Here is a 61,041-nt window from a genome sequence, read left to right on the forward strand (position 1 = left end):
AAAATGGGTTTGAAGGCGTAATGTGGGGGTAGTGAAGCGTGAGCATGTATTTTATGTGAAATACAGTGTTCTGAGCGTTGATGGAGCGAGAAATTTGATGCTGATGCTGATGCTGTATATATATATATATATATATATATATATAATACATATCTATATATATATACATATAATACACACACACATATATATATATATATATATAATACATATCTATATATATATATATATATTTACATATAATACACACACACACACACACACACACACACATATATATATATACATATATTTAATTTATATCGTATATATGTTAGTCAGTGGTGAAGGATTTTATCATAATTTAGGGACAGTAATATAACGAAGAAAGAAAATAAGGAACAATAATTACAAGAGTTGATAAATCATATTTTTGAAACTTCCTCCGTTGACTCGCCATCTCTTTCCTGTCTGCCTGTCTTTCTGTCTGTCTCTCTACACTTTCTTCCTAACACTGTATCATATCCTTGAATCTCACTGGAAGTTGTAATTCTTTTTGTGCGAGCACACCATAAACCCACGTTTTGATTTACCAATCTTCGACAATTAAAGCTAACGGAACAATTTAAATCTCAAACGAACTAAGCGTCTAGTCTACGAGGAGATTAGTAGTCTGTAGCCCCTCACTAGCCCCGAGCCCTGGGTTTGAAACGGACAGCAAGGGTTAAGGAAATCTAGGTTCCATTAGATATGAAAACATAAGTAGGTGTTCATATTCATACTATGTACGACAGTGTAATTTTTACATCATAATTAGAAACCTTCACATCCGAACATTATTTCATCCCCTCCAACACTTCCAATCACTCCGGTCTTATCATCGATTGATAAACAAATACTATCACTCAAACACAAGTAAACCTAAGGCGATAGGAATATTGTCAGCTCCATCTAAAGTCTACATGGACTTTGGAAATTTATGATTTATTTACACCATAATTATACATCTCCAACATCCAAACATTGTGTCACAAGCTCCTTCTCTTCCAATTACTCCGGTGTATCACCGACTTTTTAAACAAATTATTACACAAACAAAAGTATAAAACCTAAGGCAACAGGAATGCGGTTAGTTCCATCTAAAATCTACAGGGAGTTGGGAATCTCGCATGGGTCGGTTAATTTAACTGATTAGTATCATCAAGTACATGAGAGGCTTTTGCAGCGCAGAAGAATACATGTTTTTTTACGCTTTATGAATTGATATGTTATGAAATCATTACTTAACAGGAAGGCCTGGGGTAGAATCATTCTCAGCGAGCGACCAGTTTCAGGGTTACTCCATTGGGAGGAGAAAGGAGACCACTGGTACCCAACTTTGGAGGAATCTGCAGAAAACAAGCAAACAAAATTAAGGAACAGACAGTGATATTCTGTTAGAACGAGTTCAAATTGGCGAACGCCAAGACGAATCTGGCCACCTTGAATTCAGTGGAGAAGCGGGGAAAATTTATGTCGTGCATGAACTTCAGTAAAAACAAAATATTTTGTGTTGTTGACATCATTTTCAGAGCGCATGTTATAACTATCTCTCCCTCCGCTACTGGTTCCTTAAAGTACAAAAATGTTTAAAGATGGTAATCTAGATTTACAGCATAGTATGTCACCCCCCCCCAAAAAAAAAAAATGTTTTAATGCTACTTCAGAGTCTTCAAACATAACATCTTAGCTCTATTTGCAGAAAACCCCATTTAATTTGGCTAAACAGACACAGAGAAACGTGGATTGTTGTAAAGCATGTTATGAGTGTGATTCTTTCAAGTTTTGCACTTCGATGCTCTTGTGTCAATTGCGTGTGGGAATGCAATTGCATTGACAGAACGTGGAGGGAAGAGATTTCTGACATCCTCTACAAAACTCCTCATTACTCTTTGACCACTGAGGCAAATCGAATGGGGTTTTCTGTAAGATGTAGGCAATGAGTTATAGTTTCATACCCTGAATTTGTAACTAGATTAATTCATTTTTTTAAAAAGATATCATTGCGGGGGGTCCCGTTGTATTTTCTTTTTTTTTTTTGGGGGGGGGGAATACGGTATTACAATAACTGCCTGGAATGAGAGATATGAAAAACATAGAAGATATTTTTGTTTAAAAATAAAGGACACATTCTCATACATACATTTATTGTGGGATTTGGTCAACATTTCAAACAGCTTCTAAGGGAAATGAAGTGGGTAAGGCGCTCACTCAGATATGAGCGAACATATAACATATCTATCATTATTTTTTTAATGAGGTTGGGCGCTGTGAGGAAAGACACGTTTATGACTTGATTTCGTTTAACGGCTGGATGGACCCACTTTGTTAATATCCAAAATCTGCCGAAATCTAGGTCCAGCGCTAATGTAAGTGGTATAATTATATACGATAGTTCTTTTGAGATCATTACTTACAGACACACCAGTTAAAGAGACAAACACACACTTACGAGGATTCAATGCTAGTATATATGGATAATGCCAGTTAAGAAAGAAAAAAATAGTGGATATTTAATGTGTCGTTTATAAGAATATGTTTTTTAGTAAATCTTAAAGGATAATAAATGCTCAAAAAAAGAAACTATCGTTGAAACTATATGGTTTTAAAGGGCTTTGCCCGGCGTTTGAACCAGCCATTTTCAGAATTGATAGAGACGAAACAAAAACCATCCTCAAATCTGCAGTCTCGTGCAACTCTTTTTTTTTTTTTTTGGGGGGGGGGGGGAGGGCATTTTCCAGATGTGCGTTAACGTGTACGTTTATTTCACTCTAACCCTTTACTATCGGAATCTGATGGTATGATAAAACTCGAGTTTTCAGGAGGGGGTAGGGTATCAACAACAGGCAGCGGGACCGTACCTCAGTCAGCGGGCTGGTCTCGAAACGAGCTTTCTGCAGGACGCGAACAAGCGCCATCTTAGCTTCCATCAGGGCGAACCTCATCCCAACACAGATTCGTGGTCCGGCGCCGAAAGGCATCCAGGTGAAAGGGTCTCGCTTCTCGCGATTCTCCTTGGAGAACCTGGAGACGATAGAAGAAGGAGGCAACTGATAAGAATACAATTTGATTGAAGAAAAGAGGAAAACAGAAAAGAAAAGACATCGAAAAAGGCAAAGAAAAAAAAAAAGAAAAAAAAATCAGAAGCAAAAGTTGGCCTACTTCAGCAACACATGAAGAAAATGAGGACAAGAAGACAAGTAAGAAGAGAAAGAGAAGGCATAAATAAAAAAAAAAATATATAATGTGAGAAAGAGAAAGTAAACAGTAAAAGTAAAGCGGAGGTGAAGAAGAATAAAATGAGCCAGGAAAGGGATAGAGAAGGTTAAAAAGGATAATTAATCAGAAGAGGAGGAAGAAGAACAACATTAGTATAAATGATAATAATAATAACAATAATAATAATAATAATAATAATAATAATAATAATAATAATAATAATAATAATAATAGATATCATTTATAAAGCGCTTATTACGTTTCTATAAAGCCTTAAGTTTCTCGTAATGAAGAAAAATTAGAAAGGAGAAATTCAGTCCTGAAGTAGATAGTAAGATGAAACACACTACAAAATGCATAATACACACATTGTAACATGATAAATCAATAGAAAATAACATAATAAATCATTAACAGCTAGAGGAATTTTATCTGTGATTGAGCATAGGCTGGTGTTGTCTCCTCTCTATTATTACAATATCATTACAATGCTTTGTTGGAAAGGGTTGTACCCGATCCAAAAATAGCAGAAGGAAATGAAAAGAAACATGATTTCGAGAAAACAAGTTTGACAGTTCAATGACTTTATGCAGAGTTGGTGTAGCAAGCTTTTACGTTACACCCCAAATTCCCCTCCCCCATATCGTCATGGAATACGTTACGTCAAAAGCCTTTGCCTTTCTGGTTTAGACATTAACTGTGCACACTCAACGAGACGAGAGACAAAGTTCATGAAGGTCATGTTTCCCTTAAAAAAAGAAATGTTTATCTCGAATATCTTTTGAAATATTCGGCCCTATCTAGTCATGTGGTTTCAATTCATCAAAACAAAACTCATGTCTTAAAGGCATGATTTACCATTTCCTGATGGATCAAAAACCCAGCATTAGTGCTTCAAAATAGGATAGAAACAACAAATGTAAAAAAAAATTAACCAGTACAATCAATGTTCAGTATCCAATTCAGGTATCTAAACCTTGCACAGAAATGATCTAGAAATTGATATTTTATCTGTAGCTGTCAAGTGAATGTTTTTTTTTTTTTTTCGCCTGATGGCTGATTATGCAAGAATGAGTACCGCTTATAAATATGACGTGATGTATAGGCCTCATTACCTCTTAAAACTGGGTCAAATAAATTGTGGTATCCGCTAGTTCCGTCTGACTGGTGATATGCAGTCCCTGATTTAGGTGATGCATGATTTCATGGGGGCAAATCAAGGTGAGGAAGAACACTCTTACCTATCAGGATCAAACTTGCTCGGCTCGGGCCAGTAGCCCGATGAGTGATGCATGATGTACGGGCTGATGACAACCCCCACGCCCCGCTCTATGGTGACTCCCTTGTACGTCACAGTTTCGCCACACATGCGATCCACCCTGCCGTTGCCCATAAAATAACGATCATGTGATATTTGCCTGGACAATATTCATGTAGTCTATACTCAATGCTGACACACTGGGGAAGGATTGAGGAGGGGCGTGGCTTTGTATATGATAGTAAGCAATTAATGGGATCTGTATCACACAACTAGAACATGTGCGATTATCGTTATCGGTTATTGTCATGCCAACATGCATGTTTAATCAAGTGTTAAAACAAATTGTCATTCAACACCATAATCATAATAACTGCTACTGTGTAATTAATAGAGAAATCATTAATGAAAAATAGAATATGACGAAATTATTACGGCAAGTTCTGTTTACTTGTCATCTGCCTAGAATTGCAAAAGAGAGCTTTGACACACACACACACACACACACACACACACACACACACACACACACACACAGACATCCCTAAACAAAACAAAACAAAACAAAAATCAGAAATGACAGCGCACATGAAGTTTGCCATATCCCTTATCGAAGGTGTTAATGTAACGGAGTCATAAAGTTTCGTATTTTCCGTAAGAAATAAACAATCATAGGCCCTTTACTCTTGATGTCTCCACGATGTCTCGGCGCCGTCTCCTGTAGGCTAGCCTGGTCTCTAGTGTGTCATGTTCGATTTTTTTTTAAAGACTTTCTCCTGTCTCCAGCTGGTCTCGGAAGCGTCTTTATGACGTCTCAACGACGTCTCTTAAGACAAGGCCAAGTCGCAGGGACTATGCTTTTCCACGAGGTCCCTGGGATGTCTCGGCGACATTGAGGAGACCCAGTGGCGGCCTACGGGAGATTTCGTGGAGACGTCTCAGCGACTTAGCAGAAGTTTTATAGACGTCATGAATACATTGTAACCTTGTTGGGAGACTTCTCGTGTGTTGCCCTAGAGTCTTATTTTGTGAGCAATTCCTTTTTTTTTTGGGGGGGGGGGGTTCTAAAGACTCTCAACTATCGTGGACGTCCAGTAAGATGGGCCCTTTATCATAAGAATGATAAACCGAAAAAAAACATATGAAACTTATAAGAATAATCAAAGATAGAAGAGAATTATTACGAGGTAACGGGTGGGTAGTAGCGGAGAATCTCACACATGACCTGATCGAGGTACGGCATCGTTGAGACCTTCGTGTAGTCGACATCGTCGCGGTTGGGAGCGAGCTTGTCGATCTCGGCGATGAGTTTGTCCTGGGCTTGAGGATTTCGGGCGAGGAGGTACGATCCCAGCGTTAGAGCCGTAGTAGTTGTCTCATAGCCGGCCGAAAGGAAAGTCACCGCCTATATAGAAAGGGAAAGTATTTCTAATGGGGCATGGATTATTGGTAGTAATGCGCGCTTCAAAGATGTGAGTCTCCAAATGTTTTGGTCACTCCCGTATGAACGAAAAACGTCCGTTTGCTTAGAAATGATGATAACAGTCGTAGGTGTTTCGACGCCTGAAAAAAAAAAGGAGAAAAACACTGCTGCGGCATTCCTGGTGACAATACGCCAAGCATTGCAACCACAGGCATTATTGCGTTTGATGATGATTAGTACTTAATTTTCCAGTGGCTTTAGGCTCTTCATGGCATGTACCACGGCTGGGGCCCCACAGAGGGCGGTATTTACACCTGTGATAAGGGGAATAATCATTACATTATAGTAGTTATGATTATAAATCTCCATTAGTCCAGATGTTGTAACTTTATCATGAGGCGGACATAATCTACATTACATGCTACAATTTTACTGATCTCGTTCATGATAATATTTCCTTGTGTAGGTTGGTTCAATGATAAGCTTACCTCGAAAAGGAGTCAAATCAGTGGTCGAGTAGAAAACGCAATCAAAATTAAAAAAAAAAAATCTTGGGAATCACAGGTCTGAAGTGAAGCATGATTATTGGTGTATTGGACAATGAAATAGAAGATACATTGCATTCTAATCATGTTCATGTATTTTTGTCTATTTTTTTCACTCACTGTACAAGAGCATGATCAAAATTCAGACTTGAGCCTACCTGTCCAATAACTTCACTTCGAGTAAGTCGCCCTCTAGTGGCCGGCGTGATGGAATTCTTGCCTTCGTCGGATCCGACGAAGAGTTGGTTATGCTGGTCGTCTTCGTCGTTTTCGATGACGTGTATGTTTTTGCCGTCCTGGGCGTCGATCAGGAGTTGGAGGAAGTCCACATCCTGCTATGTCAACAGAAAGATCGACCATCATATCATTGTAATCATAAATTTTCTTCTTATTACCATCCTTCCATTCAAGGTTTCCACATGTTTATTACAAATTGAGATGTCATGGTCTACATAAGTCCAGGCTTAATACAAACTAAAGGTTTCGCGTCATTGTTTTTTTTTGTGTGTATTTGAGGTCCTATCTTACAATACAGGGGGCAATGGGTATGCTAAATATAATCTTTGGAGCACATTTCAGCTGCTGCAGAGAAGGTAGTTCTTTCGAAAGAGTCCTCAAGATATTGTAAAACCATACATTTTGTCTTACTCAGAAAAAAATAGAGCAAAAAAGAAAAGGAAAAGAAAAATGTAAATAAAAGAAAGAGACATGCGTGCAGTAACCCATGAAGTCATGGAAACGATCATTTTGATATCTCTGCTTCTTATCTTAACGATATTGTTGCCATTTGTCGCTTCTATTTCATGAGGTCGAATATAAACAAAAGCTATCTCACTTAATATATTTTGGGTTTCATGTGCTTAACTATTCATTTCCTCTGCAAAATTATCAAGAGTTGCCATGGCTGCAACATTTTACAATGATACAAAACAATGAATCTGCCTCAATTTGGCCTGTTTTTTTTTTATTTGTTCATGTAGATACATAAAATTCAATCACTTCCATCAATCTTTTTTAAACGCCACATGCACAGTGAAATTCAGACAAACCTATATTTTAGTAAGATCGGATTATTTGCGGCGTAAGTTGATGGGTTACGTGAGGGTCAAGAGAACGCTGAGGTGAAGGTGGACGATGAGTGATAGGAGGGGATTAGACTGCCAGACAGAGAGACCGGACAAAAATGAACAGAGGGACAGGTGGAGATACATCACAGACATACAGCCAGACGGGACAGTGAGGAACAGAGGGACATGTAGAGATACATCACAGACATACAGTCAGACAGATAGACAGACAGCTAAACAGATAAACAGAGAGCAGCAGATAAACACATACACAGAGAGACAGACAAACAGATAGAGGGACAGACAAATAAATAGATAGACAGAGGGACAGATAAACAGATAAACAGACAGACAGATAAACAGATAAACAGATATACAAATAAACAGACAGGTAGATAAACATATCAACAGAGAGACAGATAAACATATAAACAGGTAAACAGATTAGACAAATAAACAGACAGACAGATAAACGGATACTAGTAAACAGACAGACAGATAAACAGATAGACAGAGAGACAGAAAAACAGATAAACAGATATACAAATAAACAGACAGACAGATAAACAGATGAACAGACAGACAGAAAACAGATAAACAGATAAACAGACAGACAGGTAAACAGATAGACAGAGGGACAGATAAACAGATAAACCGACAGACAGATAGACAGACAAACAGATAAACAGATAAACAGAGAGACAGATAAACAGACAGACAGACAGACAGGTAAACAGATAGACAGAGGGACAGATAGAGAGATTAACAGAGAGACAGATAAACAGATAAACAGATATACAGATAAACAGACAGACAGATAAACAGATGAACAGACAGACAGAAAAACAGATAAACAGATATACAGATAGACGGACAGACAGATTAACATATAAAAAGAGAGACAGATAGACAGACAGGCAGACAGGTATAGATAGACAGAGGGACAGATAGAGAGATAAACAGAGAGACAGATAAACAGACAGACAGAAAAAAGATAAACAGATGAACAGATATACAGACAGACAGATAAACAGATAAACAGAGAGACAGATAAACAGATAAACAGACAGACAGATAAACAGATAAACAGGCAGACAGATAAACAGATAAACAGAGAGACAGATAGACAGACAGACAGACAGGTAAACAGATAAAAGACAGATAAACAGATAGACAGAGGGACAGATAGAGAGATAAACAGATAAACAGAGAGACAGAAAAAATGACAAACAGATAAACAGATAAACAGATAAACAGCTAGACAGACAGACAGATAAACAGATAAACAGACAGACAGATAAACAGATAAACAGAGAGACATATAAACAGATAGACAGATAAAAGACAGATAAACAAATAGACAGATAGACAGACAGACTGACGACAGATAAACATATTAATAGAGAGACAGCCAGCCAGCCAGACAAGACCGGACAGAGAGGAATAGAGGAACAGAGGGACAAACAGAGAGATGGACAGACAGACAGACAAACCGACCGACATGACAGACAGCGAGCCAGTCGAGGAGACAACCGGACAGACAGACGGTGGAACGAGTATGGAATATTAGGTGCAGAAGACAGTCATTGACATGATTCTTCCGCTGACATGCTTGATGCGTCAATATTGAATATATACATTACGATAATCAATATTATAAAATTTAGCCATACAAGTGTAACCATGCGTAGTGATGACACGGGCGCCTCCTCAAAAAAATAAAGAAGCAAAAAATGAACAAACAAACAAACAAATGATCGAAAACGACAACAACAACAATAAGAAACGACTAAACCCAGATAAAAAGAAAGACCACACAACGACGAAAAGGGTACCAGCTAAACCTTATCAAACCTACGTGCGTGCCGTGTCCGCTCTTCCTCAGAGCTATGGTTTTGTCTATGACTTCGGTGAAGAACCTGATCGTTTCTTTCGGGAAGAGGGTGAATCCAAGAAATTTGACAACAGGCGCCATGAATGGCAGGAAAGCTGAACGCGAAGAAAAGCATCGAGAAAAACATAAAACAGTGGGGAAGAGGCAGTCAGTGGAGGCACACTAAACATACTACTAGGCACTATTATATTTTGGATCAAAAATTTGTCTTCCATTGATTGGTTAAAAGAGCTTCACGTGATTATAGGTATTTTGAACTATTTTAGAGTGTTGGTGTGTTTGACACTCCATGAAGTACTATTTGCAAAATGACGTCACTTTTAATATGACGACATTTTGCAAATATCATACTATTTGCAAAATGATGTCACAATCACCCTTCTTTACAATCAAGTGTATCCGTCCGCGTCCGGTCCCGAATTCTAGTGTTCAGGTTTGCAGCGGCCATAAGAGCGCTTGGATACGTGCGACGGGCAACTCTGGCGGTGCCACGGCTACTACGTTTGTCAATTTCCGATCTCTCACACTGTTGCGTATTGCAGGCGCTGCGTTGCCGCCGCTGTGCGTCTAAGCCTAGGGCCTATACAAAATGATTTTCACGTTTTATTCAAACTTTTGATCCAAAATATAAAACAAATATACTTTGCCTATTTTCGAGTTTCTGGTTAAAACTATGAGCCTCGGTGACTCCAAGCTAGTACTATTCACTTCGGGGCTGCTCCCCTCAGTGAATAGTACTAGTTTGGAGTCACCTCTGCCCATAGTTTTAACAAGAAACTCTCAAGGCCAAGTATATTTGTATACTATTACTATAGTAGTAGTATTACTACTACTACTACTACTACTACTTCTACTTCTATAGAACTACTACTACTACTACGATAGAACTACTACAACTACTACTACTATTAAACTGTGCTACTACCTACTCTACTGTACTACTAACTCTACTATACTGTACTACTATCAACTACTACTAACTACTACTACTACTACTATATACTACTACTACTACTGCTACTACTACTACTACTTCTACTACTATAACTACTACTACTACTACTACTACTACTACTAACTCTACTATACTGCACTACTACTACTACCACCACCATCACTACTACTACTACTACTACTATACTGTACTACTACTAACTGTACTATACTGTACTACTAGTACTAACTACTACTAACTACTACTACTATACTACTACTACTACTACTACTACTACTACTACTACTACTACTACTACTACAGTTGTATATTATTATTATTATCATTACTACTCCTTACATTGGTTACCTGTAGAAAAAAAAGGATTATTTTCAAGATTCTGTTCTTAGTACATCATTATTTCATTTTTTCTCCCTCTTCGTAAGTGACTCTGTTCAAAAATACAATCCGACACGAAGTCTACATTCATCATCAGATGCATTGTTACTCCAAACACCCAGAGTAAAACATGTATGGAGCGATCGTGCTTTCTCTGTTATGGGACCAAAATTGTGGAATCAGTTACCTATACTGTCATCTGCAGAGACATTCAAATCAAAACTTAAAACGTTTCTGTTCTTCTCACACGGAGAACTTTAATTGCCGTCATTAGTGTTTGGAGCAACATTGTATTTTTTATTTGGTGTATGCTCGTTTTTGTTTCCCATTTTCTTCTTTGTTGACATGTTCGAACATGACCGTATATGCATGTATATATCTATCTTTTCATTTTTGAAACACCACGATCACTGAAAAGTTGACCTGTGCGCTGTACAAGTATAGCCACTATAATTATTATTATCATCATCATTATTTTATGTTTTAGCTTTCTCAAAATTGATAATGTCATTGGCGCGCATGAGAATGCCCGAGTCGTCTGAATGACTGTGACGTAACAATGCTCACAAGTGCATCAATGGTCACGTGACATACTTTACTAAGTATTAGTTGCGTTCGTCCAGACTGTACCACGTCGTTGACAGACTAGCAAAACATCGAGAACTTAAATTTTGCGAACTTGGACTTGGATGTTTTGCCCGTGTGACCGCGTCTTTCGTGTACATAATCCTTTCAATAACTCCTCAATTACTTACAGACGAGGGCGAAGACAGGCGTGGTGAAAGAAATCTGGAAAAACTTCTTGGCGTGATTGACAAAAGGTTCGTCTGGCTGAGTCTGTGACTTCACCTGCAGACCGAAGGCACAACTCGCCACCGTGTCCATCACGAAACCACCGAACAGACTGCATCGGGTAATCAAGTAAGCATCAAAATTAGAACAACAGCAACAACGACAACCACAACTACAACTACAACAGCAACAACATCAAAACGACGCCAGCAACAGCAGCCGCAGCAACAACATAAAAAGATATACCAGGTGGGTTGGGGAGGATGGCCTGATGGCCCAAGTCATTTAGTTGGCTCTTTCCAGACCCTGACTGCCCAACCTGGTGCACCATCACCTCTTCAGTGTATGTTCTGATTTTGAAAAATGTAAAATTGATATTCGTGATTAAAAGCCGAATAAATAATGACAATAACAATCTGAAAAGTGTTCGATACTAATGATTAACTGTCCGGTATTATTGGGTAAGAGTCTTATTTTGTCAAATTCATCATCCTACGACTAACTTAATATAAACCCGTCGCAGCACAAAATACATTACACATCACGTATTCTTTCGCTGACAACCTAAAATGTATGAAAACGAAATATCAAAGCTCGATTAACTTTGAATACGTTATTTTCCATTATATGCCCAATCACCTTGTTGACTGCAAAAGATTATTCCACATTTCCGACGACGATGTACGCAATGAGTGATTTTAGCTGTAATATCAACTCACTGGTGGACACATTAGTCATCGTATGCACGTACAGGTCTCACATCCATAAATAGGGTTGAATAACCCAAGCCAATCACTTCGTCATACCAAAGATATTAAATCGAATGTGGATTTGTTATCATTATTGTTTCTTTTTCTTCTAATAAGCCTGAGCAGCCAATTACAAACTAATTAGATACAGTTTATGACACGCCACTTGATTTTTTTTTCTTTCATTTGAGAATGTTTGTAAATTTGCAAATGAGTTAGAATACGAAATGAATCAGACAAGCTTTATCTAAATTATTTAGTAATGTGTTTCATGGGTAGGAGGCAGTCTGAAGAAATATGATATGTGTTGAGAGCTACAGTGATGCTACAGAGAAAGCGTCTCGAAGAGAATGATATGACTCTTACTCTCTACACTGTACTGTGCCATCCTTAGCACACGCCTTTTGCACGTTGTCCATCATGGTATCTGCGCAAGAATTCACGATACCTGACATCTGGGAGAAAAAAAAATATTATACATGATCAGAACAAGCTGAGAAGCATGGATTCGTTGAAACTCTTTGAAAGGATCACATGCGAGATGAAACGGACGAAAAAAAAACGAACAACCTTCCTTATACATGTGCAAAAAGATGGGTGACTCTCATAATCAGAAGTGTTAGGAAAGCAGAACTATTCGTTCAAAAGTGAAAATCATTTTTTGGTAAATTTGCATTAACTGTACATTTCTATGTGCCGCCCTCCCTGGATCAATTAAGATTCTGGAATAGTTCTTAAATGTCACAGTTTTTGTTTGTTTGTTTGTTTATGTGCTAGTTCGTATCAATTCAAGGATGCAAAAATGGGAGCATTTGATGACCATGAGTTGAAAATTGATATATTGAGAAAAAAAGTTCAGCTTAAACTGGAAAATTTCAGGGCAAAAACTAATAAGGAACTTTTCGAATAAAAAGCATGTTTTCTTTGAATGAATTTAAAACACCCTTATCATGCTGATTATAAAATAAATGTGGCCAAGACAATGATGTAATTCATATGACATATATTCCTTTATAACGCAAACAAGTTTGACTTTCATCCAACTGGAGAGAACAATTCATTGAACACAACATAAAATAAAATATGCACGAATGGCATTATAAAAAAAGGAACGCTCTAGTGTGTTTTGAATGTATTTGAACGTGTATTGCTTGTGCAGGTGTGTGCGTAATTATCAAACAGGAGATTAAGTAGATATAAAAACCAACACTTCAAGTTATGAAAAGAAAAATACGTCTCTCTACTTACCATCTTCATCTTTCGGCCAGTGAAAGTTGGGGTAAGGATGTCACGCACTCTCTTCCACTGAGCGTCTCGGAGGTTGAACAAGGCGGCGTCAAACTCCCCGGATGACACGGGTAGCTCCTGAGGCACATACACAAAAAGGTGGAAAGTCCACATGTAAATAATACTTGGTATTCATTCAATCTGAGCTGTAGATTAATAGACGATGAATTGATTGACAGATGATGAAAATTATAATAATGATGATGATGATGATGATGATTATCATTATTATCATTATCACATAGTGATCATAACGTCTTGATTATCTTGGATATCTTCTTCAGTAATTCCACTGCTCTACCAGAGGGCCCTGCCATTATTCTACACCAGCGTTGCCAGGTACCAATCTATTCAGCTGGGTCGAGAGGGACGTGTTGGATAAAACATCTTGCTCAAAGACCTAGGCACCGGACGGGAATCGAACTTGGATCCTCCGATTGGAAGTCTGGAGTCGTTTTCACTATGCGACAGCGCCCCCCACATGTTAGGTAGATAGATATATGCGTCAATTCTTCAAAGCCTTACCATCATCAAACAAAATATACCATTGAAGCTACTGAAACCATTGCTCCCATGAAATATGTACACGCTGAGCCAAACAAAAGTTCTACAAACATAACCTTATAACCTAATCCTAAGCTAAACCTAAAACCCTATCACAACCCTTACTCTAATCTTAAATCCTAGGAGTAAATTAAGACCAGAGCAAATCCTCAGGATCAAATGTGTCACTGGATAGATACAAGTAAGCTGTACATGGAGAACTTACAAAATGTCTGAAGAAAAGCCCAAACACTCGAACACATATTTGTTTCCGGTAAATAAGTGATTGAGTGTGCGCTTGTAATTGACTGAGTGCGCATTGCTATTAAAAAGTATGCAATTTTAATGTCATTGATTACATCAATAGCCACAGTGATGCGGGTAACCCTGCGTGAGCGGTCGTTAATACCGATTTTCATCCAATCATGCTTCTTGATTAGGATTCATGTAACATTTTTTTTTTATTAGCTACTTTGTCATTACAACAACCTATGCTGTGCACTGCAACTACTAAACACCAAAACCGCTACCGACACTATACCTATGTTCACTGGTTTAACTGATATACTTTAATTTTATGCCGTATCCGGGCAATTACCACCAGAGGGCAATTACCCCTGGCTAAATACTGGTTAGTGGTAAGGTTAGAGTTACGATTAGGGTAAGGGTTAGGTTAAGGGCTAGGAGATTTGGTTAGGGTTAGGATTAGAGCCAGGGTAAGGGTCCGGAGTGGGGGTAACTGTACTAGACCCTTTTATACTCCTCCTATATACTTCTAAAACTACTGCTTACTAGTATACTACTCTCAATAGCACACTCCACGTCCACTCCAAGTTTATCTAACATGGCCACGACTCACCCTCCTGTTATAGAACTTTCCGAAGTCCTTGATGAGTATTTTTCTGAGGAGCTCGACATCAGTGACCATGATGACGGGTTCTCGCCATAGGTAGAGGCCCATCACTGGACCATACTTCTCCGACATGCCTGTTATCGTCTCGTGAAATTTCTTCTAATGCGAAAAGAACATGTAATGTGCATATAGGTATTAATTAGTCAACTGGTTACAGTTCGTTATTCCGAAGGCTCGTTATTACGAAGGTTCATTAATCCGAAAATGAAACAAAGCTCGTTATTCCAAAGGCTTCTTGAGGACCCTATTTCATTTCGGATCAACGAACCTTAGGAATAACGAATCCTATTTCATGTTCGGATTAACGAATCTTCGGAACAAAGAACCCTAATTCATTTAAGGATAAACGAGCCTTCGGAATAGCGAACCCTATTTCATTTTCGGATCAACGAACCTTCCGAATAACGCTACAAATGTTCGGATTAACGAATCCTTTTTCATTTTCGGATGAACGAACCCCTCGGTATAGAGAATTTGTATGTTTCCGATTAACGAACCTTCAGAATAACGAACAGCACCCATTGAAATAGAACTACAGTATACTGCAAGCACATAACCGCCACAACAACATCACCAACTATTTTACTATTGAAAGTAAGATCTCATTTGAATTGAATTGAATTGAATTGAATTGAATTGAATTGAATTGAATTGAACTGAATTGAATTTTTATGTAAATGAAAGCAAGAGATTTTTATGCAGAGGGGAGAAGGTTGAGGTGTGGGTTTTCTTCAATTTGTTTCCCCCTACAAATTAAGTTTGAAAGATCGCAACTGATCGGACGAAAGCAATGACATTCAATTCATGTCATGTTACTGAACAATATACAACTGATTATAAGACTTCTTCTCCTGAACTGTGATAATTATGCTACGAACAATATCACTATGTCAACGTATCTAAGTATGCCTACTTGCGGGTCTGTGTCAAGGTCTATGTAAACTTACGTTTCCAAGAGCGATGATGTTACCGAAGATAGGGAGAGGGGTGGGACAAGGAATTCCCTTTCGCCAAAAGTAGGTGTGGCACCAAAAATCGTACCTACACGACAGAAAACAAAGTGTTGTATATGCAAAGCATGGTAATCAGTAAGCCCAGTTCGTCGACACTGACAAACAAGGTATACATGAGATAATCATTGAATAGTTCTAAAAATCTGCTCTAGGTATATTCTTTATTTTGTTGGATCTTTTTGGCTGACAGGCTGATATTTTCTAATGTTCGCATGGGTGAACCCTTCGTTTGTTCAGCCATATACGTCACGTCACTCAACCAGGTGATTGTTGAGTGCTGAGGTCTTGCAGGGTACACCGTGAACGAAGTCTTCTCACCTTGATTACTGAACTCATTGTTACCATGTATCGCAATCGCCTCTCTTTTATGAGCATAATGCCCCAAACATACTTTTTGGGGGGGGTTAAAAGAACGCTTCGTACAGCACTCGAAACAACTAACACCTAATACAGATTTAAAAGAAGACGCATAGTCGATCAATCGGGGGTGGCATGGGGGGGGGGGGGGGGGGCAGTTGGGGCATGGTAGCTCCATGTGACATGTCCGAGCTGGCCTCTTATCTGAAATCTATCGTGCGTGATGCTAAAGTAGATCATGAAAGAATCATGCTTGCTGTACGGCTTCAAGGTTCAAGTTTGAGTTCACGTGATGTTCGTATCACTTAAAGGGAAACAATCACATTGCTGTTTTCACGTAATTGTAAAGAAATGAAAAAGGCGAACATTTTAGGAAAAGGAATGTATTTTTTTGAGGTCTCAAAACGCGCTAACGCGAAACAATGATATCTTTCAAAATCAACCATTAAAGTTGTTCGAACAAGAAAAAGGTATATAACAACAACTCTCCCTTGGTTTGCTCATAAAATCGTTTCTCATTCACAAACACTGATTACTCTGGGCTTACAGGCTAAAGCCAAACATAAAATGCTTTTATGTAGGGACCATCTAGCTTTCTTTGTACAACCCTATTCGATTCCGACCAATGATTATAACTACTGTGAACCATGCCTTTATATTCTGTGGTTTGTTTATTATGGACAAGGTGCAAGAATTTGTGATATTATTCTTGCAGTAACATTATATGAGAAGTAAGAAATAAATTGAAACTGAAATAACTTATTATGTGTGTGTGTGTGTGGGTGTGTGAGAGTGTAAAGACTTGTTTCCTAGCGAATTGGAAATTACCATGATATTTAGATATTATCACTTCGTCTGACTGTACGCAAGTTTACGACTACTAGGCCTATTACCCCTTTTTCAAATATGGATCATTGAGGCAGAATAAATTTTAGCCTTCATTCCGCTTACTGTTGAATTTATCCAAAATAGCGTAGAGCTTTCTTTTAAGACAGCGCCTTTTTTTTGTCTCGATACACACGTCACAAGATTCTGGTATCAGCAAGCATGTTTATCGTTGATAGACCATCGTTCCATCCATGTAATGCAAACTATATTAAAGAGACATTTCTTCAGACGATGTGTATAAACTTACATCATGTATACTGCATAGATCGATGGTGTCATCTAAAGATTTGAAAGGTTCATTGTGTGTGCCATTGTGTTTGCCAACTCATAATGTAAACACTTAAAAAGGATGATGTCATAGCAGGCTCGCATATTATTGCAATAACATGAAATATGAGTGTGAAATAGTTTTTTTTTTGTAGTTAAGTAAGTCGATAGTTGGTTAAAACTGTTTATTTGAATCTTTGTGCGTGAGGCCCCAATTTAAGCTTGGCTTACTCACTGGGGATCCTCCTGTATGGTACCTTGACCTTTCTTCTTTTAGTATGTCTCCGTTCTCCATCACAATGATTTGCTTACCTTTCATGTGCAAAATCAGCCATGAATTATTCTGTATATATCTGAAAGTGATCATAGTAGAATATTTGTACCATACAGAAACAATAAAATGAAATGAAATGAAATAATGTAACAATATAATTCCATTACAATAAAACTTGCTGCTTAACAACCTTGCCTGTGCAGAATAGATACATGATTTCTTCTTTTGTTCTGCTTCCTGAAACAGCGAATCACGCATTGGTTTCTTATGTGAAATTGCTATTTCGTCATCTTTGTTCCTTGTGTTTTGTTATTCAATGCAGCTCAATTCAAACTTTATTTTCACTTTTTTTTTTCAGCAGAGTTATGGAGTTATACAAACTAGTACAAGGTTTTGCCCTAACATTTCATTAAGATTGATTCGTCATCAATGTTTACCTCCCTAATCTATATCATTCAATGATATCGTGGAGATATAAAAAGATTACGAAAGGTCTATTCACCTTCGTGTGTGTATAACTTATCTGGAAAGGTCGCTTGGTACAGACTGCTCGTCAGGTGATCATATCAACCACCATATTACACCTAGACTCTTGCTAGACGTGAGAGTGGGTGGGCGGAGCTCTGGGGGAGTTCTGGGGGAGGGTTGGGGTGTAGTTAGGGGAGGGGTTAGGAATTGGCCCAGCCTGACGCGTCTCAACAATCATAATATACTCAAACTCGTTGCATGACTGATATGTGTGGCCCATGTTTTGGTTTCAATTTAACTGTTATGCAAAAGAGACAAACATATGATCGGTAAAATCATATAACTCACAAGACTGCCCCCAAAAGAGGGACAAATTTAGGTTGTTAGCCTTGAGTCCTACTTTTGTTTCAAGGTCATCATTACTGATCACAGCAAACATTCTGATATGAGGGGCCTATAATATCTGCAAATATTTGAGGCACGCAACTTTGATATACAGGGATTCTTTCTACTCACTTTGCAAACAAACAGACAATACGTGCCCTGAGCTAGTGCGATGGTAAAACATAATCGAAGTTATAATTCTATTGTAGAAACCAATGTTAGACTTGCAAACTTGTACAATACTCCTTTCCTTGTTCAATGTATTCCTCTAAACCTGAACTCAGAATGGCTGTTTAGATAAAAAAAGAGCTAAAAACAATTATAAACAACAGGATACTACTTGTCAAATTATCTAATCAGGAAACTTATTGCTCTTGTCTTAAAACAACAGTTGACTTCTCTTGTTGTTGTTGTTGTTGTTGAGGGGTTACATTTTGATCTACATTTTTCCTGTCAACTGCTTGTAGAAACAGCAACCATGCGTTTTATGTTATTGTGTCCTGTTATTGGGAAGCCTGCTGCTCAAGCTGTGCTTGAGACCATATAATGTAATTCACAATAAGATCGCTAATTAAATCAGTACGTTTGACAAGCTGTATATGCACATAACATTGGTATCAAATTTAAAGGGCCCCTAAAATCCAAATGCATGTTGATTTGTGTTGATTTATGATACCCTCAACATCACTTTTGTGGTGAAACGAATATCTAGAAACGTTCCATATATTTTTAACGATTTTGTTAAGGGAAGTAAAAAAACAATCTAATCTATTATAGTCGCCTATTTCATTCGAAAAGGTCACGGGCTCTGGTGTTAAGTAATGATTTCTCTTCGCTTGCACACACATTTCTATTGCTATTGTTGACGTGTATTTAAGGAAAAAACCCATCATAGCAACCTCTTTATAGGTGTTAACATGGTTTATGAATGACGACTTAGGGAGAGGAATAATGACCGTTTATTACTGAAAGCTAGATATCTGTTCAAGTGTAGGATAAGTTTGAGGCGATAATCCCATTACCGTATCTAATTTGCATAAGGGTCGGTGACATATTATTTTACATATTAATGGGGATGGCTAGTAACCGACCAGTGGGAATCAGTGGGAATGCTGAGGGATGATTGTTCCAATCCTTGTGGGATTCATTTAAGAGTACATTATATACCTACTGTTGTGTGAAAATTATTTGCTTCAGAACGGTCTCATATTCAAGTAATGTGCAGATTAATGCCCCGTCACTGACCAGGGACGCTTACCTGGAAACATTAAACTGCACATTACTTGAATATGAGACCATTCTGAAGCAAATAATGTTCACACAAGAATAGATATACAATGTACTCTTATAAATGAATCCCACAAGGATTGGAACAATCATCCCTCAGCATTTCCACTGATTCCCACTGATCAGTTACTAGCCATCCCCTTTAAAATTTGGAAAGCGATTCCGAACCAGAAAAAAAGTAGATAATATCTTTTTAAATTGCCAACTTTTGTTATTCTGGCCAAACAGATGTCGAATAGTTGATGCAAACAAGTCAGTTGATGACAAATATCTCTCACCTCTACTGCTAGTGTTGTAAGAAAATGACGATAATTAATTTTCTATACAGCTATGGAAATGGAAAAACCCATAATATTAGTTCTTACTTAATAATTTCAAAATAATGGTAAGTCAGATATACTTGGATATCAGAGGAGCTCGCAGATGAAGATAATTATAAACAACAACGGGAATACTATGTGTGTATGTGTTTCGTGCGCTTCTGTCATACAACAACATCGTCCAACATATCCTTAAATATAGGAAGAATATTAAGATGTACACACGAAACTTTAATTCAGATTGAACTTTAAGCAGCTATATTCAAGTGCCAAATACATCACCGAGATTGCTTCAGAATGCACAAATACACAAATGATCCGAACCACTGAACCCAACACTAAAACCTAAAATCTCTATTTACTTATATTAATGTTTGATGCAGTGAGATAAACCCTTTTTGATCGCCATGAGCCCCGCTGTTGCATAGCGAACGGTGAAATACATTTCGTTTCATAGTCGGTCTCCTGGTATATTACAAACAAAACTTGAAGACTTACTTATAGATGTCCCTACATTGTATGTGCACTGGACTTATACTGTCGCTGCCTGGTAATTTGTATATTTTATCTCCTATGGCGACCAGGGATGATATCTCAGAGTGCTTTGTATCCAGTAGAAAAGGCGCTCTAAAATGTCTTTAATTCTATTATTATTTTTATTATTATTACCATTACTGTTGTTGTTGTTATTATTATTATTATTATTATTATTATTATTATCATTGTTATGTAAACACTTTCTCGACCATTTCCTACTGCTTATACGGCACCGTGTTTTTTTTTTTTTCGTTTTTGCCTCTTGCGCCTATATGGGTGCAGTATGGGACTCTTTTGTACAATTGCTTTTGCAAAGAAAGTATCCGATGTATTACTGTGTGAAACAAGGAAAAGTAGAAATTACGCGGTGCGTAAAATATGTCCCCGCCGGAAGTAGCATTTAGTATCAAAATGTACTATATAGGTCAAAAATTCAAGGTCAAAGGTCAAAGAAGTCAAAGGTCAACATTCTGTGTAGAAGTTTTGAAGCCCTCACCTAGTGCCATCACATAAAGCAAACGGAATCGAAATCCGGTTAGAAATGGCAAAGGAGTAGCATTTTGTAGCCAATATACAATATAGGTAAAAAATCAAGGTCAAAGGTCAAAGAAGTCAAAGGTCAAAATTCTGTGTAGAAGTTTTGAAGCCCTCACCTAGTGCCATCACATAAAGCAAACGGAATCGAAATCGGGTTAGAAATGGCGAAGGAGTAGCATTTTGTAGCAAAATGTACAATACAGGTCAAAAAATCAAGGTCAAAGGTCAAAGAAGTCAAAGGTCAAAATTCTGTGTAGAAGTGTTGAAGCCCTCACCTAGTGCCATCACATAAAGCAAACGGAATCGAAATCGGGTTAGAAATGGCGGAGTAGCATTTTGTAGCAAAATGTACAATATATGTCAAAAAATCAAGGTCAAAGGTCAAAGAAGTCAAAGGTCAAAATTCTGTGTAGAAGTTTTGAAGCCCTCACCGAGTGCCATCACATAAAGCAAACGGAATCGAAATCGGGTTAGAAATGGCGAAGGAGTAGCATTTTGTAGCAAAATGTACAATACAGGTAAAAAATCAAGGTCAAAGGTCAAAGAAGTCAAAGGTCAAAATTCTGTGTAGAAGTTTTGAAGCCCTCACCTAGTGCCATCACATAAAGCAAACGGAATCGAAATCGGGTTAGAAATGGCGAAGGAGTAGCATTTTGTAGCAAAATGTACAATATAGGTCAAAGGTCAAGGTCAAAGGTCACGACTGAAATTCTGTGTAGAAGTTTCAAAGCTCCCATGTAGTGCTATCATATAAAGCAAACAGAATCAAAATTGGCTCATAAATGACAGAGAAGTAGCAAATTGAAGATTTTGATCACACACGGACGCACACACGGACGGACACACGGACGGACGGACGGACGGACACACGGACACACACACGTACGGAGCCCGTTTCATAGTCCCCTGCTCGAACTCGTTCGGCGGGGACAATAACCACCCGGGTCGAAAACATAACAAAACAACCAATACGGTCATGACTCAACCGTCTTGTAAACCATTGACGTGTGTAATAGTTTTTCACATTTCAGCACTATGTGATAGCATTGCACCACCTGTATATTAAAGAAAGTACGTATGAACTGACAAATGTTAATAAAAATAGAAATGGCAAGAACTCACGCGAAAAGTAACAGAAGGGCAGTGACGAAGAGATAGAGCGTAGTCGTGGACATGGCCACATTGAAGGCGTCGAGGACAGCCATGACGATCACGGAGGAGTCAAGATGTAGCGGGTATCAAGCAAAACAGAAAACTTGGCAGAAAACTCTGGGGAGAGTCAAGCCCCTTACGTCCCGAAATCAGACCTCAGCACGAATGTGACACCGCTGTGAGATTGACGCCGATTTTAATATTCTGCAGCGATGCGTGCGCTTGAGTCTGGGAAAACTACTTGAAGAAGGGCGAAGGTAGTGTACACAACCACAAATGACACACAGTAAATTTGCATTTCTGTTCACACGTCCAATATAGCCAACATTTCCTGGTTAAACATTTTTCATGGTTGAATACTGTGTTCAGTATACGGGTGAGAGGTCTTTTTGAATGAGTTGATTCTTAACAAACACGTATTCTTTTCTCCCAAGCACTGCAGGAACCATCCTAGAACTTCAACCTCTCTTATTTTGCATATTATGTTAGCTCTTTCTGTAAAAGAAAGCCTATTATTTCTGACTCTGAATTTGGCCAAGTGCCTCTGGATTTGTAGAGAAGGGGAGTGAAGTGATTTTGAAATAAGTGAGCATATGCTGATCAAATTATCAACACTGCCAGCGTGACTGTTGCAAGATGCCAAACATACACAATACTGTAACACAAGAAGTACCTGTGTGAAGTATAACCAGACCTTTCATGGAGAATAAACTTGGCTTTGTTTAATAGTTCTGTTGGGATCGAAGTCAGAGAGTTTATTTCTGAGGACAAATGTTAGAGATCTCTGGAAAGCTCTCATTTTACTTAGAAATGCTCTCGTAGTGATGTAGAAAACAGAAAATTAACATAATATGATATGTGTCGATAGAATATAACAAGACACCAGAACAAAGTAAATAACTCAGGAAGGTTATTCCAAATCTTGAGCCCCTAATAGATATATTTGAAAAAAAAATCTCCATTCCCATGCAGTTATGCATGATCCTTGGGATGTACTCTATTTGTGGGTTGATTTGTACATGAACCGAGATTTTTTGATGGTTTGTTAACATTAAGGGTATCCTGTATTAAATCCTGCGTATTGTACGGTAGATTTCTCAGCCATTCAAAAACCTATGTTCAACAAATAAACTTTGAATTCCTCTTACAGTGGTATGCTCTGTCCTATTTCATAAGTGGTTTCTAGGTATCTCGCAAAAAGTTAAGAGCCCAATACCCATCTCCACCAATACTATACTATCCCTTTAATAATTGCTTATTATTTTTTTTTTGGAGAAAAATAATTTGTGAAACACAAGTCCTCCTCAGATGTTCCTGTTATTATACCATGATTTTATATACATATATACTGTTCTGCATTCTCACCGGTATTTGTACCCAATTCTTTGCAACATATTCAATCCAGGCTGTATTTTAACATTACTCTATTACATCATGGAATCCACTTTGTCTACGATGGCAGTTTAATTTTTTCCTTTTTTTTCTTCCTAATTTGACTTCATGATTTTATGTCAGTTGACTTTGGTTCTTGTTTTATATCAGTTTGCATTTTAAAAAGTTTTTCGTTAATTCCTTATTTGTTTTCTTATGTATTTTCTGAGGGTTCCATATTGTACAAGCTTTGCGTTTTAATGGAACCTTCCATTCCCATTCCTATTTAATTTGTAGTATTGTTAATTCACTTTTTGCACTTGTTCAAGTATGTTCTGGTTGTACATTGTGTATAATTTTTCTGTTTATTTGATGGAAGTAAAAAAACAACAACTTCAAACTCCATATTCCTAGCATGTAAGGTTGGTATTTCATCACAGTATTACAGCAACATCTTTTTTACAACAATCAATTAGTGATAACGTGCAAACTTACCCAAACTGTCATGTAAAGCCAATAAAACAATTCATCTAATCCACACACCCCAACACCAACCTACACACACGCATACACAGACAAACAAGACATTACCGTTGATTATCATCTTATTTTTTACCTGAGGAATATGATTACAGTGGTTCGGTGTAAAATGGCAGAGGTAAAAATGGCAGAGGTAAAAATGGCAGAGGTAAAAATGGCAGGGGTAAAAATGGCAGGGGTAAAAATGGAAGGGGTAAAAATGGCAGGGGTAAAAATGGCAGAGGTAAAAATGGCAGAGGTAAAAATGGCAGAGGTAAAAATGGCAGGGGTAAAAATGGAAGGGGTAAAAATGGCAGGGGTAAAAATGGCAGAGGTAAAAATGGCAGAGGTAAAAATGGCAGGGGTAAAAAGTGGCAGGGGTAAGAATGGCAGAGGTAAAAATGGCAAAGGTAATAATGGCAGAGGTAATAATGTCAGAGGCAGAAATGTCAGAGGTAAATAATTATCATGTCAGTGGTAAAAATGTCAGAGGTAAAGTTGAGTATATGAATATAAGAACGACCCAAGTCCAATTTTTGGCCAAATTCAGTTTGACATGGGAAATTGTAGCTTATGCATGGACTCATCTTGCGTATAAATGATAAATCCTAATTACCCCCGGAAGTGCCTGAAATAAATGAGTTAAATCTTATATGAATGTAAGACTTAAGGACTTGGGTCATTCTTACATTCATATTATAGCGCCCTCTCTCGTCCTTCTCTTATCTCTATAGCAGAATATCATGTATATGAATCAAAGAACGACCCAAGTCCATATGAATCAAAGAACGACCCAAGTCCATCACCAAAATGGCCTCTCCACAATCAATGTTAATGTTAATTGTCATAATACTATATGTTCTAATTTGTATAAACAATGTTGCCTTCCCATCACAGTTAAATAGAATATTATTGGACAAACAAAAAAGATATGAAGTTTTTTTTTTAGTTTACTCGAAATGGTCCTCCATGGACTTGGGTCGTTCTTATATACATATACTCAGTTGTCAGTGGTCGTAGGCCTAATGTCAGTGGTCAAAATGCCAGAGATAAAATGTAATTGATACAAATTCAGTCGTAGAAATGCAAGAGGACGAGGTAAAAGTGACAGAGACTTTTTTCTTCATGTTTCTGACACTGTTCTCGCAATACACGCTTTGCGTGCCTTCTCCTGAAATAAAGCACGGGGGAGACCGGGGAGTAAATAATATGGGACACTCATGTAACTTGAAAAATGCTCAGGCAGTCAACAATCCAATTATATCAGTGAAAAGATGAGCCTCGGTACACCTGAAAATGGACAAATTAACCACTATACAGCTTTACAGCTATCTTGTCAGTAAAATATCAAACTTACTATAGATCTGGTAGGTCCTATAGGTATTTTAATGAGTGTGCAAACTTCTGAAAATAAAATTGCTTGATAACAGACATGCAGGTATGAAAAATTCGCAGGGATCTTTTACTGTTTCTGTTACCACTGTGAGAAATTTAGTAGGGCATGCCAGTGTTACATTTCTCCCCGCGGCACATGTAAATCCTACTTTAGTCATGATGGTTATGTAATTTCTCTCCAGGTTGTCTCATTTCTCCCCGCTTGATGTCCCATTTCCCCCAAAATTAGGGGTTAAACAAATCATTGATTACACGAAAATGTTTTATATATATAGGGGTATCACTAAGTGCTCTACAATAAATTTCTGAACCTATACTACATAATTATGATGATGACCTAGTTTGAAAAAATATTTTAAAAGTTACAAGGAATCTTTCACGACGATGCGAAAATGTCCCATTTCTTCCCGGTCTCCCCTACACTTTCCTGCATTTTTTGTTCTCACGGATAACCTCTGCGTTTTAATGGAAAGGACCAAACCTCCCACCCAGCCGCCAACGTCTCTAAACTATTGCAAATGGAGCATGTACAAAAATTGTCCAGAATGAAGACTGTATTCCTTCACGACCAGTAGGGCCTACGTACATGTACAAGATATTTCCCTCGTTTTCCTACAGGTAGAATGCATAATATATTATCGCCTCACCTGGCCTCTTTCTGGTTTATTCGAAACATTTTCATCGGGTTATTAGATAAGAGTGCATAAACCGTGACGTAAATGATGTACGTTATCATAAACATTAAAACGAAATAAAAAAAAGTATACATGTGCATAATGATCACAATCGATCTTTATCAAGGCTGCACAAAAAGAAGAACTTATTCACATTCATAGACAGTGTGCGTGTTTGCATGATAAATATGGGGTTGGTTCATGCAGAAAAGAAAGTAGGCGTATACTTATATTTGTCATGCACCCGGGGGTTGAATTTTTTAACTGTTGGCTTCCTTTTCACTGTGTTATTACTACATTAAATTTAGTATGACTCCAAAGTCTTCAAAATAAAAAATTCATGCACAACACCTGATCGTATTACCCAAGTTAATTCAAACTTTCACAGCACCCTCTCGAACGAGGGAGGGGTAATTACCCCATCCAATGAAGACTTTAGTTTAACATAGTGACAGCGAACTGCCTGCAAACAGGTTTTCTTGCATGGTATTTTATGTTATTTTCTGTGACCCACGTGTATCAAGGGATATCCTTTTTGTGAGAAATTTGTCATATGTATATATTTAAGGAGCCTTATTTCAATCAATAATGAAAAAATAGCTTTAATTCATTTTCCATGATTACTTCTCATGCAGCAGAAGTGTTGTAATCGATCTCATATATCAATGCAGGACAGAGCTATGAATTTGCTACACGAGCAAACCCCGGAAATGACTATTCAAACTGAACTGCTAATAAAATAAAGACTTCTCCACCAAATTGATTCTGATGTTATTTCAATGAAGAATGGATGCTCCACCCAACAAACTAAAATACTATCGCATTTTATCCCAGCAAAGTCCTAAAAACCTGCTGTTCAAATGTTTTGGGCCCCCCTGTATAGTGTAAGCTCACCGTAATATTGTCGTTTATCTATTTGCATCTAATCATCAAAGTGCCACAGTTTTCGTAGCATTGTGGTCTTTCCAAGCAAGTGTAAATGGCCCTACATAATGTATAGTACAAACTCTGCCAAATTTAGCGACTTCCCATGAAAACGAGTAGCATTAGTTCTCACCTTTAAACTGACATGGTGCAATCTTTGTAGTCACTGTAAACAGTTTTTGACTGCATACATTATAAATCAAAGTCTGGAAGTCAATCACGAGCCCCAAATGTTCTTACACTCCTGTGCTACATACTACTTAACTACCCCCCCCCCCCCCCCCTCCCGAAAAAAAAGCATATGTTTGTGAATCTAATTTGTTGGTGTGGTAATGCAATGTAAATGTATAATATGTAACGGTGTAGAACTACCTACCAAATGTACAATGATGTCCTAATTCAAAGTATTTCTACTGTATAATTTTTTTACTCATGAATGCAGTATGTAATGTCTCCTTTTTGCTGTATTATGTTATTCTACTACGGACAATGTCTTTACGGCATTGGCAATTCCTACATTGATTTTTATCGTATACATATCCTTTTTGGACATATATCATTTCCATTTGTTACAATATTTGGAGAAAAATTAACAGAAATGCAAAACGAAATTTAAAAAAGGCAAACAAACAAGCAAACATCCCATAAATGGGGTTTTCACTGTTTGAAATCAAATGTTTAACCATTGATATTTAGCAATTAATATTATTGCCCTTCTCAATCCTAAATTGTGAAAAGTTTGATATTCATTTCCTCTCTAATACAAATGACAATACTGAGTGGTAGATTGAAAAAATATTATATGCAGTATTAAACAGCTGTGATCATAAAAAAAAAACTGACTAAATTTGTCTTATGCGAGTATAAGAGAATATGCTCAGTGATAATGTAAAGTGTTCAAACGATCGATTGTTGAAGAACTTTAAATTTGTTCGTACTTTTTACCTGTTTTATTGTCTTGTGTTTGTTTTAACTGACACAGTCACACACGCACACATATTCGCACACACACAAACATACACACACTCACGGTCAAAATCAATTTCATTCAGGTCAAATTCTACAGATGAAACCAAAAACAAATGGAGTAAATTCTACAATTCAATTTTTTTTTTCTTCTGTTTCCATGGCATGATTGTAGTCGCAGCTTGTAAAAGTCTCTGAATCCAGATGAAAGCCTTGATATGTGGTATTTTATTCTTTCGTGTATCAACGGTTCCCCGTTAACTTTTTGCTTTGTTATAGAGACTCGTGGAAATCCATTCTATTCAACAGAGATTTTACAGATTTTTATTTTCAGGAACATTTCTTAACCTTTTTTCAATTCCTATATATATATATATATATATATATATATATATACATATATATATATATACATATATAAATGTATATACGCTATATATGTGTATACATGGATGTATATATACATGTATATATATATATATATTATATATTATATATATATAATTAGTCTTGCCGAAGGAAGAGCGAGTGGACATTGAAGTAGTTGATTTATTGCCTTTAATACCGAGATTTTGATCTTTTTACGGGTCTTCTTTAGGGCTTGAACATAACAAAACCATTTGAAACATCTGAAGGGAATATGGTAAAAACAAGGCAAAAAGAAATCGGAAGCCCAAGAAAAAAAGAAAACAGCAACATAACATAAGCTTGTATTCACTACACAAGAACAGCAATATGACATTCATATTGGCATACACGGCGGTATAAAATAATAGGACAGCGATACGGAATAAATACACAATAGCAGCGCTCATAGTGGCAATGAAATAATTCAAATCATTATATTTTAAAAATTAAATTGAATTGCTCGAACGATATATAACCAAGTAAACTGATTACCTTGTTTAAGGGCTCACACCCGTAAATACAATGGAATGTCCCATACCTCTTCACAAATTCGTACCAAAGATACCAAAATAAATGAAGAAAAAAATTGATTAAAAATCAATGATGTAGTTTGGCAAAAAACTGAATAGCTGTAGATATTGAGTATGAATTCCTCTACAAAGTGCATTTTGGTTGGAAGATGAAAGCTTTTCTGATGGAATTTGAGGGGACTATAATTCATTGGGTACGTGTACGGAAAATAGGTAATTTTTTGAGTGACAAGAACTCGTAGTTTGGCTTTGCGGACCCCTGGACAGAATTTGGACTGAAGAATCCACCCTGAAAATTTGATGGATGAAAGGGTATATCTCATTTATCCAGGTTCGTGAAGCTGAAATACCTCATTTCTCCCAGCTATTTTACAGAATTTTTTTTTGAAATTTGATTTTAAACACATATCCCTATGGGGAAATATTTATGGGTGTGAGTCCTTAAAGCATGGGAAGGTGTACCTGTGAGGTTTCTGGTGTCTGTAGAGTGATTGAAATGGGTTTGTAGGCGTAATGTGGGGGTAGTGAAGCGTGAGCATGTATTTGATGTAAAATACAGTGTACAGTGTTTTGAGCGACGATGGCACGAGAAATTTGATGCTGATGCTGTACATATGTATATAAATATAGATATCGTATATGTGTCAGTCAGAGGTGAAGGCGTTTATCATAATGGAGGGACAGGAATACAACGAAGGTGAGAAAATAATCAAGAATAATTACAAGAAAAACAAGTTGATAATTCATATTTCTGCAACTTCCTCCGTTGACTCGCCATCTCATTTCTGTCTGCCTGTCTTTCTGTCTGTCTCTCTACTCCTTTTTCCTAACAATGTATTACATCCTTGAATCTCACTTGAAGTTGTAATTCTTTTTGTGCGAGCACACCGTAAACCCACGTTTTGATTTATCAATCTTAGACAATTAAAGCTAACGGAACAATTTAAATCTCAAACGAACTAAGCGTCTAGTCTACGAGGAGATTAGTAGTCTGTAGCCCCTCACTAGCTCCGAGCCCTGGGTTTAAAACGGACAGCAAGGGTTAAGGAAATCTAGGTTCCATTAGATATGAGAACATAAGTAGGTATTCATATTCATACTATGTACGACAGTGTAATTTTTACATCATAATTAGAAACCTTCAACATCCTAACATTATTTCATCCCCCAACACTTCCAATCACTCCGGTCTTATCATCGATTGATAAACAAATACTATCACTCAAACACAAGTAAACCTAAGGCGATAGGAATATTGTCAGCTCCATCTAAAATCTACATGGACTTTGTAAATTAATGATTTATTTACACCATAATTAGACATCTCCAACATCCAAACATTATGTCACCAGCTCCTTCTCTTCCAATTACTCCGGTGTATCACCGATTTTTAAACAAATTATTACACAAACAAAAGTAAACCTAAGGCAACAGGACTGCGGTTAGTTCCATCTAAAATCTACAGGGAGTTGGGAATCTCGCATGGGTCGGTTAATTTAACTGATCATTATCATCAAGTACATGAGAGGCTTTTGCAGCGCAGAAGAATACATGTTTTTTTACGCTTTATGAATTGATATGTTATGAAATCATTATTTAAGAGGAAGGCCTGGGGTAGAATCATTCTCAGCGAGCGACCAGTTTCAGGGTTACTCCATTGGGAGGAGAAAGAAGACCACTGGTACCCAACTTTGGAGGAATCTGCAGAAAACAAGCAAACAAAATAAAGGAACAAACAATAATTTTTATGATTTTAAAACGAGTTCGAACAGGAGCACGCCATGTTAAATCTGGCCACCTTTAATTCAAGCAGGGTGGAGGAGCGGGGAAATTGATGTTGTGCATGAACTTCAGTTAAAAAACCAAACAAAATATTTTGTGTCGATGACATAATGTTTCAGAGTGTACGTTATTCCTTGCTCTCCCTTCGCTACTGGATCCTTGAATGAAAAATCCATTCCAAAAGTTTACCAATTTCATAAAAAAAAGGGAGAAAAAAATCCCAGCAGAACAGTACAAATACGATCAAAATTGGATAAGAAATACGGAAGCTGTGATATTTTGAAATTCTTTTTTTTAACACTTCTTGGTCAGTCCTTATGAATATTCAAATCAGCAAGATGATGATGTTATACTCTATAAATTTCTTGTCATTAAATTTTCATAAGCAGAAATGATAAAAAATCTCATTTTCAGCTGTATGAATATAACACTTGCCTCAAAACCACCCAAAATAAGAAAAAAACAACAACAAATGTTGACTGTGATATATTTTGGTATGGAAATACGCTTCAACCTGTACTAGGTAATGATAACGACTTTTTTCGAATTTCATATGAAATATTAAGAGGGCATGGCATTATCAACTCGCTTATTTGAACATTCATAAGAACTGGTCAAGATCTGTTATTCGAAAAAAAAGATGCGAAATTCAAATATGATATAAAATTATCTTCTTCATTTCTTATCCGACTTTGGCCACTTTTGGAACGTTCTGTATGGATTTTTTTCTCTTTCTTTGGAGCTTATTCATTTTCTGGGTAGACTTCCTCTTAAGGGAAAAAGGAATGTCTAAAGAACGAATTTTAGATTTTCATGGGGAAGTATTACAAGATTTTAGAGAAAATTATATATAAAAGAACGATGAATTTTTTGAAGATGTGTAATGTTTTTACAAATTCGCAGTTTGGATTCCGAGAAAAGCATAGCACCTGTCATGCTTTGCTTAATTTTGTTGGCAAAGTAGCACATGCTTTAGACAATCGGTCACATTTGATTGGTATCTTCCTGGACTTCTCCGAGGCCTTCGACACTATAAACCATGATATCTTACTCTACAAGTTGTCTCATTATGGTATACGTGGGAAGGCCTTGGAGTGGTTCAGGAGTTATCTAACTGATCGCAAACAATATGTATTTTTGAACAATCATAATTCTGATATGAGAGAACTGAAGTGTGGCGTGCCACAAGGTAGTTTATTGGGTCCACTATTGTTTATTGTTTACATTAATGATTTTTGTGCTTCGTCAGATGTGTTATCGTTCATACTTTTTGCCGACGATTCAAATGTTTTTTACTCACATGAAGACCCAAATATTCTTGTGCAGACAGTTAATTCCGAACTACAACATTTATGTGAGTGGATACGAGCAAATAAGTTGTCTTTGAATATCCAAAAAACAAAATATATGCTTTTTAGTAACACTTTAGATAATTTAGATATGGACATTTGTTTTGGTGACGCTGTCTTAGAAAGTGTTCCCCATATAAAGTTTCTCGGTGTTACAGTTGATAACAAACTTTCTTGGAAATTTCATATCGATAATGTTTGCAAGAAAATTTCACGTAACATAGGTGTTATTAATAGATTAAAACTGTCTATTCCTCAGCATTCGCTGTTAACATTGTATTCATCTTTGATATTGCCTTATTTAAATTATGGAATTTTGGTATGGGGAAACACGCATCAATTATCATTGGATAGGATTCTACTGTTACAAAAGAAGGCTCTTCGCATTATTTGCAATACTGTCCCATATTCTCATACAGATCCTTTGTTTTTTGATAACAAGATTCTGAAAATGAAGGATTTGTTTTTATTACAATTAGGGCAGTTTATGTATACTTATAATAATAATTGCCTCCCGTTTGTATTTAACTCCATGTTTATGCGCAACCGGACATACCATAGATACCCAACTAGACAATCAAATGAATTTCATTTACCTCTGTTAAGAACCTTGTTAGCTCAACAGACTTTTATTTATGTAGGTCCAAGATTCTGGAACTCCCTTCCTATGGATATAAAAAGTGCCCCTTCATTGAATTCTTTTAAAACGAGATTGAAAATGCTTCTTTTGAAGTCTTATAATGTAACTGAATGTTTTTAATTTTGTAATATATTTTGTGAGCACGATATCATTCTCTTCTTTGACTGAAAGGCTGCGTTCTCTTGAGGTATCACTTATTTTTACTACCTGGTAGTATTCTATACGTGCTCTCGTTCTCTCGTCCTCACAGTTGAATCTCTTCCGCTGGAAAGCTGCTCGACAATTTGTCACTTTAGAAAACACCTGGCTAATTGTCTCTGTGGGCTTTCGCCCTTGGTGTATGCATCAACAAATTTTTGGTTTCTCTCTCTCTCTTCTCTCTCTTCCACTTTTCCCTGTTTGTTGTTTCTTTTTTTTCACACTTTTGCTTTCTTTTTTTCTCTATTCCCCGCTTCCCCAGTTTCCCGCACTCTTTGTAGTTGTAAGTTTTCACCCCATTTTCCCCCTTTCCCTCAGAGGTATCCACATGTTACAAGCTTAGTCTTTTGAGTGGGTACCTCCACTTTTTTTCTCCTCAGTGTGTATATATAGAGTGTATGTATCTTTATTTTACTGATCATGTAGACAAGAATATGCTGTTAATCCTGTCTGGTTATATATATTTACAACGAGTCGCATGTCAAGTTCATGATATTGTTTCTTATACATTCTGTTGAAGAAAGAAAGTGAAAATAAAGTTTGAATTTGAATTTGAATTTGAACCCCCTTCAAGGAGAGATATGACAAAATATAGAGGATGATATTATAACTGTAAAAAGAAACCAGGACAATATTCTAATGTAAACAGGACAGCCGTTGATTGTCGGAATTGCTCAAACACCTCACACAGCCTTTAGGGAAAATGAAGTGGAGGGACGTTTATTCCTTATTAATATTGTAAACAATCACGAAGCTATTATTTTCTGATGAGGTCGGAGAGCTGTGGGGTAAGGGACATGTATGACCCGATTTGGTTCAACGGCTGAATAAAACCACTCTGTGAATAACCCAATGCTGCCGAAATTTAGGTCAAGCGCTAACTAATGTAAGTGGGATGCGTTTAGGATAGTTCTTTTTGGATCAATACTCGCAGGCACACCAAAGACAGAAACGTAGACTCCGGAGGATTCACTATACGTGGATAATATGCCAGGTGAGCAAGAAAGAAAACAAAAAGGATAGGAATATGCATGAATATTCATGTGTCGCTCATGAGGATATTTTTTATTTCAGTAAATCTTAAGATAAAGGATGATAAATGCTCAAATGAAGCAACTATCAATAAAATGAATTAATCTGACTTTATGAAGCTTTCCGCGGAGTTTGAGCAAACCATTAATTTTAAGAATTAATAAAGACGACAAAATAGGGGAAAAAGATTAAAAAAAAAACATAGAATGGCGTCCAGTATTCCTCGACCATAACCCATAGCTCTCCTATAAATCTACAGAGTACGTCTTGACAACGTGAAACGACAGGTTCACAATATTACAAAAAATATATATATTATTCCTAGGTTACATGCTTGTCACAAATGTGGTGATTGTTTACTTACCTTGAAATAGGTTTCGTTTGGATGGATAACTACATTGTTTAAGAGAGCAGGTAATCGGGGACTTTAGAATTTTTACTTGATCCTAAATCTCTGCCATTTGACCCTATGGCCCAAAAATTCACAGGAAAACCACTGTTAGGCAGTTAATTTTAGGATGACACCTTTGGCCATTTCCGAGATATGGAAAAAAGGTGCCTTTTTTTAGCATTTCACTCGACCTTTGGCCTTTTACCCTCAAGAAAATACCTTCAGGCCTTGTATAGAGTAAACTTTTTGAGAGTATTTTGACCGCGACTTTTGATTTTGTGCATGTGCACCCAAATGTTGTCCACTTCGTCCACTCAAACATACATATGCAAAGTTTCATTACGATACCTCAATTAGTTTTTAAGTTAGGTTGTCCATAAGATTGATCAAGGACAGACGGACGGACTGACAGACTGACAGACAGCCCCAAAGCATAATGTCCTGGGCAACACTTCGTGCCGGAGGCATAAGATTCCTTAATATCTGCAGTCCCGTTCAATCTCTTTTTGTGTGTATTTCGCAGGTGTGCGTGAATGTGGACGTTTATTTCATCCCACCCTTTACCCAGGGGCGGATCCAGGAATTCCGTAAAGAGGGGGCGCGTTTACAAAATTAAAGGGGGCGCACGCACCCCTCCCCCATTTTTTCTTTTTATTTCTTTTGTTTCAACAAAAAATAAAGGGGGGTGGGCGTGCGCCGGTTGCGGTCCTCCCTGGATCCGCCCCTGCTTTACCATTAGTTCCTCTGCAAGGTTAATCAGAATCGTAAAAACTTATAAGGCATTATAAGCACGAATTGTCGGGGGGGGGGGGTATCAACGGGCAGGGGGAACGTACCTCAGTCAGCGGGCTGGTTTCGAAACGTGCTTTTTGCAGGACGCGAACAAGCGCCATCTTAGCTTCCATCAGGGCGAACCTCATCCCGACACAGATTCGCGGTCCGGCGCCGAAAGGCATCCAGGTGAAAGGGTCTCGCTTCTCGCGATTCTCCTTGGAGAACCTGGAGACGATGGAATAACGAGACCAACAAAGAAGAATTCATTGGAAGAAAAAGAAGAGAAGAAGAAATAGACATAGGGGAAGGCAAAGGAGAAAACGAAAAAAAAAATATAAGAAGCAGGAGTAGTTCAGAAACACATGAAGAAAACAAGGACAAAAAGGAAAATAAAATAGGAAAAAAACGTACATTCAAGATAAAAAATGGTGTAAGAAAGACAAAATAGAAAAGGGAAAGGATGATAAGAATTTAAGGAGCAAGGAAAGGATGAAGAAAATTCAAAACTGATGAATTTGCCGAAGATGATTGGGGGAATTAAATGTATCTCACCTATCAGGATCAAACTTGCTTGGCTCGGGCCAGTAGGAGGATGAGTGATGCATGGTGTACGGGTTGACCCATACGTCCACTCCCCTCTCGATGGTGACTCCCTTGTACGTGCAGGTCTCGCCACACTCGCGATCCAGTCTACGTAAAATACGTAAAATAATAGTCTCGTGAAAGTTACCAAGATTTTATTCAGTCGGTGCTATGATTATAAATACATTTAGGATGGAGCTAAGGAAAGGGCGTGGCTCTGTATACCGTGTATCAATGATCTGATACTCATCTCTTCATCAATGATTTCTTACTCATCTCTTCATCATTAGAAGAATGAAACGAACTATAATACATAAAACTAACAAAACAGCCAAACAAAGATGAAAAATCATTACGTGGTAGCGGGTGGGTAGTAGCGGAGAATCTCACACATGACCTGATCGAGGTACGGCATCGTTGAGACCTTCGTGTAATCGACATCGTCGCGGTTGGGGGCGAGCTTATCGATCTCGGCGATGAGTTTGTCCTGGACGTGGGGATTTTGGGCGAGGAGGTACGATCCCAGCGTGAGAGCAGTGGTAGTTGTCTCGTAGCCGGCCGAAAGGAAAATCATTGCCTGTGTGTATATGAGAGGCAAGGATTTCTAGAGGGATATCAATCACAGGTGTCGTCTATTTTTCAAAAGACGAAACTTGGTATTTACGCGTGTTTTTGAATATGCACGCGGCCTTTATAATGATCCGAATGATTCGAAATATTAAAGACTCTGGCAAGTTCATATATCTCTTCGATTCTTTTTCAGTCATTTATATGAGCTCATCCCCTTACATTTCTGAATAATTGATATGGCATGAAAACTATATTCGAAGGTCAATAATTTCATAGATCTTGTCATTGCGACATAGGAGAGGTGAACCGTTTAGAATTTTAACGTTCAAGAGGAGCAGAGATGACAATCCTTATGCCCGTGAGTATTAGAGAGAGAAAATTCCCCTCACTACAGTATGTATTACAACGCAAAGCGATTTCAATTATAAATCTCACAAATTTCCGGGCAAGCCTTGCGTGTAACTTGCGGGAAACAATTGCTGCTACCCGGAGGTCCCAGCAGATAGACAGCACCTTACAGTTCACACCACGTGTCTCGCCCCTTGTTGCCCGGAGGTGTGCACGTCGTCCCATTTACCCGCAGCCAAGTTTAGGCCTTGTCCTATCTTTCCGGGCAAGCTGCGGGGAGGGGGGGGGGGGGGGGGGGCTTGCTGCTTGTAGGGATTTTCCATTCATAAGAAAGGCTTTCCCACAAAGGTGTGGCAGGGCCTTGCGCATTCTCAAAACTTGCTCCGGATGAGTTGCAGGGGTTAGCAGTCGCACCTTCACGCAACTCCAACGCAGGTAACATAGTTGTAACACAGGTACTTTGTCCATTTGTCGCCCGTAATTTAGGTGGATCAGTTTCGAAGCTCTCACGTGCTCCTTTAGAGCCTGACATGCAGGTCACACCGAATACACACAGGTAGAACTCGCCCAAATCCTTGACTGCCCACAGAAAATTATCCTGCCTGCTGAAAAATCTCTACACGCAAGAAGCCCGCGTAGTTGTCCGGAAAGGCCTGACATGGTAGTCGTCGGATTTAACTTACATTGCGCGCTACAATTTTATCCGTGTAAATCTCACGACTGAAGTTAAACATATAAACATATTTGTTTATTTTAACATGAATGTTAGAATCAATGCATCTTTCGGTTTTTTTTTTTATATCTAACACAAACATGACAATACCTCTTATCTCAGCCTACCTGTCCAACAACCTCACGTCTGGAAAGGCGCCCTCTAGTGGTCGGCGTGATGGAATTCTTGCCTTCGTCGGATCCGACGAAGAGTTGGTTATGCTGGTCGTCGTCGTCGTTTTCGATGGTGTGTATGTTTTTGCCATCCTGGGCGTCGATCAGGAGTTGGAGGAAGTCCACATTCTGATATATCATGAGAAATGTTGGTCATTTTTTAAACTACTTATTTCGTCTAAATATAGTGACATTCTTCAGTTCCTTGTACTATTTCTTACGTGCAACATTTGCAATGAAATTTAAAAAAGAAGATAATCAATTATGAATGGCAGCAAATCATGCTTTCTGTATCAATTGCTCCGGAAGTTGATGGACGAGTGAGGGTCTACAAGACGGTGAGACAGACAACCAGACAGACAGACAGACAGACACAGAGACAGACATCACAGACAGAGAGACAGACATACAGATAGACATATAGACAGACAGACAAACGTACATGTAAAATGTCGGACACATAATATATGGAGTATGGAGTGGTAGATAATCCATTTACTAGTCGTGCTAGCATGGCTAGTATCACATAAACATGCCCCAGACGTCAACGTTGAAAATAGCAAGCATTATAAGTTTAGCTGTAAAATGTCACCATGCATGAACAATGATAATGACACCGCCAACAACAACAACAACAACAACAACAACAACTACAACAACAACAACAACAATAACAACAACCACAACAACTACAATCACAACTTAGTAAGAACAGAAACAATAACAACCACAACAACAACAAAAGTAAACTACAATAATAAACACAGCAGCAGGAAAACCGTATTCAACGCACGTGTGTGCCGTGTCCGCCTTTCCTCATAGCAATGGTTTTGTCAATGACTTCAGTGAAGAACTTGATGGTGTCCTTGGGAAAGAGGGTGAATCCAAGAAATTTGACAACAGGCGCCAAGAACGGCAGGAAAGCTGAACTCGAAGAACAACATTGAAACAAAGAAAGATAAATCGGGGGAAAGAGTCAGTCAGTGAAAGCATAATATTCATATAAATGATACCATTAATACTTCTCCCCCTACTTCTGCTACAACAACTCTTGCTGCTGCTGCTGCTACTACTACTACTACTACCACTACTACTACTACTACTACTACTACTGCTACTACTACTAGTAGTAGTAGCAGTAATAGTACAACTACAATTACTGCTACTACTGCTACTACCACTGCTTTTACAAGTACAGTTACTACTACTACTACTACTACTACTACTGCTGCTACTACTAATACTACTACTACAACTGCATCTTCTACATTTTTTTTCTGTGTTGCTTTTTTCCCGCATTGAATTTTCTTCAAGGAAGAAGGACTTTGAATGAAAGAAGGGATTATCAATTCTGAGGGGTGAATATCTATGTGCAATGACAGCTTCTAGCCAATGCCACTCTCTGTACAAGTGTATTTGTAATATTCAAAGAACTATCCCCGCTATCTTATTCTGTTGAAGATCCTTTTGATTCCTCGGTTACTTACAGACGAGGGCGAAGACGGGTGTGGTGAAAGAAACCTGGAAGAATTTCTTTGCGTGGTTGACGAATGGTTCGTCTGCCTGAGTCTGTGACTTCACCTGCAGACCGAAGGCACAACTCGCCACCGTGTCCATCACGAAACCACCGAACAGACTGCACCGGTTAATCAAGTAAACATCAAAATGAATGATACAGCATTATAGATTTATAAAGCACAAAACACGTATATGTACAGACAGTATAAATCTTCCGCAAGGATCTCTGAGCGGAGTTTAAAAGCAGAACCTTTTCCCCTAATCGGTAAATTCAGGACTAGTGCGAAATAAGTGGGTCTCTTTAGATGATACATAAAAGTCACTGAATTGTTCGTGCATTTCCTACGCGCTTGCATTTTCTCATTTCAAACTTATATGTTAATGGAGACTTATGTATACATGTTAGAAAAAAGGACATGTATTGCGAGTTTGTGGCGAAATTTTTCATGTTCATCGTAATGCTGACTATAGCCGGTTATGGAAAGCGCCCTCTTTGCCCAGCTATGGCGATTTTAAAGTGTTTTGATGGAAATAAGCCAGTTCATGAATGTGAATTTGCCATTGATTTAAAAACGAATGGAATCATCTGCAAACTTCATCTAGAATGTTTAGGGTTGGTTTCATTGGCAGAACACGGTCTGAAGAAAATGATCTGTGTTGAAAGCTAACATGATTTGTTCATTTACGAATAGTCCACGGTAGGGAAAGTGTCTCGATAAAAATGAGCAGAATCAGTGGAATTCGGATCGACGGAAGCTTAGACTTACTCTTTACACTGAACTGTGCCATCCTTAGCACACGCCTTCTGTACGTTGTCCATCATGGTATCTGCGCAGGAATTCACGATGCCTGACATCTTGGCGAAGAGAAATCATATAGTGGAAAATAGAACAAGCTAATTATAAGCATTGATTAGTTGAAACTCAAGATTATATATGCACGATAAAAGGGCAAGATTTCCTAATGCATATGGAGTCATTCTTAAAACGCAGAGAAAATGGTGACTCGCCTAACTGAAGTGCTACAAAAGCTGGACGATTCGTTCAAGAGTAAAAATGATTTCTGGTAGATTTGCATTATTTGGACATTCCCGTATGCCCCTCAGGAATGAAAGTCTTAGTATAAGTCTTAGTGTTGCATGTTAGTTTGTTTCTTCACATTAATTCAACGAGACTACAAAAAAGCGGCACTTGCTGATCACAAATTGCAAACAAATTGATACAAAGAGAAAAAAGTTCACAATATTGTATTTTTTTTTTAACAGTTCACAATATCATATTCCACCTCTCTTATTGAGAAATTTCGAAGCAAAAATTAGTAATGAAACTCTGGAAATCAAAAGAGTGTTAGGCAGTGTTAACTTGATTTCATGTATAACACTCTGATCATCAAATAGGAGTGGCCAATATGAAATATCTAAATATGTGACGTAATAACATTCTACGTTAACATTTCGAATGGACCTTTCGTAAGAATACTTGAATGCGTCCGCAAAGATGCCTCCCAAAACCAGGTAAATTCTTATAGTTATACATCATGTGATAATCAATGTTTGAATATTATGATTAAACAAAGACAATGGAACGCAACTTGATGCTGTAGACCGAGCATAACGCGCATGATTACCTGCAGTGCCTTTCATTTCTTTACCAGTTATAATTTATTTCATTCAAATGCATGTATTTTTCAAAGTTTTGATCCTTATCACTAAAAAAAAAAGAAGGCTGGTATAAGAAGGATAGTGCTTTGAAGATGGTTTAGGACACTGTGGTGTGTTTGGAATGTATTTTAACGTGTATTGCTTGTGCAGGTGTGTGCGTTAATACCAAACAGGAGAATGAGTTGATATAAGAACATAGCTATGTAAAGAGAAACGCCTGAGCGTTTCTCTACGTACCATCTTCATCTTTCGGCCAGTGAATGTCGGGGTAAGGATGTCACGCACTTTCTTCCACTGCGCGTCTCGGAGGTTGAACAAGGCGGTGTCAAAGTCCCCGGATGATACGGGTATCTCCTGGGGCACATACACAAAGAGGTGGAAAGTCCACATGGAAATACCTGGCCTTCAATCAATCACCCAATATATCGATCAGCAGTCGATGAATAATATTGATTGACGAATAATAGACAGGAAAATGAATGCATCCCTACATCACTGAGTTAGTGCCTTCCTCACATAAAAGAATGAAAGATTTTAAAGATTAGAAGCCCAAAAGCACAAACAAAAACAGTAAAAACGCACAGCTTCAAAAGTATTTTGCAGAAATAATTGGTAGCCTTTTGTTTCTAGATGAGTGAGAGAGAGAGAGAGAGAGAGAGAAGGAAGGGAGACGGAGAGAGAGAAAGAAAGAAAGAGAGGGAGAGAGCTGACGTTTGCGTTTTCCTTCGCGTAGTCATAATTTTCGAATGATATTCATTTGTGAGACACAGGTTGCAATACAGCTAATCAACCTTCTAGACCCCTCCAGAAGAGTAGCATTTTACAAGATATCGCTTACTCTATTGTTTATCTAATTCTGTTTTCAAATCATCCTAAACATAGTGTCATATTGCAATATACAAATAATGCACAGGTGAGAGTGCGTTAGTGGAGATCCAGTGCACTTGTGGGTATGGGTATTTACAATAGTGCAACGTTCACAAGGCGCGGCGGAGTGCATGTTGCAAAACATTGTAAATACCTGAAAATGAGCTGCACCTCCGATATCGAAAAAAAAAAAAACCCACACCAGTGCATTATTGCTTTATAAATGGTTCTATGAAGTATTTTACATTTACCTTATTTTATGGGTAAATACAAATCAGCTGTACATGAAGAACTTGCAAGATATCCAAAGAAATACCCAAACAATCTCGTCCTGCACTCGAACTTGTTTCCGGTAAATATTTGATCGCGCGCTTGTACATTGACTGAGTGCGCATTGCTATTAAAAATTGTGCAATATCGATGTCATTGATTACGACAAGCCACAGTCACGCGCGTATCTCTAAGTGAGAAGCCAAGGTCCTACCGGTCGCGATTTGCATGCAGTCAATGGTTAAAAAAAATATGCCCGTTTGGGCATCAATAAGAAGAACTAAAGAATAGTCACGTGATTGCGTCTTGATTAGGATCTTTAAAGTCCTACTACTTCATCTGCTACTGCTCCTACTACCATTAGCACAACCCACACTACCACTCTAAGCATATCTACACATTGCTACGACTCACCCTCCTGTTATAGAACTTGCCGAAGTCCTTGATGAGTATTTTTCTAAGGAGCTTGACATCACTGACCATGATGATTGGTTCTCGCCACAGGTAGATTCCGGTCACGGGGCCATGCTTGTCCGACATGCTTTTTATCGACTCGTGAAAATTCTTCCAAAGTGAAAGGAACGTGCAATGTGCATGTAGGTATAAAGCTGCATAATTGAAATTTACATATACAACTGCAGTACTGCAAGCACTTAACCGTCACAACAAAATGTCCAACTTTATACTGTATTTATGGAAATGAAAGCAAGAGTTTATCAAGTAGAGGGGACAAGGTTAAGGTGTGAGTTTTCTTCTTTGTCTCCCTCTACAATGAAGTTTGAAAGATCGCAACTGATCAGACAAGGCATGGACACAATGAAAGTCAGTTCATATCAACTTACTGAACAATGAACTCATTTCAACGCTTCTTCTCCTGAACTTTGATGATTATGCCATTAACAGTGTTACCATGTCAACGTGTGTAAGTATGCCTACTTATGTGTCTGTGTTGAGGTCTATGTAAACTTACGTTTCCAATAGCAAGGATGTTACCGAAGATCGGAAGAGGGGTGGGACCAGGAATTCCCATTCGCCAAAAGTAGGTGTGGCACCAAAAATCGTACCTACAAGGCAGAAGTGTGGATGCAAAGCATGATAATCAGTATGCCCATTTCGTTGACACAGACCAGCAGATATAAACGTATAAAAGCTTTCATAGGGGGAATAAACGTCTGAAAACGAGGTTGTCTTAAGGGGATTTCGTTCCAAAGGGGAAATTTTTGATTCCCCTTAAGGTTTTGACAATGTATGCAATGCTTTTCAAAGCCTTATCTTTGATCTGGGGCCTCAGGACTACTCCACAGTAGGGCTCATTATGGCAAAGTGTGTATAGATGAGGGCTATAATCAAAACAATTTATGGGAGATTGGCAGGGATGCATAAAATGGGTGTATATATTGGATGTGCATAGAAAACGGGCTATCTGAGGAATTTAGATTTACAAATTATCTGCTTTTTATTAAAAAAAGAATTGTATTTTCTCATTAACATACAGAATGTAGTGGTATAAGATGCATTTTGTGCTCTTGTGAGTTCAATTCCGCTTTGAGCCCATATCAATGCATAATTTTTCAAAAGGGCAATATTTGCATTTCTGCTGAATATTTTCATGCTTTTCGTCAAAATTCCTCCATTTATCATTTATTCCGCATTTCCCCTTGGAGAATTAAAACATATTGACATCATCATCATCATCATCATCACCTGATCAAGTGACGCATATGGCAGGACAAACAAAGGGTTTACCCAGGCGAACAAGGAAATATCAGCAAACAAAGTCCACCCTAATATCTTAACATATTAAATAGATTTAAAAACAGATCTGCTCTTGGTATATCAGATATTTTGGTGGACTTTGTTTGCTGATATTTCCTTGTTCGCCTGGGTAAACCCTTTGTTACCTCCGCCAAGGAAGGAGGTTATGTTTTCGTTACTGTTGGTTTGTTGGTTTGTCCGTCCGTTCGTTCGTTCGTTCGTTCGTTTGTCTGTGCGCAAAACAACTCAAAAAAGTATTGAACGGATTGGGATGAAACTTGCAGGAAAGGTTGAGAATGACACAAGTACCACACGGTTAACTTTTGGTAGTGATCCGAGAATTTTGGGGGAATTTATGAAGGATTTTTGATATTTTGGCAGGTAGGGTCAATGAACTTGGGAGATCAGGCTGGGCGTATTTGAGGTTTGCATGCGCGCACTAAAGTGCGTGCCGTAGTTTCTGCTGGGCGAGGCGCGCCGCGCATGTGAGGGTTTATGACGTAACAAAGGCTCCTATATTGGGGAAATCGGGCAATTTTTCAGTGGGTGGAAAGCAAGATCATCGATGGAAAGTAACTGCTTGGCCGAGGTCTACGCTCTCGGAGTGCTTTTCTAGTTTGTCCTGCCATATGCGTCACTTGATCAGGTGATAATGATGATGATGATGATGATTTCAGTATGTTTTTTATTCTCCACTTGTATAAAGGAAATCAACGTGTCAAAATAAAAAAAAAATCACATGAAAATATGCACAAGAGTGTTTATTAATATGAAATAAGAACAATACGTACATGCGTTTCATTATGGTATATGTTAAAGTATAGGTGGAGGAGACCGTTATCGATAAGCAAACGTGACCCTGCATCACAAAATCAACAAAAAGTCGCCAGACATGGATTTTTAGTTAGGGTCAGATTCTGAAAGAGCAGACTCTAAGCTTTCAAATCATGTACTACTCAATTCAAATGGACTCTCCTAACCTATCTAAATATTGGAAAGAAGGCACACACTCTGAACAAGCGTGATCTGAGAGAAGAGGCTCTGAAGTAGAGTGTCTATACCAAGGGTCTATACAAGCGCTTATAGTCTTTACCAAGCAGTGCTAGCTCTTCGATGAAAGGAACAAACAGCAGGTTGTAAACCACAGGAGCAACAACAATGAAGGGATTATCGGATTAAGCTGAAATTGAGCATGCTCTATCAACACATTCTGTCCGTAATCAATGCCTACGTTAAAAGCAGTAGCATTTTCCTTTCAAAAGTTACTAGAATTGAAAATGAAGAATGTGCAAAGGATTTTCGAGAAATGAAAAGGGACCTCTAAAGACATACCTGATCACATTATTCTAAAAAAAGTGGCATAAAACTGCTTAGCACACACTTTTCCGTTCATCTTATGATCCCAAACTTAAGAATAATGTAGAAGAAGAAAGCTCTTTCAGAAAACATGAAAAAACTCAATTGAAGAGTTTGTTTGCAAAAACCGATAAGTCCCTTTTTGAAGATTTTGAAGTACGGTCTCTGTCATAAAGCACAAAATAATACCTTTTAAATGATATACTGGTCACTACATATAAAGGTACACTTCTGAAGCTATGGTCAAAAGAAGCAAATATTTTCTTTTTATTCTCTTTACTTTTCTTGACCTTTAATCGCAAATATCTCCATTTGGCAAATATGGACATATCGGTTTTTGCGAACAAACTCTTCATATTGACTTGGTTGACCCGTTTCCCCTTTTTTAGTCCTCCCATAAAACCAAGGGGTGCGTCTTTGTGTTTGTTTCGTGATGCAGGGTCACAAATGGCTTGTGATTTTGATAACGGCCTCTGGACATTATGACTTGTTGTTGTTCTCTCTACTTTTAAGTGAAGGAACAAAACGCATAACACACAAATTTAAATAGCGTATAAATTAACAGTCGTCATTTCCTATGTTATTTGACTGAGGAGGACAACACACTGGGGATTTGATACAAGACAGAAATTGAATTAAGAGACAAGAATAATGGGTCCCCCCATTATTCTTGTCCCTTAATTCAATTTCTGTCTTGGTTCCCCAAAGAGGAAAAGATAAGAAAAGAGAAGGAAAGACAAGAGCAGAGCAGAGAAGAGAAAAAGCGATAGTACACAATGTTCAGAAGTTGAGAGCTTTATACAGGAAATGAAAACCACCTAATATCATCGAAAGATCTATATTTCAAACACTAAGAATCTGTATTAGCCAAGATATGTGTGTGTGTGTGCGTGTGTTTTTTTTTTTTTTTTTGGGGGGGGGAGGAATAGATTGGTGAGCATAATTTCTAATTTGAGTGATACCTTGAAGGAAGGATATTTTGTAAGCTGTTTTAAAACATTTTAAAGGTGATTGTTCGGTGCCGAGGACTTCCAGGGTACGCCATGAACAAAATTTTTTCCTGCAGCTTGTCATTTTGACTGACACTATTAGCTTTAGCCTTATCTTGATGAAATTCTTGCATCTGATTGGCTGAGAGCAAATTTGTCCGACAAATTTGTCGGACAAAACGCTTCATAAAATGCCCCCAGAGCCCATGACTTACGGCTCGCACCTTCTTTTTTTTTCGTAACCAGGCGAGAAATTTTCTCAAAGTCTGCATAGTTCTACACCACATCGTAGTGTTTGTGTGTTTTCACACAGATATGTTGTGTGTTGTGTGCATGTGTGTGTGTGTATGTGTGTGTGTGCGTACGCGTGTACAAATCGTCTGTGCACGGTATATAGCTGTCTGCATGCAGGTGGTTGCGTGCATCAACCGCTATCAGAACTTGAAGAAATAGAAACAAAAAGGTCGGTGGCACCTACTAAGTATTATTGCCGTAATTTATGAGGGAAAAGACACTATTAATTAGACATTATTAATACTCTGGCAATTATAGGCCTATATTGCAACCCGACACCCGACATCCGACACCCGACACCCGACACCCGACACCCGACACCCAACACCCAACACCCAACACCCAACACCCAACACCCAACACCCAACACCCAACACCCAACACCCAACACCCAACACCCAACACCCAACACCCACACCAACACCAACACCAACACCAACACCCAACACCCAACACCCAACACCCAACACCCAACACCCAACACCCAACACCCAACACCCAACACCCAACACCCAACACCCAACACCCAACACCCAACACCCAACACCCAACACCCAAGGCCCGTAGTCGACCAACCCAGAAAGGGGGAGGGGAGGGCATGGAAACTCCGAGATCTGACAAGCCTGATATGGCCTCGTATTTGAAAGTAATATCGTGCGTTATGATAAGTTGGATCACGAGAGAATCATGTTTGCTGTGCGGTTTCCGGGTTCAACTTTGAATCATGTGATCCTTGTAACACTGTAAAGGGAAACAATCACACTGATATTTTTAATCAAATGTAGAGAGATGAAAAAGAAAGGTGAACATTATAGCAAAAAGAATGCAATTTTGCGGTTTCAAAAGCGGTAACGCGAAACAATTATATCGTCAGGGTCAACCCTTGTTCGAATTAGAAAAGGACATAACAGCTCTCCTTTGGTTTGCACACATAATACTGTTTCTCATTCACAAACACTGATCACTCGGGGTTTTACAGCCAAACAATCCTGCTTTTATGTTGGGCTGTCATACTTCTCTTTGTACAACCCGATTCGATTCCGACCAATCATTATAATTACTGTGAAAACTATGCATGTATGTTTTTGGGTTTGTTTATTATGGACAAGGTTACGAGAATTTGTGACACTATTCTTGCAGTAACTATATGAGAAGTAATAAATACATTGAAACTGAAACTGAAATAGCTTATCACTTGTGTGTGTGTGTGTGTGTGTGTGTGTGTGTGTGTGTGTGTGTGTGTGTTATGTGAACAATTCAGAAACTATGCATCATATCAAAACTTCTAGAGAAGATTTGTATCTTGGCGAATATGACATGACCATAACACTATCACCTCGTTTGAATTGTACTCGAGTTTGAGACTAGTAGGCCTACTATTCAAATTAGGTTCGTCGAAGGCAGTATCAATTGTAGACTTGTTCTGTTTACTGTTGAGGTTATCTAAAACAGCGTGGGACTTTCTTTCACACGGTGTTTTTTTGTTGTCACACCCTGATTTGTGACACTGTCTTAAGTCACGAGACTCTACTGTATCAATTAACAAGCATGGCTATCTCAGACAACCGTTGCATCCATGCCATGCAAATGCAACTAGATTAAAGAGATATTCCATACGATCTGTATAATGTCACATTATGTAATACATAAATTTCTAGTGCCGTCAATATATGTATTTGAAGGATTCATTGTGTGCCATTTACTGACATTCATTGTGTGCCATTCAACTGAAATACATGTACTCAGAACGTATGTATACACATGAAAAGGATGATGTCATTGCAGGTTCACATATTATTCTGATAATGTAGCAGTATAATTCCCTTACAATACTACTTGCTTAACAAGTGTACCTGTACAGGAGTTAAGCATAAATTTCTTCGTTTGCTCTGCTTCCTTAAGCATCGAATCATGCATTCTTATGTGAAGTTGCTATTTCATCATCCTTTTTTTTTTCATCATGATTTGTCATGGAGTTCAACAAAACAGTGCAATATTTTTACCCTATAACGTGTCACGAAGTGGATTTCGCATCAATTGTTTACCCTCCTAATCTATATCATTCAATGATATAATGAAGACACAAAGAGATTACAAAAAGTATCTTCACCTTTGTGTCTGTGTGTTTAGCTTATCTGGAAAGGTCGCTTGGTACAGACTGTTCGTCAGGTGATCATATCAGTCACCAAATTACACCTGGTCTTGCTAGATGTGAGAATGGGTGGGCGGAGCTCTGGGGGAGAGGTGGGGGTGGGATTGGAGGAGGGGTTTAGGGGAGAGTTGGCCCAACCTGGCACATCGCATTCATAATGACAAATGTATATTTAGACTCGTTGCATGACTGTCATTTTTACTCCATATTAGCTCCAAATGCTTTTGATTCAGATATTTTAGTGGTATTTTGAACATGTAAGAGAATGAGCAGGCCTACATGGAATCATAAATATAAAAACCACATTTCATTATACGTGTTTACATATGTCTATCTTTGCATGTGGTTGCGGTTTGTGGGTTTGTGTGAAACTCAATCGGTGAAGCGTTAATCAAGATCTCGTTTATGGCAATTTTGAAAAGACAAATGAAGCATAAATTATCGAAAATTGATCGGTCAAGTTTGGTTTCTAGTAAGATATCGATGAAAGTGTAATATAACTTTCGGGACCTTCTTCATTTCGGTGCAATCACATGGCTGTTAGCCCTCTGTTGTCTCCTCGTCCATTCCAGCCCCATCCTACCCCAGTCCTTTCTCGCTTGATCATGCTCTTAAAAGGGGGGAAATCCTTAGAATCACATGACCGCCCCCAAAAGAGTGACAAATGTGGGTTGGTAGCCTTCAGTATAACCTTTTCCTGAAATGTAATCACTAGACTGACCACAGCAAACATTCTAAGGTCAGAGGCCCATTATATCTGCAAACACAATGGCAGATATTTGAAGCACGTAACTTTGATATACGAGGATTTTTTTCCCTCCTAACATTGAAAACACCCAGACAATACGTGCCCTGAGCTACGTATGTCATGTATGTGATAAAAGAAACACATAATCAAAGTTTTAATTCTATTATGTGGAAACCAAAGTAAGACGTGTTAACTGAACTAAAGAAGACGGTATGTAGAGCCCACAAATGTCAAAAATCGACCACTTATGTCAAAATTACTACAAATGTCATAACACGTTAATCACAAATGTCAGAATAACTACAAATGTCATAATACGTCGACAACAAATATCATAATTACTACAGATGTCATAACACGTCGGCCACAAATGTCATAACGCGTCAACCGCAAATACCAAAACTCATTGCCTGCAATTTAATAATGAAAAAATAGCGATCAGACTATAATTTGATCAACGTTTGTTTGTCTGTCAGTCTGTCAGTTATTGGGATTAAACTTGGTGGGTGGATGAAGGTTGATCCCAGAATTACTCGCAAATGTCACCTAACGCGTCAACCACAATGTCAAAACCTATTGTTTGCATTGTAATAGAGAGAAATAAAAGTATAATGAAATAAAAGGGATTGAAATACAATCAAATCACATCAGTACCTCTGTTTTGTGTGTATACGCATAGTCATCGTCTGTTTAGAGCAAGGGTTATAATCCATTTGTTAGGCAGGCCTACTACACAAAAACAATAAAAATAATACAATGATAAGCGGGTCACAGATTTTTGGTAGCATATAGCTACATTACATCAGTATCAGATTTTAAGTTTTGGATGTCAGAGGGCTACATTTGTTTAATGCTAATCAACTATCATTGAGAATGACTTTCTTTAAAGATGTAACCTTAATCAAAGAAACAATTAGATTCCTCAGGGTCTGAAATACATGTTATCAGACTTTCTAAAAGCTATGGCAAGTATGAAACATGTACAACTCAAGCTATTCTAGTTTAGTGAAGCAGTATATTCCATCACAGTCGCCTATAATTTGAGCTTATGATAGGTATTATGATATTACGTTCTCGGAAAATATCTCATTCGCTTGTACACAGATCTCTACCGAATGTTTTTGGTGACATGCACTTACGAAGAAGAAATTTCTTCACATCAAACTCTGTAGTTGTTGAAATGGTTATAGGATTGAGGACTCGGCTAAAAGGGAAGAGGAATAATGAATCACAAGAAACAAACACATTAAGAAAAAAAAAACCATGATATTTGTTCAAGTGCTAAACAGTCTTTTCTTTAATGGTAAATTTGAGGCGATATTCCCATTGCCATGTCTAATTTGCATATGTGAGGGTGATATATTCCACATATTTGAAACCTCTGGCGATTCCGGCGATTCCGGACCCCCCCCCCCCCCCCCCCCCAAAAAAAAAAAAAAAAAAAAAAAAAAAAAAAAAAAAAGACAAACAAACAAACAAACAAACAAACAAAAACAAAACCCAAAAACAACAACAACACCAAACAAATAAACAAACAAAAGAACGGAAAACAAAAACAAAAACTAACAAACAAGGAAGAAAAAAGAGTAGTTATTTTTTTCAACTTCAGAAGTTTTGTAGATATTGCCAAACAGTTGTCATGAATATGCACACAAGTGAGCTGATACTCAGTATCTTTCATCACCGTTGATAGTGTTTAAAATAAAATGACGTCAATTTTAACCAGCTTTAAATGTGAAAGTCAGAATGTTAGTTCTTACTGAATGATTTAAGAATAATGGTAGGTCATGGGATATATCACACAAGCTTTCAGGCTAAAAGTGATAATAAAAAAACCTCAGGAACATTAATTCTGATTACGATCTGTATCATAATGAATGGCGAGTATTCGGACAAGTATTAATATGTTTTTCGTGCACTTTTTCTTACAACACATCCTCCAACAAGGTTTAAAGGATACATTAAGAATCTTTACATAGGGCACCTACATGGACATTCTAATACAGATGGAACTTTAAGCAGCGAAATCCACACGCCAATTATATATCACCGACATTGCAACAGAATGCACAAATGAACTATTTATCCCATTGTTTGCGATGTGTTAACATTGTTTGTGATCTACCAGTTTCTAGACATCATTCATTACTCTGTATTTGATAAATGAGATTTAATCTGTTAATAAATAGCAAACGCTGAAACACATATAAGTCTCCGGGTATATCATTTCAACACTTTTCCCTGTTTGCAATACTCTGTCACTTTCCGCTGCCTTACTTCATCGTGTTCTTTACGTTTCGCCTAATGTACCTATTAAGAGGTGGTGGACTTTATTGTGACAATTTTATTACTTTTGAAATGCCTGTTGTAGTGTGAAATAACCATTCGAATGGAAAACATAACAATAATATTTACAATACGGTCACGGCTCAATCGTCTTGCAACTCTACGACGTATAGCTGCTCACATTTCAGCACAATAATTATATGATGGCGCAATACACGACCTCACCCCCCCCCCCGTCTCTCTCTCTCTCTCTCTCTCTCTCTCTCTCTCTCTCTCTCTCTCTCTATATATATATATATATATATATATATATATATATGAGTAAAATTGTGTATGATGTACCCCTAATGTAAATCCCTGCCTATAGGGAAAAGGAGAGAATGTAACTCACGCGAAGAAAAGGAGTATGGCCGTCACGAAGAGATAGACCGTAGTCGTGGACGTGGCCACATCGAAGGCGTCGAGGAAAGCCATGACGATCACGAAGGAGTTAAGATCTTACAGGTATAAAGCAAAACACAAAACTTGGCAGAAAACTCTAAAGACAACCTCCTGAAATCCCGGCTTCCTCACGAATGGTGGTACCACCGGAAGATTGACCCCGATTTATGAGCGATTGCGTGCACTTCACATTACTAGTATAGGAAAACGACCGAAAGGAGGGCGAAGGCCATTATGTACACAATCACAAATGACATATTTGCTGTTCTCTTCACACGTTACGATATCAGATATTTCCTTTGTAACTTTTCATTTTTTTTCCATGTTTGAATACTGCGTTCTCAACGGGTGACAGGCCTTTTTTGTATACGTCCGTTCATGTCAAACATTATTGTCACCCCCCCCCCCCCCCCCCATGTTGGGACTACCATCGACCTTCACCCTCTCTTACTCTATACGTTTTGTTAGCTCCTATTGTACAAAAGGTTGTGTGAACCTGGCCAAGTTCCATGGATTTGTGGTAAAGGGAGTGGCGAGGGTCGATGCTGTCTATGATGAAAGGATTATACCCACCGGCAATAGAGACACATTATAGTGCTTACGATTGCACAAGGGCGATCAAAGAAATGATACCAATAAAAGCTACTTTTACAAGAACTCAAAAACGTTCCGATCAAATCATCAACACTGGTGCAATATGGCAAATGTATTGCACAATAACTCAAAAGGTATCCGTGTATTTCAATCAGACTGTCATATTAAGGGAACATACTTGGCTTTTTTTCGTAAACCGCTCATTCTACTTATAAAAGGCACTCGTGATGATGTGTGCAAAACAAAATAGAACAAAACGAAACACACAGACATCCACACACACAAAAAAAAAACACAAAACAGAGTAGGATAGTATGACACCTTTCAAGATAATATCACAGTATCATACTGTTGTGTCGGGGTCATCCGACGAGCTCGACATCTACGAGTCATAGCCCATGAACTCGATATTGAAATATTGTACAACTCGCGGGATGTATGACTCGTGGGTTATATGACTCGTGGGATGTACGGACTCGTGGTTTGTATGACTCGTGGGTTGTATGACTCGTGAGTTGTAGGACTCGTGGGTGTCGGACTCTTGAGATGACGCCATCTGTGAGATATATATATATAATGGGCTTGACTAACAAGGATTTCGTAGTGATTCGTAAACATTGGGGAATCTTTCGTTAATCAAGGGTAAGCCTGTGTAATAGACTATAGACAGGGAGGAGGACCTTAAAAGGATTGTATAGTATTGGTTGAGGCGAGAATTCAGCTTTTAACTCTTTGTGAGATACTTAGAGACCCCTTCATGAAATGTTAAGAAGCCTACAATTCAAAGAGAAATCAAAGTTTATGTGATGAAAATTGATTTTGAAATGGCTGAGGTATCTAAAAACAAAGTAAAACAAAGCGATCCTAATTAAAGCTGTCATGGGTCCCACCTTTTATTAGTATTGCTTTGTTTTGGATATCTCAGCTGTTTCATAAGCAATTTTCATCAAATAAAACTTTGAATTCCTCTTTGATAAAACCGGAATTATGCTCTTTCATATTTCATGAGGGTATCTCATTATCTGAAAAAAAAATCAACATCGTCAAAAAATATTGGGAACCTCAAACCCATATCAACCGAAAGTTTACTATCCCATTAAAGGTAATGCGTTTATTTGACAGGGCCTTCAAACTACCCTTAATGGGAACATAGTCTATCTGTTACGGATGACGTTTGTACACCCCTATTCACGTCAAGCAGACTGCAACAAAGTGGGAGACCGAAATGGAATGCATTAATTTGCGTTGAAATTACTATGTACGATTTTGCTTCAGCCTACACCAAAGAGTTAATTCATTCCTGATCCCCTTAGGACGCCCTGTGGTATTACACCATGATGGCGAAGCGACACTTTAATACAAGAAGGACTTTGAACTCAAGTTGCCGTCATGTCTGTTGCAAGTATTTGATTAAACTTCCCATGGGCACACAACCGGCTAGAATGTCGCAATAAAACCGATGATAGACAAAACGTCGTGATATCATCATCATAACTCTTTTTTTTTTCATCACATCGTTTACAAGAGGACCACTTGAAAAAGTCGAAGCAAACGTTACATGTGCATAAAACATGTGTGCATGGTTATGATTACGAAATAAGTGTAATAATAATAAGTGTGTGTGTGTGTGTGTGTGTGTGTGCGCGCGTGTGTGAGTGTGCTTATGTGCGTGTGTGTCAGTGTATGAAAAGATGGTTGGGTTCGATGTATGTATAAAAGTTGTTTCATGTGTATGGGGATGAGGGTGGGAGATTGGTGGTTATAGGGTCGATGTATAGAAACATGAGGTTAATAGTTCGGTTGGTAAATGCAGCAAACGTACATAATTTTGTGATAATTGTTATTGATTTGCATAATAAAGTCAGATAAAGTCAGATAAAGTCAGACCAGTGAGCACCTTTAAACATGTAACTTTGCACCTTTCTGGTTTGAAAGGCGCAAAGTTGCCACCGTAATGGCGCAAAATTTGAACCTATTTTTCTTATAATGGTGGTACATTTTGTAATCAAGTAAGCTGAATAGTACGCATCAACCGTGAATCAACCCTGCAACGAATGTGTGCATAGTCGGAAAGTCCATAACGTCCCTCTAGATTGGGGGAGGTGTGATGGAAAACAACAACACGAACCATGGAAGGGAAATCAAGTGTGTACATCTGGGACACTACAGAGTTGGTTGAAACAATGGTGTGACTGGTTGTGGTCATTTTTGGCTCTAGTAAGGTTCAAGTCTTGGTGTGTGTTTCATATATGGTCTTGTCGTTGTATGACATGATTGTGTTGGTAGGCCTACGTGAAAATCATGATTTACTATTTCAACAATTGCTTGGCAGTGTTTATCTTGGCATGTTATGCCTGTTTTAATGTTTAAAAAACAAAGCAGAACAAAACAAAACAAAACAAAACAAAACAGCAACAACAACAAAAACAAAGCAAAACAAAGGTCGTGGTCATCTAAATGTTTCCTCGCTCCTGCGAAATCCGATTTTAACATTTCATTTGACGTTATATCAAATGTCAAAATGTCTGCTTTTCGCGGAATTCCACTCCGGTTCAAAGTTGAATATAACCAGAGCGTACATTAAAACAAAATCCACATCGGTGCAACTATCCTTGCAGGTACACATTTGTGTGTGTGTGTGTGTGTGTGTGTGTGTGTGTGTGTGTGTTTAGTCAAGTTTCTCACGTTTCCGAAATCTGAAATGGAGTGAAGATCGCAACATCAAAGAAGAAAAGCAGGTATTCTCCTTTTTCCTGATTTTCTTAGTCTGGTTTCCAAACTCTTTGCCAAATGGACTTCGCGGCGACTCGCCGCCTTTGCCGAAGGAAAAAAAAATATCCACCTAAACCTGCTCTAGTTATCGACGTTGAGGGCGTCAATATCCTGCATAGCAAAATAGTACGAGCAGAGGGACTGGAACCCTTTTTTCCTCTTTTTTTTTTTTTTTTTTTTTTGAGAATCAAACCATAATTATACCCAACATACCATTTTATAATCGCACAATTTTCCCTTTGCTTCGAACTTTAGAAAACTTAATTATCAAAAATTTCATTAAAAAATACATCCATTACTCTACTATCTGATATGGCATCATTGTTACGTTGTTGAAATTCTACAATGCATTGACAACGATAAGGGATATGATCATTTCAGTTTCAATAAAGAATGTAGATGTGCACGTCGTTGGGAATCATGCATGGTGATGACAGTTTTCCCCCATTTTATTTGAATAAAATATTTCATTGTTTATAAAAGAAAAATCAGTACTTTGATATTGCTCCTTGACTACTTTGTCTCTAATCATCCATTTTAAGATATCGTTTTGCATTTCGATTTATCACTCGTCATTAAAATTAGAGCCTGAATGGAGTGTAATATTTCTAGTTAATGTATTAAATGTATTTTTTATCTCCTTTCACACAGGTTGCTTTCTCCACTGTCCAATGTCCTTCACGGATAGAAAACTCTAGATTGAACCACGTCCAAACGTGCAATTGATATACGACTGATATACCCACGCTCGTTTTGCGGTCGCCAGGCATTTAGGGTGAATAATTGACACGATTTTGACCGTCACCCCTTCGATAAAGATGATACGTTGGAGGCCACGGGGATACCTGACCAAGCATAATTTTGGATGCATAAGTGGTGAGCACACACCCATTTGCATATTCACAACGTTTCGCAAGCACGTTGCTACAGGATGGAGTGTCGCCAGAGCTGTCTGCCCCTCACATGGTCCACGCTATATTCCAGGATTGTTGTTGGCGCCAATATCGACATTATATTTTTTCACACGACTCTGTCAGCTTTATATCATGGAAGATGATTTAAAGCTAACTACACGGAGTAGTGAATAAGATATAATCATATAACAGGTGTAAAGTTGATTTTATTGTTGGATAAAATGAAATAAAACACATGAAAACACAGAAAAACTATGTTTTTTTGAAAGATTCAATTCTAAGATTCTTCATGGGGAGGAAGTCATTGACCCTTGACTAAACCGTGACCATGAACACCAGTTTTGTTAAAACCCTCCCCAGTCCTGATCGAGTGCCCCTCCCCCTCCCCCCCCCACACACTGAAATTTCTCTTTCAGCAATGGTCACCTTTATCGCCAGTAGTTGTATTTCGATGGAGACATTCATTAAAACGATCATGATAACGGTTGTGTTCTTGTTTCCTTTCCTTCTTGTTTTGCTTGTCTGTAATGTGACTACGTAGATCTTGTCGGCCAATAGCGTTCAAAATAGTAACAGCTGTGACAATCAACGGTTGGTGAATGTTAGATGATGATGAAAGTCACAACAACAACAACAATAACTAATGTATCAGTTTTATTGTAATGATGGGGTGGGGATAGAAAAAAAGAGGAATAAAGGAAGAATGATCAAACACAACGAAGTTGTTATTTGAACTTCCTCCGTTCTCTCTTTCTCTTTTCTAGTCTGCCTCTCTCCTCTTTCTCTCAATGTATACATGATATCAATAATGGATCTCGCTGGCATTCATTTTCCTTCTCCGTATAAGCACACCATAAACCCACGTTTTGATTTATCAACCTAAGATAGAGAAATCTAACGTAACAATTTGAATCTCAAATGATCTGAGCGTCTGCAAAGAGATTAGATGTATGTGCCCCCTCCCCTGCCCCGGGCCCCGGGTGTTAATGGGCATCAAGGGTTAAGGAAACCTAGGTTCCATTAGATATAAGAACAACATCAGACTTGGGAATTAGTTGCTACGTGGTGAAAATGTTAAACGTTGGGCACAAAAACTGATAGACCTATTTGGTATGGGGTGACTGAGGGGACGATGCATACCCAAGTTGTGTACCATTATCTTCTCGCTCTTCTTTTGAGCATAGGTTCATCATTTTGTTATTGTGAGTCATGTGACTCATTGATTCGTTAGCTATGCAGTCATCACAGGTAAAACATAAGGAATTGCTGGTAGGCGGTCATTATACCATAATTCTTCATCATCGTTGGACCGTAAAATTAAACAAGAAAGAAAGAAATATCGACATTTACAGTGACGACATGGGAATTGTGCTTATTAGACTTAAAAGATCCGTCTCCTATACGCCAACATTGAAATGCGGTTTTGAGAGACGTTCAATAGAAATCTGTAGGATGCATAAATTAAACATGTCTTCGTTGAACATATTATATTTTTCGCAATCACCTATGCTAATTCGATAAAACGATAATGTCATGGTGTATTAGAAGTCTCACCTAGACCCGCACAGATGATACATTTCCATGATAATGAAACCAGTTGCTAATGACTAAACAATAATTGAAATGTTATAATAACTTAATAAAATATCAGTGGTGATCTTCAGGAGGTCTAGGGGTGAAATTCTTCAGATATGGACCCAAAACTTGCTATTGTTTTTCTTTTTCATATTTGTATTCACTTCTTCGGAATGAATGGGATGTGAGGCGACGACGTGGAAATCCATTTCAATTGCGTTTGTAACAGTAACGAATACTTGTGCTTGGTAAGAACATGTTAAGCACAGGAATATCCACGACTCGTGTTTTATGTCCAAATAATGAGAGGTCTTTACCACTGAACATTCGGTGACATCGGCCTTAAAATGCAATTGTTCCTTTCTTAAATTTTTAATGTGATGGACGGAGGCATGTTTTTCGCTGGCAACCAAAATCAAAATGTCATTAGTATCTGGGCCTGGCCAGTCTCATGGGATCAGCATGTGTCACTACATGTGCAGCCTCTTTCTCGATTGGCGATGAGAAATAAACCTGAAGATGGGGAAGAAAATAAGCTTCCACACATTTTAACATAATGATACAAGCTCGCATTGGTATTCATTTTCGGGATATTGAATGCTGTTAAGTAATAAAAAAGATACCCATAAAAGGACCCTTTAACTTAGCGGTTGCGGTCTCGTGATTTTTTGTTTGTTTTGTTTTTGCTCTTGCATACAGAACATCAGTAGCCTTGCGCATCCTTGGAGTAGACTTTGTTATCACATTATTAGAAATGATATAACCCTAATGATGTGTTTAATGCTTCCTGTTTATGAGCAGACATAATATAGCATGATTAACACTTCATTGTTCGTGACATTACAGTCACACTATGCTGCTACGAATCCCCAACCAAACCCTGAGACACATGAAAAAAAAAAAATCCTAAAACGGACCAGCACAACTTTACCAAACAACACTGAATCAAATCGATATTCGAGTGTTACTTATTCTTTTTTAAAAGACAGTTTAGAACTGCTTGTGTGTCCATTTTGTTTCATAATCATGACAGGAGCATGAACTGGTTTTGACCAAGAAGTGTGCGTCATAAAGGACCACCCCTAAACAAAAACCCACACACACACAAACAAACATACAATTTGAATGTATACCTCACGAAAACACAAACAAACAAACATACAAACATACATACATCGCACAAACTATACAAAAAATACCACTTTCCTATTTGTGACATTTTCACTTGAATCCTCATGACATCACATTACCAGCAGACACACTCTGTCAGTATCGGTGTCAATAACCACCGGCTTCCCGTCATACCTCACTCGTGTCCTTCCGGTTCATAATTGGTTTTTGGAAAGGAGAAGGTTTGCTCCAGATTACCGCATGCTATTCTCTCCCTTTCTTTCCATCCTCTCTCTCTCCTCCTCCTCCTCCTCCTCCTCCTTCTTCTTCTTCTTCTTCTCCTTCTTCTCATTTTCCCCCTCTCTCTTTCCACTCTATCCTGTCTCCCTTTCTCTCTCCTGTAGGCACTAACATTTATCCCGTAGTGTGTATTTAAATATGCACTCAAATGCTTCACAAAGAGCAGCCATAAAGTCAAAATATAACGCTAGTTTAACGTTATCAAACTATTCTGATGGTATTCATGTTAAATTTTTTTACCTTATGATGAATTCTATAATCCAAATAACATGTACTTTTACATTTATTACAAAAGAGTTGATATACAGGGATATACTCAGATCGTGATATAATCCTTAAAGGCATAATATACCATTCGCAGATAAAAACAAAAACCCAGCAGCAGTGCTTTGAAATAGTTCTTAAATGTGAGATAGGGATAGAAACAACCACTGTAAAAATTTGAATCCGTATTATCGAGGTTAAGTATTGCTAAATACACAAAATGTGAACAATAATTATAATAAAAATGTTTCCAGACTACACCTTGTACAGTTATGGTTTATTGAGAGAAATACTGATATGTCCTTGTATTTGAAGTCTTATTGCGAAAAAAAAAATTATTATGGTAAGATGTTTTGTGATTCAACAGACCTTCACATATGCATCAAATGTGATATCTTGAAATTGTTTTGAAATCACTGCTCCTGAAGGTAAACAGGACCTTTAAACTGTGATTATTTGACACGAAGCTGTGAGAAGATCTCTCTAGGGTGATGGGTAAAAGTGATAATCGTCCGAGAAACAGACAACATAATGGCACATCAGTTTACCTCAGGAAATCATCGTATATATTTTAACTTTATATTCTCCAGCCCTTTTCGTAATAAATGACAGACTGTACAGTTTAAAGTATTTCTAATTAGCTAACTATTTTAGCATGATCATTCTTAAAGAAAAATCACACGTTGCTCTTTTTATATCTGATGAAAATCGACCCCACAATAGACGGTTAATTCACGAGAACACGCAACTTTCAACGGTGAATTCCGAAAGTATCAACACTAGATCACTGACCAATTCAAAGCAGAGATGGACCTAGACAGTACTTGTCTTGTGTTTTCGTTCGGGTCTGGGTATTTTTTTATTTGTTTGTAAAACTCTTCTGCATTAATTTCGAAATAAGTGTTGACGAGTATAAAACTGGATAAGAATGTCAAAGTATGTGGTAAACAAACAAATAATACAGTGTACAAAATATATGCGACACAAAACCTTGTTTAATAAGATGAATAAAAACTTGATATTGAGCGAATCGAAGTGTGGGACTGCGGTAAGCAATGATAATATTGCTTGAAGCGATAGTATCCCCCAAACTATACATAGACATGCGAGTATAGATGAGTAAATGAAATAAATGTCATCATGACAATTTGTCAAACTGTACATGTAAAAAAAAGTTGAGTTCATTCCGTCTTTTAAGACGCTGCCAAATGGTTGTGAACAACACCCACTAGACCAACGGATTGGGGTCCGCTTCGAAGGGAAATGAGAAAAAGTGCCTTTCCTATAAAGCACGTTATCATACATTATTTATC

General features: G+C 38.0%; 2 protein-coding genes across 3 annotated transcripts; both read right to left on the reverse strand.

Moving 5' to 3' along the window:
* Positions 1-316: 316 nt before the first annotated feature.
* LOC139718697 (cytochrome P450 3A29-like) lies at positions 317-22,602 on the reverse strand. Of its 2 annotated transcripts, none has more exons than XM_071630157.1 (12): positions 22,496-22,602; positions 15,989-16,082; positions 14,988-15,137; positions 13,547-13,663; positions 12,665-12,753; positions 11,513-11,661; positions 9,389-9,519; positions 6,622-6,795; positions 5,680-5,900; positions 4,479-4,616; positions 2,880-3,042; positions 317-1,367 (listed from the first exon to the last, which is right to left on the reverse strand). In XM_071630157.1, the coding sequence occupies exons 1-12, from the start codon at positions 22,576-22,578 to the stop codon at positions 1,293-1,295; spliced, it is 1,584 nt and encodes a 527-aa protein (XP_071486258.1). In that variant the 5' UTR covers positions 22,579-22,602; the 3' UTR covers positions 317-1,292. The 2 variants fall into 2 exon arrangements, with proteins under 2 accessions (XP_071486258.1, XP_071486257.1); XM_071630156.1 differs by having other exon boundaries at positions 14,988-15,140.
* A 6,331-nt stretch (positions 22,603-28,933) lies between these two features.
* On the reverse strand, positions 28,934-52,333 carry LOC139718698 (cytochrome P450 3A29-like). Its single transcript, XM_071630158.1, has 12 exons — positions 52,150-52,333; positions 43,149-43,242; positions 42,593-42,742; positions 41,279-41,395; positions 40,149-40,237; positions 39,351-39,499; positions 38,657-38,787; positions 37,819-37,992; positions 36,417-36,637; positions 36,031-36,168; positions 35,541-35,703; positions 28,934-31,013 (listed from the first exon to the last, which is right to left on the reverse strand). The coding sequence occupies exons 1-12, from the start codon at positions 52,230-52,232 to the stop codon at positions 30,939-30,941; spliced, it is 1,584 nt and encodes a 527-aa protein (XP_071486259.1). The 5' UTR covers positions 52,233-52,333; the 3' UTR covers positions 28,934-30,938.
* Between the last annotated feature and the right edge of the window lie 8,708 nt (positions 52,334-61,041).

The sequence above is a fragment of the Diadema antillarum genome, unplaced genomic scaffold (genome assembly GCF_040938485.1).
Source record: "Diadema antillarum isolate AM-2024a unplaced genomic scaffold, OU_Dant_1.0 scf00000099, whole genome shotgun sequence".
NCBI lineage: Eukaryota > Metazoa > Echinodermata > Echinoidea > Diadematoida > Diadematidae > Diadema > Diadema antillarum.

Bases quoted from the DNA above. Each gene is read 5' to 3' on its own strand.
- LOC139718698 (XM_071630158.1), bottom strand. From the start codon at position 52,232: ATGGCTTTCCTCGACGCCTTCGATGTGGCCACGTCCACGACTACGGTC. The intron at 35,704-36,030 runs GTGAGATACATT...CATCGTCTCCAG, and splicing joins AGCAAGTTTGATCCTGATAG to GTTCTCCAAGGAGAATCGCG. The intron at 31,014-35,540 runs GTACGTTCCCCC...TGTTTTCTGCAG, and splicing joins AAACCAGCCCGCTGACTGAG to ATTCCTCCAAAGTTGGGTAC.
- LOC139718697 (XM_071630156.1), bottom strand. From the start codon at position 22,578: ATGGCTGTCCTCGACGCCTTCAATGTGGCCATGTCCACGACTACGCTC. The intron at 11,662-12,664 runs GTAAGAGTCATA...TACCCGATGCAG, and splicing joins GGCACAGTACAGTGTAGAGA to TCTGTTCGGTGGTTTCGTGA. The intron at 6,796-9,388 runs GTAGGTTTGATA...TTGACATAGCAG, and splicing joins AGAGCGGACACGGCACGCAC to GATGTGGACTTCCTCCAACT.